The sequence below is a fragment of the Hippopotamus amphibius genome, chromosome 14 (genome assembly GCF_030028045.1).
Source record: "Hippopotamus amphibius kiboko isolate mHipAmp2 chromosome 14, mHipAmp2.hap2, whole genome shotgun sequence".
In the NCBI taxonomy this organism is placed as follows: Eukaryota; Metazoa; Chordata; class Mammalia; order Artiodactyla; family Hippopotamidae; genus Hippopotamus; species Hippopotamus amphibius.
The window spans coordinates 72,830,559-72,881,734 of NC_080199.1; the positions used below are offsets into that span (position 1 = coordinate 72,830,559).

Here is a 51,176-nt window from a genome sequence, read left to right on the forward strand (position 1 = left end):
GGGGTCAACGACTTATGCCCCCTCCCACATCCTTGCCCCCGGCTGGGCTGGGTGTTGCACATCTCGTTCCAGTAACGTTCTGTGCACAGCACTGTCACTACAAAGATTACTGGATAATTGTCTGTTTACAGGTTGTGCCCCCAGCTAGATAGGGAAGCTCAAGGTGTGGTCTTTATCTTTTTCTTTAAACCAAGTGTTTCCTAGCACAGGGCTTGGTTCAAAGTGTATTTACTTATTTATTTATAAAAATATTTATTTGGCAGCGCTGGGTCTCAGTTGCGGCATGTGGGATCTAGTTCCCTGACCAGGATCAAACCCAGGGCGGGGCGGGCAGGAGCCTGCATTGGGGACTCAGAGCCTTAGCCACTGGACCAAGCAGGGAAGTCCCCAAAGTTTATTAAATGAACATATAAGTTAGAAGGACGGGAGAACATAAAATAGCATTTGTTGAGGACCTACTGGCTACATGTCTCAGAGCACTGTGGCAAGCACTGAACAAGGGCATAAGTAAATTACCAAGGAGATGTACCCAGCACACAGTGGATGTGCTTGTTGAATGAATGACAATGGAATCACATGCTGAAGATGGAGATGCTGAGGCTCAGAGAGCTTAAGCTGCTTCCCGGAGCCACACAGCAACAGTGAGTGAGTGAGGTTTGAGCATAGCTCTCTCTGGTCCCTAAGTCCTTGGTTTCACCTATACTTTCCTGTAGCCTTTCACTTACACCTCCCTACCACCCTTGCCCCAGCAGGTAGGCAAACATTTTTTGTTAACAAGGAGCTTTGAATCAACTGTAACACTTCCATTAATGGCTTTTTATGGAAGGAATTCCACAAATATTTGTTAGATGAATGGATGAATGGCTAGACTTGGGGAAACTTCCAGTGCTGACCAAGGGTGGCTGACTAGTCCATGCAGTGCATAGTATTGTAATATTCCTTTAGAAAATGTACCAGTATCACTAGAGTGATCCGTTAAGCAGAAAGGCAATGTGTTATAAAATAACACTGGGGAAAGGGCTTTAAGAGCAATGTAATAGAAATAAAGGTTAAAGAAAAATAATCTTTCCAGGACACTGACAAAGTTTAAATCTGTAGTATTCAGAATATTCTTAAGAATTTCTTATGGCTGAAAGGAGGCATTTAAATCTCCCTGCTAAAATTTGATTCTCTGATCTTGAGTTATCAGCAAAGATATTAACACAGATCTATCGAACATTTTGAAGTCTGTGACTGCCGATCGTCTAAGCAGTGACGCCACAGGAGCGGCGCCCTGTGAAAGATGAGGTTGGGTAAACAGTTGTGTGTTGTCCTGCTGGGAAAGGATTACGAGGGGAAGGAAGCGTGGAGGTGTCTTTGGGGACCAGGGAGTTAAGTCATCAAGGCAATAACCACCACAGCTGCCCCCTTTTTGTGGTAGGCACTTTGCTTCCATTGTATTAGGTAACACAAAGCCACGTGGGGTAGGTTTCCTATCCACATTACAGGTATAATTTCACGGAGGTTAAGTAACTCGCCCACAAGATGTTGTAGATGCCAGGACTTATACCCAGATCCATCTGACTCCAGACACAGAGCCAAGTGTATTGTCTTGAAACTCTCACTGTAACACAGAATCCAATGCCCGGCCGGCCAGGGCCTGAACCTTGTTCTAAGAGCTGCTTCCCCTTCAGCTTTCTGAGGGCAGGGCCTTGGGCCATTCATCACCACATCTCCAGTCCAAAGTGAAGGCCTTGTACGCCAAAGGGCCTCATCCACTGTAGGTGAAGCCAAGAGTGCAAAGATGACTAGTCAGGAAAAAAATACATCAAGCCAAAGGCTAACAGGCATTTTCATTATGTAATCGGTAAGGACATATTCAAAAGCACAAAGGTCTGGCCATATCGGCTTTATTGCATCATGATGACTTTCCTTGAGCCTCGCTGCTATTGAAAAAAGTCAACAAGGTACTTGGAACCCTTCCTGGAAACAGCCTAAGACTCCTCAGTACTGGAGTTCCCCTCTCCCCCACTTTCCTGCCAAGCACCCCCTCATTCTCTTACACACTTTACTCTGCCCAGGGAAGAGTTCCGATTCTGTTCAAGCACAAACGCCATCCTCAAAGACATGTCATAGGTCACAGTAGTGAGGGTGGGGCTTCTGTACTCTCTGCCCCAGTGGTGATAAACCTAGATTGGTCTTGCTCCTCCTTAGGAGGTGTCCTCACCATTGGAAGACCAAACAAGGCGGGTGCAGGGACAGAGGGAAAAATGGTCTGTCGTGGTTTGTTCTAGGAGAGAGGGGCACTTTTTTTTCTCTTCTTTTCTTTTTTTAATACTTGATGATGTAAGACAGGACTGGGGTTGCCTTTTGCAAGTTATGCCCCTCAGCCCTTGGAAATCGGACAGGAACAGAACATGCACATAGGGCTTAAGAACCTTGGCACAGGTGGTCAGGGATCTACATTCCGGGAGTTAGGAGACACAACAAATAGTAAGTGAGGAGGCTGGACACAGGTTTAGAAAGGCAGGAGTCAGGAGCTAAAGACAGACTTTCTTGACTTCTTTGTCTCGGGCTGACCCTGTTCCCTCCCTTCAGAGATAGAGGCGTCAACTAAAATAAAAATGCACAACCTGAGAGCTGTGACTTTCAGTTTTATTTGGGGACTTACCGAGGACACTAGGCAGGGAGAGAGCCTCTCCTGTAGCTCTGAGGAACAGCCTGCAAGAGGTAAAAGGAAGGTCGACATGTTACTGAAAGTGGGGGTCCGGCTGCTCGCCACTAAGGGCAATGAAGGGGCAAGGCTGGTGGGAAGGAAAGTTTGCTTCACTTCAGATGCCAGCAACCAGGGCAGGGCCAGGGGTGGGGGGGTGGGAGGGAGGTGGACTCCTGCCCAAAGGCCAATGCCCCCCACAGATGATCAGTGGGCAAGGGCTTTTATAGCTGGAGGGAAGGGACTACATGCAGAAACCGCACAGTCAGCTCTGACAGTCATCTTGAAATTAGTCATGCAGTGGTCTGACCAGTGTCATCTCGATTGTTTTAAGTACAGTTATTCTCTAGTTCCAGGGTTAGTTTGTTCCCATTTCTTTGAGGCCAGTTGTCAGAATTGTGGCTACTTATGTCATGGCTGCAGCCTGATCCTCATGTGGTTAACTTCTTCCACCTGGTGGGGGTTTCAGTATCTATGAGACGGTCACAAGGCACAAATATCTTAATTTCACTGCTCTTCTAAGTATGGGAAGATGTAAGAAATTGGGTTCATAAAATTTTCTCCTAAAAATATCTATCTGAAGGCCTGTTCTGCCAGTTCTCCCAGTGCACAGAGTGCCTCCTCCTGATCTCTGCCCTCAACTCCTTTCAAGGTGTGCTGAAGGTCAGTGACCGCAATGGCTAATGACTTAATCTCTGTAGACATGAACGGCGAGTGACATTCTTTGGTTGGCAAAGGGGAAGAATTCATACTGTCAAAAAATGAAAAGAGCTGATAAATGGTGAACTCAGGAGAGAGGCTTTGCAAGCATAAAATAAAGTGTAATAACATTTGTGGAGTGTATTTTCTTTAAAATGAAAAATAACAACTTACAGGGAATTCCCTGGCAGTCCAGTGGTTAGGACTCAGCACTTTCACTGCCGAGGGCCTGGGTTCAATCCCTGGTCAGGGAACTGAAATCTCTCAAGCCATGCAGCATGGCCAAAAAAAAAAAAAAAAAAAAAAAAAAAAAAAAAAAAATCCAGAAAGAAAAATAACAATTTACAAACTTCTTCAGGAAAAACAGACTTAACATTTCAGAATTTAAATAGCTGGTGTCAGGGTTATTAGTCCACAATATCAGCTTCCTAACAGTAATTGTGTTTTCCCCTCTCTACGAAGCTGGAGGGATACATCTTCTCCAATGCTTTACTCATTCCTTCGAATATACCTTAAGCCTTACGTTTGCTGACGTAGAAAGCAGTTGGGAGGCATGTGCAATTATTTTGGAGTGCCTCGTCTCAGAATTGGAAAGAAATACCCTTTTTGCTGTTTCTCCTTTGTGTGGGGGAATTAAAGTAACTTTAATTTGCATGACTCTCAGTTCTCTAGTCTCTTCTTTTCCACATTATGCTAGTCGTCCACCACAAGACAGCTGACTGTGCTTCTATCCATCCTTGCCAAGATTTTCCTTTGCAATCAGGTAGCCAGCTCTCCCGAACTATCACAAAGAAGGGATTTCGTTTCCCTTGGCACAAATGAGGTAAGAACAGTCCCACTTGCCCAATAAAAACAAACTCTGAAAATGTTACTCACTGTACCACTCCCACCACTCCCATTAATTCACTGGGGGAACTGAATACATCCTTGGTTCCAAGAACGTAATGTGCCACCCACTGACGGCATCCACCACAAATTCTAACATGTCTGGAGCTCAGACACATCCTGGTTTCAGAATCTATCTCTTTCAAAAAGAAAAAAAAAATACACCAACACTTTTCTGGTTATCTCCTCTCTGAAAGGAAGGTGCTTCCTTTCAACAGGGCAAATCCAAATAGTCTGTACTGAAATGACTCATCTGTAAGTATAACCACTGTGAATTTACCCCATTATAGCTCAGAGGAGAGCAGATACAGGATCCTCTTTCTCCTTTTGCTTTTTCTCCCATGTGCTGAAGAAACACAAAGACGAGGAAAAGAGGGATCTATTTATGGCATGTGAATTTAGTTTTCAGGGTGAAAAATCAGAATGGTATGTAAGGCAGCAATGATCCCGGTTATCCAAACACTAAGTTTCTTTCTTTTTCTACTAAAACAGAATGGTTAAAGTAACCATAAATGTAAGAATTATTTTTCAGCAACTGTGCAGGCATTCAAAGTACTATTTCACAAGCAAGGAAACTAAGGCAAAGAATAGTGGTGAGTTATACATACTTGTCTGAGGGAAATAATTTATAATCACAAAAAAGTACTTCTCACCCACAGTCAAAATTAACTCCTCAGGGCTTCCCTGGTAGCACAGTAGTTGAGAGTCTGCCTGCCAATGCAAGGGACATGGGTTCAAGCCCTGGTCCAGAAAAATCCCACATGCCGCAGAGCAACTAAGCCTGTGTGCCACAACTACTGAGGCTGCGCTCTTGAGCCTGCAAGCCACAACTAATGAGCCCATGCGCCACAACTACTGAAGCCTGCACGCCTAGAATCCGTGCTCTGCAACAAGAAAAACCACCGCAATGAGAAGCCCACACACTGCAAGGAAGAGTAGCCCCCACTCGCCACAACCAGAGAAAGCCCGCATGCAGCAACGGAGACCCAACGCAGCCAATAAATACATACATACATTTATAAAAAAAAAAAATTAACTCTTCGGAATGGGCAGGGCACATTTGCACCACAACAAGCATGTCCTATAGCTAAACAGGAGGCATCCTAGCCCTCCTCACCTATTGGACCAAATACAGGCTGGCGTTGCCCGACTCATTCACAATGAGGTCATCATTCTTCCCATCCCTTAGTCTCTGTGGTTCAGAAATCGAACATTACTTTGTTTTCTCCTGAAAACATGTCCTAAGACGATCCCCTTTTTGTGCCAGTGAAGCTTATATAAAATCTTACAGCTATGGTTCTCAATCAGGGACAATTTGCGGGTGCTGCTAAACATCCTACAATGCACAGGACACTCCCCACACAACCAACAATTACCTGCCCTAATATGTCAACAGTTGAAAAAGCCGGTATTAGAGGAAAGCTGATACATGTCCCTTTCTCCTAATAAGTTTATAAAAGAAACAAGGTCATTGCCTTCCTGAGTCATACAATTCAAAGAGTAAAAAAGAGTTAACGAACAAATAAACAAGATAACTGCAGATTGTGGCATATAGTCAGAAGGAGATACATGGATTAACAAAAGAGGGTAACTGGGTCCCCGGGAAACGCTTCAGATAACAGAGCCAAGGAAGACTTACCTTGCAGAGGAAATTAGGATGTTTTCATAGGCAGATAACTGAAACTCCCAAATCAAGCTTGCTTAAATGGTAAGGAAACGTAGGGTTCACATAACTTAAACCCAGAGGTAGGGTGGATTTTGGGGTTAACTTGAGCCCCTGGCTCCAACTTCTGTCCAACTCTGTAGGCCAGCTTCCTTTTCAGGACTGTAGTAAGGTCGCTGTAACGTCATAACCTCACAAGACTGTGCCTGGAGGTGGAGGGCACGGAGAAGATGGAGCGGCAGAGGGGTAAGGCTCCCATTCCTGCCTTCTAAGTGATGGTACTCAGTCACCAGTTGAGCTGAGTAGGTCACGTGCCCACCCCTGAACCAATGACTGTGGTCAAGGGGAAGGAATGTGCCGATTGGCTCAAGCCCAACTTGGTGCTAGGTCTGGTGCCAGGGTCACCTTAATAACTAAACAAACACTGGGTATTCCTTCGGGAAGGGTGATGTGCTTATTGGTTGGCATTCAGAAAATTCCTCTGTGGGAGATGAGATTTACACTGAGCCTTGAAGCATGACAAGGAGCTGGCCTAGCCAAGAGCCTGAGGAAGAGCTTTCTATGCAGGCTGGACAAGCACAGAATTCTTGAGGTAGGATAAAAGGCCATGGTGCTCCAGGGGAAAGTGGTTCTCAGTGAGCTTCGAGGGGCAGATGTGAACATTATCCTATAATTTGAGTTTTTGCTAACTACATTTGCTATAAAATATGATGATCCTTTGTAGGTTAGAAGGAAAAAACAGTGTTTGTTTCCTTTAGGATTTTCCCATGTATTCCTATTTTTAGGTGATCATTCTTTCCAATATAACTTAAAATCAAGATAAAATAGATTTTACAGGTACCAATTATTTTTAAAGAATAAATTTCAAGTTAATACATGAGAAGGAAAAAACATCCTTTAGAAAGCAAATACCTTTGAAAGAGGCTGAAATGGACAAGATTTCAGATATCTGAGCATTCAGATGTACTAGCATCATAGACAAGCTGTACAAAAGGTACCTTGATTTAGAACAAGTTTGGTACTCCTTCTGTACCCTCCAGCATCCGGCACCATGCTGAATACAGAGGCGACCACAAGAATACTGACTCACACTGAAAGTTGAAGGTTATGAGCACTTTCATGTATATTATTCTGTCTATATAGCCACTCTTTGCCCATCTCTTCCTTCCTTTCAAGGCAGCCTGTCACAGCTCTTTACATCTACTGCACATTCCCTCTTTGAGAGGCATTTTATTTGGGCTTTTTTCTTTTATATTTGCATATTTTGTTTTATCGTTGTTGTTCTTCAGGAGCGGTCTCTGCTTCCAGGTTTGAAAACCCTCTTTGTTCTCTAAGACAAATATGGGAGAAAACCCAATAACTGCCATGGTAGCTGCTGGCAGACTTAGGATAAAGTCCCCTTAATTCCCTATTTACCTCTGGATCCACGAAATAGTGATTTGTTGAGATTAGTTTTATCTGGTTTCATTCTAAACTTTCTGACACTATGGTAGAAATAGTATGAGAAATTGTATATATTTTAAAAACGCAGGGAAAAGAAGCACAGTCTGAAAAGACACAGCAAACATCAGAACCAGACTCAGAGAAAGAACAGAAAAAAAAAAAAAAAAAGGAAATTGCTTCCCTGGAGGAAAAAAAAATTGTATGATAAAAGAAATGTTGGAACTTCCCTGGTGGCACAGTGGTTAAGAATCCGCCTGCCAATACAAGGGACATAGGTTCAATCCCTGCTCCAGGAAGATCCCACATGCCATGGAGCAACTAAGCCCATGTGCCACAACTATTGAGCCTGCGCTCTAGAGCCCGTGAGCCACAACTACGGAGCCTGTGCTCCACAAAAAGAGAAGCCACCAAAACGTGGAGCCCGTGCACCACAATGAAGAGGAGCCCCCCTGCCGCAACTAGGGAAAGCCCCTGTGCAGTAACGAAGACCCAATGCAGCCAATAAATAAATAAATAAATTTATTTTAAAAAGTAATAAATCTAAATAAATAAAATGTAGTAAGGTAATAAAAATGACAAGGATTCTACGCACATAATCAATGCATTATTAGATAATAAATGTGGTAGTTCCTATGGCCCCTACGCATTCACTGATTAAATAAAAGGGGATTACAAAAATGTACAACTCTGCATCCACAACAGTACAAGTGGAGCTAAAAGTTCTTATGCTGGTTTTTCTTGAACAGTATCACTATTACTACAACTTCCTGAATACCTGCTACCAAACTAGATGTTTTATTTAGGCTTCCAAACTCCCAACAAGGTAGATATATGTCCATTTTGTTCAAACTAAAGCCCAAGGAAGAATCTGAAGAATATTAAACGGATATCAGATAATAATGACACATGTTTAGTGCTTTACCTAACCTTACAATCATTACACACCTCCTGTGAGGTGGAGCACAGGAAGGCTTAGTAATTACCTCAAGGCCACAGAGCTGGCAAATTCGTAAGTAGTATACACGGCCAAGACCCAAGCCTATGAAGTCTAACTCCAGGAAGGCTGGTGCTCTCACAAGCTGCACTATAAAGCATATCAGTATTGCCCCAGGAGTTGCATCTGATCCAAATCTGTCTGGTTCCAAAGACCCAGAACTGTTCCTTTTTCCTGTCTGCACAACAGTTGCCTCATCTCAATGTGGGAAGCAGACCAAAGAAATCTCAAAGTTCTATCTCTGTTAAAAAATGCTATGATTCCATGGATTTTAATATCAAGTGTTGATACGCCCCTCCCCCCAAAAAAGTGGGGACGGGGGGGGGGTGGGGGTGGGGCAAGACGCTTTTGTAAAGCAAAACAAAAATAACTGTAGTTAATTATATTTTCAAATGGACGCATACAATCACCTTTAGAGACTTACTCTTCTATTAAAGTCTCCCCACCTTAAAGGCGGGTTACCTGAAGCCTGTAAAGGGTAAGTAGCTTGCCTAAGGTCAACTACACGGCCGACTTTACATGTAACATCAACTTGGGCTTCTAGCCTTGTCTCTGACTTGACCTCCTAAGGACTGCCGTACTCTCAACCTTCCTAACTTCAGGTCGAAATTCCCACATATTTCATATGTATTTCTATGTACCTGAGCGTCAGCAGTGAACCAACTTAGGACCCTGAAGGGTAGAAAAGACTTAACAGCGGCCGAGTGCCACCTGTTTTCTTCTTTTCACGCTCGTCTCTTCACTGAAAATCAGCTAACAGGGATACCGCTTTTCAGGGAAAGAAACAGAAGCTAATTCAGATCGAACAAGAAGCAAAACTTGTCATTTATGAGCGGCAGGGGAGAACAAGGTCCGTTTCACTCAGATGTATTAAAACTAAGCGGAAAGTGATACCACGGAGAGCTTTCCAAATTACGTCACACCTAAAATTCGCTTCAAAAAACCCAAACCCACAGAAGCCTGACATCTTATTCCACAAAAGAACATTCTGCCGCTGATGAACACAAGAACATTTACCACAAACCCTGTGCTTGTTACTAGAAGTTGAAACGGAAACTCCTTCTTCTAATCCATAATTCACCAGCCGTGGGGTAACCTAGACAATAAAAGAAGCGAACACCGAACAAGCAGGCACACAAAATAGCTGTGGCGGGAGGACGCGCGCGAAGGTGCCCGGAGGGAGCCGGCCGCTCCCGCGGGTCCCCCAAGACAAAGCCGGCTCCCAGCGCGCACTGCGGCCGGGACTACACAACCCAGCATGCAAGGCGACACGATCTACGGACTACGCTTCCCGACATGCTCTCCTGACAGCGGGCCGGCCTCCCCGGCGCGGGGGGCCTCGGGTCTCTGCAGAAAGCGGGGTGTGTCTCCGCCCGCTCAGCCTCTCCTTGGAGTCTAGGGAATCGGACGCCGTCGCCCACTAGTAAATTACGAAGATTACGGTCTTTCGAGTCATTTTTCTTTGCCCGTTTTATTAGGACAGCAAAGAGCCTCTGGCTCGGGCGGGGGCGTAGGCGGGTCGGCTCGGCTAGCTTTAGCCAATAGCGTGGGAACGGCTTTCCTGCTGCCATGGCAACGGCGGTCGTCCCCCCCACACCGAGGGACCAGCCACCCATTGGGTGGAATCTTTCGAGAAGGCTCGAGAAGAAGGAAGCGGAAGTGGCACGTGGAGGGGCCGGTGGCGGCGCCGGTGAGTACATGCCGCAGATTCTGGAAAGTTCCGATCAGTGCGGTACATAAGGCTGAGGCGCTGGGACCTCCCTTTTCAGGTCGGTAGTTGAGCGCAGCGCCGGTGCGCGAGCGGCTGGAGATCCAGGCGGGCAGGCGGGCGGCCCGAGCTGCGGAGCGACCTGCGGAGACCGGGCGGCGCCTTCTCCCCGTGGTGACTCTTCTGCGAGCCGCCGCTGTCCCCGGGAAGCCAGGGCCGCCAGACCGGCGGACTGTCCGTGCGTCCGTCCGCGTGACCGGAGCGGGAGCCGCGAGCGGCCGGGACAGGAGGCGGCGGCCGGAGGACGCAGACCCAAACCGACCCGAGAGCCGGCCATGTCGGTGGTGGGGCTGGACGTGGGCTCGCAGAGCTGCTACATTGCGGTGGCCCGGGCCGGGGGCATCGAGACCATCGCCAACGAGTTCAGCGACCGGTGCACCCCGTAAGTGGGAGCCTGCGGGGGCGCTGGCGGGGGGGTGGAGGTTCTGGGGCGAGGGGAGCAAGCCGGCTGGGGACCCCGGGCACCCCGGGGTGGCGGTTGTCTGCGGAGCGCCGGGCCGGAGGGAGGGCCGTGCAGGGCGCGCGGTGCCACCCCTCCCTGGGGTCGGGGTGCCGGCGGCCCGACCGCTGGGCGGGGGAGGGGGCTCGCCGCCGCGAATCGGAGAGGGGGTGTCTCCGGGATTAGAGGGGCCGAGGGAGTCGAGTCCCCCGGGGTCGCCACTTCGGGCGGGCGGGCGGGCTGGCTTCCTCCTGGGGGCCGTTCTGCGGCCCAGCCCGGGACTCCGCTCCCTGTTCTTGGCAAGACGCTTCAGCCGGCTCCTTCCGCGGCCGCCCCCGTTCCCCCATCCGGCTTCGCGGAGCCGGCTGAGCCGCCCCCAGCTCGGCCCCCTCCCTCCGAGCACATCCCTGCGCACCGCGGAGCTGGGGCTGCTGAGCCTTTTCTTCCGCATTGTGAATCTCGAAATGAGCTGGAAGCTTCCAGAGCCCGTGCGCTGCTGCTTGTGCAGCGAGCGGGCGGGTTGTTGTTAGCGACCGCGGAATCGCTCCTTGGATGAGGAATCTCTCTCTCCTTGCTCACTCTTGGATCATTTGCGAAAGATGTAAACGGCCTTTTTGCTAGTTTTATGGAAGCCGTTAAAGGGAAATCATAAATCGTGTTCTAATTCGTTTAATTTTGAACAGCTTAAATAAGGGGAGAAAAGAAAAATTGCACACTTATGTGCTAGAACTCTTTTAGAGGAAGAACGTTGTCACTGAATTAACCAGCAGCGTGGGGTGGGCAAAGGGTGACATTTTAAAAAGCACCTTTTTTGGAGGGGGTCTTAATCTCTGAATGGAATGTGTGCAGGCATACCTGCAGGTAGATTGATAAAAACAACTGCTTGCTTCTCAGGGAAAATGGTGTAGGTATTTATTTTAAGCGCCTTAAGCCCAAGGTAGAAATCATAGAATGAAACATTGAGCCCAGAGGTGAAATGACTGGGCTTGTAGCACTACTTGAGTGCAGATGAACGTTTATGAAAGTGAATGGAAACGGAAAATAATCGAACATCGACAGTTTCAGTAGCACTGGGAAGACTTATTCCCTGACCATCACGTGCATCAATCTCTTCATAAATCTAGTCTTTATTTTAGCTGTGCATGGGGCTCTGATTGGAGGATAGTAAGAAAGTATGTCAGGTTTTCGTGCCTAGGTGCAGTTTACATCTTTGTTCTCTTCAGAGGAAGAAAAGCTGTCTAAAGGTGAGCAGGGGAAAATTGTGTATGTGGCTATAGCGACCACTGTGAAACTAAAGATGACAGGTGTATCTTTCAGAAATGTAAACCGAGGGCAATTAATGGAGTTTCCTTTAATGTTTTTTATATACTAACTGTTTGACTCAACTGCATTGGCTACTATTAATTTCTATTTAGTATAATTAATTTGGTTCTCCCCTTGGAAAATGAGTAAATTCATTCTGCAACGGTGTGTTTACTCTGAGCTTGGAGTGTTACTCTGCTTTTTGAAAGGTATTTTAAAGGTCTAGCCTTTGCTCTGACAGTTCTCTGGCTGTTAGGATGCTATTTAGCACCTGCTCAGATAACCTAAGTCTAAGATGTCTCTGTTTTAGCAAGTTTAAATTTGATTCGGCTTGATATTTAATGCCCTTAGTGTATTCCCATTTTGCTCCTTTCATACCATTATTCCTACCTGCCCTGTAATCTAAAACCTAATTCACTTCTATCCTTCTGACAAGACTTTCTTGTGCTTGGCTCTGCTCTGTGCTACCATTCTATTTCCATTGCTCAGAAGGCTGTCTCACAGTTACAAGTCACTTTATCTCCTCAAACCTGACTTAAAATGTAACTGATTATTCAGTCCTTTTTCTAAACATTTATACTTGATTCTGTTTTGGTACTTGCTCTGCATCATTTTTCTTGGTTTCGTCAAGTAGAGGCTTCTGTATGGGACCCTCTTTTGTGCTTTTAAACTCCAGAAGCATAACTTAGGCCTACTTGTTTCTGTTTATCTAAAAACCTTTGATCATAAAGCGTCAGATGGTATATCAGGACAGCAGTAGGTATGATAGTGACATTTAGATTTGAATGGAGTTGGTAACTGCGAAGTAGTTACACCATATTTTGTTGATCTTGTCTGGGGCCAAGTTAATGATATTCTAACTATTCAAAGTATTTTCAGAGTTAATGTTCACTTCCTAATAACTGGGGCCTGGAGAATTATGGTGGTACTTGTGGTGTTGGAAAGTTCTCTTTTGAGTCTTGAGCAGACTGTAGTAGGGGCTGGGGGTGGGTAGTGGGAGGCTGGCTGCCACCTAGACTGGATTCTCAGAGTAGTAGTTAAGTGGGCCCTCTTAGAGTAGCTGACCAAAGCTTTAGAGTCCAAAATTGTGCTGTACTATGCCCCCTTCCCCAAGAATGGGTAGGGAATTTTTTTTTCTTTTTCTGGGTAGGAAATTTATATTAGAATTTTCTTCTTGTCGGTTAAAAACATCCACATTTATGTTTTTTAACATTTGTGAAACGTGGTTTTTTTTATTTCTTTTAGATCAGTCATATCATTTGGATCAAAAAACAGAACAATTGGAGTTGCAGCCAAAAATCAGGTAAGTTGTCTAATAGGATTCTGATCATTTTTTAAGGGAGAAGTTTTAAAAGTAAAACCTCGGAGACATAAAAGAATATGAAATACCTAAACCTACCTATTTTTGAGTTTTAGAATTGTAATGCAGGTATTCCTTACGAGCCCTTAGATATTTTTTCCTTCTGTTCTCTTTCTTTTATTGAATAAGATCTACTTTAACTTTGTAATCTTCCAATCTTTATTTTTAATAACCTTCTTACCTTCTAATATATCTAATTTTTAAAGCTTAAAAATGAGACATGTTCTTTCATGTGAAGTTTCTCATGATACTCATTTAATAGTTAAAGATTCCTTTTTTAGAAGGAACATCTAAGAAGCTCTGTGTTTAAAAGCGTTTTCAGATTACTTAATTAAGGTAGTACAAAGAGAACTTGTTGTCCAGGCCTGTGCTTTCCTATAGAGTAGCCATTACATGTGGGTCTTGAGCACTTGAAATATTCCTAATCTGAATTAAAATGTGAAGTATAAACTACATGGGGTGGGGTTTTTTTTTTCCCTCGATTTTTTTTTTCTACATGGGATTTTGAAGGCTTAAAATGAGATAAAAAGGTAGACAATCTCATCAATTTTTTACATTAAGTACATGTTGAAGTAGTATTTTAGATAAATTAGGCTAAATAAGTTATTGGAATTAATTTTACTTATTAGTGGAGCTTGAAAATTTACATACGTGGCTCCCATTTAGGGCTCACTTTGGGGATTGGGGAGAAAAAGTAAATGTGAAATATGAAAATCCCTTTAGAGAGGCTTTTTTTTTTTTAAATTAATTTGTTTATTGGCTGTGTTGGGTCTTTGTTGCTGCACATGGGATTTCTCTAGTAGTGGAGAGTGGGGGGCTACTCTTCATTGTGGTGCGTGGGCTCCTCATTTCAGTGGCTTCTCTGGCTTAGTTGCTCCATGGCATGTGGGATCTTCCCCACTCAGGGATCGAACTCACGTCCCCTGCACTGGCAGGTGGATTCTCAACCACTGTGCCACCTAGGAAGTCCCTTAGAGAGGCTTTTAAGAAAGGGACTGAAAGCAGTCCTATAACAATATGTAAACGTATCAAAGTAGCATACACTATATACCTTCAACTTACATGGTGTTATGTGTCATATTTATTTAACTGAAAAAAATTTTCTTAAATACAGAAAATAGTATTGCTAAATCAAAACCCTGGGGTACTTATGGCTAGTTGGAAGAGAGGAACAAAAGAGGAAAAAAATCAAAGCAGGGAAGAGACATGGCCATGCTCACTCAAAGTGACCTATTCAGAGAGAGACACTGGTGAAGTAATAAGCTTCCCAAATGTGGCCGTTGAGAAGACTGATATCCCTGACCTGAGATCCCACTGCATAAGTGGTTGTGTGAGGAGAGTCCGTTGAGCCTTAGATCTAGCCTGTAGATTATAATTTTTTTTTCAATGTGGTACATGACATCTTTCTTCTTTTTTTTTTTTTAAATTAATTATTTGGTTGCACCCAGTCTTAGTTGCAGCTTGCAGGCTCCTTAGTTGCAGCATGCGAACTCTTAGTTGTGGCATGTATGTGGGATCTAGTTCCTTGACCTAGGATTGAACCCTGGCCCCTTGCACTGAGAGCTTGGAGTCTTATCCAGTGTGCCACCAGGGAAGTCCCTACCCTGTAGATTACTAGACATATGTCCATATGTCATCTCAGTTTTAGAATCACAAGGAATTTTAGTGCATAAACATTGTTTAAAATATTTTGTATTCCATATTATTTGAAAACGAGTGTTGCCAAGCTATGTTTTTCTCTTTAGAAGAAGTAAGTCAGAGAAAGAAGTAAATAGTAAACTGTTTTGGTATTTTCAGACTAATAACTTTAAAAGTCTTTGTTTTTCATCTTTTATTTAATTATTTTTGTGTTTTAAATAAGGTTCCCACTGCTGACATCTTTGAGTGAAATATACTGTGAAGTGGGACTTTGTATATCCAGAACCTAATCATAAAAAATATGTACGTGCAGTTGAAAGCATTAGAAACTTTTTACATTAACCTTGCTTCTTTTGCTTTTTGGTGTAGATAATTAACATTCTGTGCTATTGATAGGAAAAGTAGCAATCCATATATTTTGTGGCACGAAATACTTACCCTGGCCACTTCACAACTTAATAGACTACTGTAACAATTCACTCCTTTTTTAAAAAATGTAATTGGACTATAGTGCTTCTAGATATCCTTTTTCATTTACTCATTAGGTATAGAACAAGTTTAGTGGGAGAAAAGGAATGAAGTAAAGTGATACATACAGTTCTTGGGGTTTGTTCAGAGCTCCAGTGATAGTTTCACTATCTTTGAGTTGATCTTGCAGACAGTGAAGTCTGTGTGTCCCTCTCACTGCCTCCCTCATGGCATTTACATAGGAAAAGGTGAAAGAATAAAGTCCATTCATTGATGGAGAAAGTCAGGGCTCTGGAGAAGGTTACTTATATCCCTGTGATTTGAGTCGTAGAAGTGACTTTCTTTTTTATTTATTTATTTATTTTTTTGGGGGTACACCACGTTCAGTCATCTGTTTTTATACACATATCCCGGTATTCCCTCCCTCCCTCAATTCCCCCCCCCCCCCTCGAGTCCTCCCCAGTGACTTTCTTTTTAATTGCTGTAAGTACTGATAGGTGTTGAAATTAGAAAAAAGTTTAAATCTCAGTTTTTTTCTTTTTTCCAGCAAATCACTCATGCAAACAATACAGTGTCTAATTTCAAGAGGTTTCATGGCCGAGCATTCAATGACCCCTTCATTCAAAAGGAGAAGGAAAACTTAAGCTATGATCTGGTTCCAATGAAAAATGGTGGCGTTGGAATAAAGGTAATATAACTGAGCAACGTGAGATTCCTTACTAGGAAACTGTTTAATTCATCTACAGAGAAAAGTACTTAATTCTTAATAGATATTTAACTCAGTTTTCTTAATTGGGCAAGGTGATCTTTTAAATTTTTTTTGTCTAGTTTCTCTTAAACTATAGGTTTATATTTAAATCATCCTTGAAAATTATTCAAGTGGTATATACTGCTATAACTTAATTTGCGTTCTCATAATGTCTTAGGAATTATAAAATTTAGAATTCATGGTATTTAAAGAAATCTAAATTATGTTGTTATATCAAACAAAAGTCTGTTCCAATACAGCTTGTTTGCAGTTGTTTGGAGAGCTGTAGTGTAATAGAACCAGAAATCTTTTTTTAAACTACAGAGGCATTCCTGTCTTATGATCTACACAAAATAATATTTATCCCAGTGATTCATCTCTTCAGTTAGAGTGGAAATTTACTATCTTCTATCATGTTTTGACTACTACTTTTGAATAGGGGAAAAATCTGCCCCAGCTTTTTTTCTCTTCATCTCTAGGGGAAAATCTTTCTTCCTTGTTTCTTTGCTTTGCTTTCCCTTTTTCTCTTCCTTTTACCTTTCCTTTCCTCTTTCTTTTCTAAATAGCTATAACAATAAAGGTTTTCTGGAAGAGAATATGTAATAATATTTGGGAGTTAATATCATTAGCGTGTAGATTTAAGGACTACAATATTTAAAGGCTTTTCTTTCCTCCATACAGGTCATGTACATGGATGAAGGACATCTGTTCAGTGTGGAGCAGATAACAGCCATGCTGCTGACTAAGTTAAAGGAAACTGCTGAGAACAACCTCAAGAAGCCAGTAACAGACTGTGTTATTTCAGTAAGTAGAATTCAGCAAGGCAGTGTGTTTTGTTTTAATTTGCCTTCTTCATGTTACTTTTCAGCATTGAATGTGTGAACGCTGTTCTCCTGCTAGAGAGCAGAATCCTACCGGACTGTGTAACGTAGTGTTCAGCAGCAGTGCAGAATAGATTTGAGTGGGCTTTTAGCGAGAAGTTGCAACGGTTTTTGAGGGCAGTGCATATCAAAATCTGTCGGGCTTCTTGAAAATACAGACCGGTCAAATTGGAGGACGTTCTTAAAGTTAGTTAATGTGTGAGAGAGAGTTGTGTACTTACACGAGAACTTTTCAGAATTTCACCCACACTGAGAACCCGTGAATTAGTTCTTGGTGAGCAGTAGTTTTAAAATGTAACCTACTGCTAGTGACAAAACCTAGGTTTTTAGTATTGGCAAGCCCACTACTTCCAATGGACAGTTGATTAGGTTATTGAGGAGTATTTGCAATGGACAGAAGTCGTCTGTTATTTGGCAGAGTGGCCACCCAGACCTCTCAGAAGCCTTTATGGCAGGGCATCCTGGGCTGTGAAAGAACAGAGGCAGAAAGGCTGAAATTTCTCTTGCAAGACAGAGGGTGTTCTCCTAAAGGAATATCTGGGTGTTGCTTGGAGAAATGGTATTAATTTCTGGTAAAATTAAAAAATTAAGTTGTAAGTCAGTGGTCCTTCCATCCTTCTCCCCCACCTGCCTTTAAATAACCTTGTATGGAAAACTGAAGAAAGAAGTGCTTTGCTATTGCCTCTGTCTCTTTCTGAAGCATTTATAGATACTTGGGGAAAAATGTGAAACCCACTGTACCACTTAGGTACTCTCCAGTTAAGTGATTGTATGAATGTATTGTTAGATGCTCTTTTGGAAGAATGTGCTAGTTAAAATGCTGTCCTAGAAAGCGATCAAAAGAATTCATCTAGCTAGAAGATAGCACCATAAGAAACTTTATCCCTTGAGTTGTTTTATTCTTTTTCCTCTTAGAAAAATCAGCACTTTGACAAAAAAAGTTTCATTTTTGTAATCTTTACAGGTCTGCTGAATTAGAAGGTAGGCTATTGATTAATGCAGAAACCCAACAAATAAACTAAAGGGCAGTGGCAAGAATTAGCTTTGTGTTATCTTTAAGTTCTTGTAGTCTTTATAGTTTAATTACATTTAATGTTGACTTAGAGTAATTTCCAGATGTCCGTAGAAATTTAAGACTAGTTTGGAAATAGTATTTCATCCACTTAAACTTAAAGCTTTCTGTTAGAGTTTAAGTAACTTCGTATGTCTTATGAATACTCCTGATTAGTTTTTTTTTTCAGGTTAAATTTGGTTATAGTAAATTTAATACTTATAATTTTAGGTCTGTCTTTTCAAAAGTAGTTACTGTTTTGAAAGTTAAAAAACTTGCCAGAAACTTGAAGTTCATTTTCTGTTTCGTGGCTTGGCTAGGCACCTATTTAGCTGGGCTGTTGTGAATTGATTACAAGAGGTTGTGAGGAATTTGTATGTATTTTTGTGTTTCAGTTAAGTTAAAATTCTTTCCCTTCTTGTTTGCAGGTCCCTTCTTTCTTCACAGATGCTGAGAGGCGATCTGTCTTAGATGCTGCACAAATTGTTGGCTTAAACTGCTTAAGACTCATGAATGACATGACAGCTGGTAAGAGAACTGTTTTTGTGTAGAAGTTAATAAATATACTGTCGAAACTAAAGTTAAGGGCACACCTGTTTGATAACAGGTGCTGTTATCAAACACTTTCATGTAGGTGTAGAAACACAGCCTATTGAAAAACAAGTGTTAGATTTGAAAACAAAAATTCTAGCCTTTCAGATGTTTGTTTTAATGAGAAGTTGGTACTTTTTCAAATGTATGAATCTGTTTTCATTAGGAAATTCTTGTATATATATTTTTTAATCCTTTGAGTTGTGTTGGGTCTAGTTTTTTATTTCCTTACATTGTTTTTATAGTTAAGAAACAAGTTTTCCCAAAAGCTTTTGATTTTGACTTTTACAACTACCTTGATTTAGCTTAAATTTTTTTTCCTCATATGCTTCCCGATCGTATGTAGTTAGGATTTGATCATTCATCTTATATCGAGTATTGATTTAAGGTGTACCATTTGCCAGGCATTTTGTTGGAATGGATATGGTGGGAAGCAAAGCGCTCATTTGTTTCCTGGAGCTTGTGTCAGCGTATTGTGATTACAGGTGGACTCAAAGTCAGTGGCAGCCCAGTGTAGTTAGGCAAAACAAATAAGACTTTGTTTAGTATATTTTTAGTAGATGTTTTAAGAACTCTTCAGGTATTGGTAAAGGTGTGTTCTTAACTATACGTATTGAGAAATAGTGGTTTCAAAATTCAGAAAAAGCTGAGACAGACTGTTTAAGGTAGATCAGTTATTTGCTTTGAGTCTAATTGGTAGGAACTGCAGTTGCTGTAGTTATATATTAAATTCTTAATTTTTTTGGATAAGCAGTCTCCTAGCAGGTTGTGGTTAAAAGGTAAGTATTGTATACTGAGTCTGGTATTGTTTGTGTATGGTTACATGTGGGGTTTACATGGTATTGTTTTTGCATCGCATACGTTTTCTCTCACATCTCTCCATGTATTTAAAAGTGGTAGAACATTTTTCTAAAATCAGAAAGGGACAAAGTATAAAGTCAGATATAAAAGAAATGTGTTCACCTTTAATTGATGCAAGTATAGTCAGGTTTCCTGCATGTGTAATTATATTGGTAACAATGAAATTCCTAAGAAAATGTGAACCAAAGAATTGAAACATACTTTTTTTTTTTTTTTTTTTAGTTGCTTTGAATTACGGAATTTATAAGCAGGATCTCCCAGGCCTGGATGAGAAACCGCGAATAGTGGTTTTTGTTGATATGGGACATTCAGCTTTTCAAGTGTCTGCCTGTGCCTTTAACAAGGGAAAATTGAAGGTAAAGTCATAAATTGGAACTAAGTGACCCAAATATTAAATATGTGACAATTGTCATCACTTTAAGCTACTGAGCCTCTTGATTGTGCTCTTCTAGGTAATGAAGAGTTTTGGGTAAAGAGATTAAGCTAAGAGTTGTTCCTAACGTTGATCCTCCTTAACGATGATGTAACTTTTAGTGTCCTCTTTACCTGTTCTTGTTTAGGAAAGAAAAGCTTTTTAAGATTATCTTCTATGTAATCATTAAAGTTAAAAATATCTTAGAGATTTATCATTTCATTTGGATTTTGTAGTTACATATCTCCTAACTGACTTGGGTTTCAAGTTGTAGTTTAAATAGAAATTTTGAGCCTATTAGTTTTTGTTTGTTTGAGTAGCTATATTTAAGATTCTAGTTACAAATATGATTGAAAATAACCAGATTATTTGTTGTTTTAACTAAATTAGGTACTGGGAACAGCTTTTGATCCTTTCTTAGGAGGAAAAAACTTTGATGCAAAGTTAGTGGAACATTTTTGTGCAGAATTTAAAACTAAGTACAAGTTGGATGCAAAATCCAAAATTCGAGCACTCCTTCGTCTGTATCAGGAGTGTGAAAAATTGAAAAAGCTAATGAGCTCTAACAGCACGGACCTACCACTGAATATCGAGTGCTTTATGAATGACAAAGATGTTTCGGGAAAGATGAACAGGTGTGTCTTAAATTCTGACAGATTAAATAGAAGGAGCTTCTTGCTGAAACTAGTCTGGGTATCAGCTCTGGCCGTGGTGTTGTGAGTCCCGGCCTGCAGTTCACGATGGTGTAGTACCTGCTGGAGAGACTGTCAGCATCATTAGAACTAGGGTTGCTTCTGCGAAGAGGGTTTTTAGGAAGATCTGTGCTGAGTGCCCTCGCAGTGAAGTCTTTCGGGTGTTTTCCACTTTTTAGTATTTCTGGGCCAGTAATTGAATAATGGTTTCAAGTGAGTGGAAACATTCAAAGTAATGAAAATGGGATCACATAAAACATTAAGGAGCAAAATGGAAATCTTAATGTAAAAGTGATTTCTTCTAATGATACTGGTTGAATTGACTTTCTCTTCATCCCTTTTCTACATCTGTTTTGTATATTTTTTGGGAAAAAAAAAGTTACAAATTACAGTATGGTTGAATTTGGCCCATGTGGAATTCAGGGTGTCTGAGGGAAGAAAAAAATTGTTGGGTTGATAAGACTTATTTTAAAAAATAGGATAGGATATTGGTCTTAAGATGAGTTTTCTAAAGATTTATAAAGTTTTTGTCTTAATTTGCCAAGGGCACAATTTGAAGAACTCTGTGCTGACCTACTGCAAAAGATAGAAGTTCCCCTTTATTCATTGATGGAACAAACTCAGCTCAAAGTAGAAGATGTGAGTGCTGTTGAGATAGTTGGAGGCACTACACGAATTCCAGCCGTGAAAGAAAAAATTGCCAAATTCTTTGGAAAAGATATTAGCACGACGCTCAATGCAGATGAAGCAGTGGCCAGAGGGTGTGCACTGCAGGTACTACCCTCTCATTCCTTCTCTCTCCGGGCGCTCATTCCTTAAGCCATTCCTGCTTTTATTTCATTGTGGTGGAGCCTTAGAGTAAGCAGAGCCCAGTGCCCAGTTAGACACCACAAGGGAGTTACTTTGAAATAAATTAATAAGGCTGTGGGGACACAGATCTTCAAGTATTAGAAGACTTAGGAAAATTTAAAAGAACTACAGAGCTAGTGTTTCTCAAACTGGGAATTAGGAACAGGCATGATTCTGAGGAGATCATCAAAAACACAGTTGTAAAGCACAAAGTAGCCGTATAGTGGTGACAGTTGTTACAAAGCACAGAGGAGGGAATGAGAATGGCAGTGTGGTGCCCTAAGGAATTGATTTGGGGGGACGTCTGCAGGGTTAAGAGCATTAGCTAACAGGTGGTTTTATAAAAAAGCTGCTTCCCCTTCATATTGATTGTAACCTATCAAATAAGGAGGCAGCTCAGAGGCATGAAGTTTGGCAAAGTAAAAGCACAAAATCTAGAAGTTACTGATAATATTAGTTTATACTTAGGATATTATAGTCAAATCTGAGTAGTTTGAACTGAAGCTTTAAGTTAACTTGTTTAAATTTAACCTAGCACAGTTTTTTTAGTATGTAAAGCAAAGTATTTAGACTCACTGTTCTGTAAAACTTAAAAAAGAGCAAATAGATACTATTGCCTGTAATCTCTTGCATCGAGATCCTTTATGTTTTGCAAGGTTCTTATTTTTGCTTCTTCTTGGTAGTGGGGTGTACCTCCTTCACTCTTTCCCTAAAACTTTGGGAGTTTATAGTTTCTTTAGAAATAGAGCTTATTTTGGCGTCTCTTTTAAAGAATGCTGTGCTTTTCAACGATTTATTGACTTTTAGTTTAATCATTTAGTCATTTTTATGTGACAAGTCTGCATCCACCTGTTGGTGTGTCGGGAGTTGTCTACCCCCGATTTGAAGGGACCATTGCTTCCTTCATTCATAACATTACTTGAAAATAGGAACATTTTGGTTTTACCCTTTTTCCGTCTTAGACATTTTTTTTTTTTTTTTTTGTTTTTTTTTGGCACACGGGCTTAGTTGCTCCGTGGCATGTGGGATCTTCCTGGAGTAGGGATCGAACCCATGTCCTCTGCATTGTCAAGCAGATTCTTAACCACTGCGCCACCTAGGAAGCCCCCGTCTTAGACATTTGAAAGGCAATGTGGACAGAGCTGTTTGGATGTATATACACATTCAAAAGTGATAAAGTTTGTAATTAAAATTCGTATCAGGAGGGCGTTTCTGGAAAGACCAGTGTTTTCTCCTAAGCTGCTGTGAAACATTATTAATTAACAGTTCTGGCCTAAGACACATTGTATTATTTATTTTTATATCTAGTGAATGTTATAGCATTTAGATGGTAAATCACTTTATGCTTAAGACACATATGCTGTAAGCAATTTTGAATAAACCTACCCATCCTATTTGAATTGATCTTTATATTAAAAGTTAAGTGAAACTTTTCATGTGCTCATAATAATTTTTTTTTTTTTTAAAGTGTGCAATCCTTTCCCCAGCATTTAAAGTTAGAGAATTTTCTGTCACTGATGCAGTTCCTTTTCCAATATCTCTGGTCTGGAGTCATGATTCAGAAGATGCTGAAGGGTATGTAGGAGAAAAATAACTTTCAGATACTTTATTTTAATATAAAGAAAAATTAACAAATGACTTTCATGGTAGTGTTTGGTTAACAGGGATCTTTCAACAACCGAACTTACCAAATATTTCTTTCATTTTGGGTAATAGATGGTGAGGTGGGATTGATACAGCTCTTAGAATGTGTTTACGCTGTGTAGCACAGTGAGCTTGAACACTTGAAGTACTGAATGCCTTTGCTTTGCTCTTAGCATCCATGAAGTGTTCAGTAGAAACCATGCTGCTCCTTTCTCCAAAGTTCTCACCTTCTTGAGAAGTGGGCCTTTTGAACTGGAAGCTTTCTATTCTGATCCTCAAGGAGTTCCATATCCAGAAGCAAAAATAGGTAAGCAGTTAATTGTATTTACTCTTTTGAAGACATAACTTAGTGCACAAACAAATGTTTTTTCCATTCATAGCAGTGTTGAATGAAACATAATGCCATGTGAAGATATTTTCAATTTGGAATAATGGTAATGGGGAAATCTCTTCATTTTATTGATGAATAAACTGGCCTATAGAGATGAAATGACTTGCTGGTGTTGCTGTTACTTCCGTGTGTGTGTGTGTGTGTATGAGCACATGAGTATTTTTCCTTTTCTGATACAGTCTATACTTAAAGGATTATCATATACTTTTGTTTTTTTTTGTTTTTTTACTTTTTTCTTTTTTGGCCACACCATGCAGCATGTGGGATCTTAGTTCCCCTCCCAGGGATTGAACCTGCGTCCCTTGTAGTGGAAGCACAGAGTCTTAATCACTAGACCTCTGGGGAAGTCCCAGTCACCTTTTATTCTATTTTTTTATTTTAGAACTTTTTAAAAATTATTATTTATTTATTTAGCTGCTCCAAGTGTTAGTTGCAGCACGTGGGATCTTTGTTGTGGCATACGAACTCTTAGTTTCGGCATGTGGGATCTATTTGCCCAATCAGGGATGGAACCCGGGCCCCCTGCGTTGGGAGCATGGAGTCTTAGCCATTGGACCAGCAGGGAAGTCCCCCAATCACCTACTTTTAATATTAACTTTTCCTCTGGATGAAATGTTACTTGCAGAATATTACTTCCAGTTTAAAGCCTGGCTTGGAAACCATTGGAACTACTTCTCACATGTACCTTTGTATTGTAGTCTTTTTAAAAAATACATCTTTTTTTGGTACATTTTTCTTTGAGAGGTTTGAGACTATCCATCTGTTTCGACCCAGAGTAACTCCGAAAATCTGTGGGAGAGCTACAGGCATCCTCCTGAATGGCTGTGCCTCTCTCCCAGGCTACGGGTAAAATTTGCCAATGTTGCTAGGTCTTTTCAGGGTTAACCTTGGCCCCACACCATTTCATAATGAAATTGTTTAAAGGAGTCTAACCTGGCGAGTTGTGTTTTCTTTCTTACTGCTAAAAACTAAAAATGTTCTGACACAGGAGGGTTTTATTTTTTAAAACAGTTTTTATGAACTTATAGATAATTAGTTTAAGAAATCATTGAATATAGACTAAAATTCTGTCAGGCTGGATTATAGTCCCCGTTGTGCAGAGGATAAAATCTAAGCTCTTTAGCATGGCATCAGATTTTTCATTTTATCTCCAAAACTGAGAAGCTTGCATGGACTTAAGGAGCCATCTTACATCTCTCTCCTGTGAGTCTTCTTGGGTTCCCTTTAGTAAATGCTGTTTCTTTAACTGGATCTTATGACAGTTATTTCCTGAACCTAGTGATTTGATAATTGATAAAGGTCTATTCCAATGTATTTCAATGACCTAGTAAAGAAATCTAACTTTCTGTGTGTTTGTGTAGACAGCACTTTAAATACAAGGCTATTAAATCCGGTATAGTCCTTTGCACGTAATGGGTTCAGAACACTTAATTTTGTTCAGTGGTTTCTGTAATAACAGTGCTGTTGGTGGAGGTGATAGCTACCACTTAGTGCTTGGTTCCATAGCTTTAAGTGCTCACCGTGAAATGCTGACCAACTCAAACCCCAGAGGCATAGATGCAGTAACTTACAGCAGGTCACACTGCAGGGACTCAACCCTGGAGACTCTGGGCCAGAGTCAGCACTCTGAGCTCCTACTCAGTGATGCTGGAACTGCTCTATCATGCGTGATAATTTCAGGCTCTGATACAGGTCTTAGTTCACCTCTCCTATTTGAAACGTAAGAAAATGTTTAGATCATTCAGTCAGAAAAACAATATTCCCTGAAAGGCCCTGCAGAATCCAAATGCAGCAAGCGCTTGGTGTCATCTCCCTTATACTTGAGATTTTCATGTCGAGGTTGTGCTCACCTAGAGGAATAGGGCAGGAGGAGGCGGAGACGGCTTGTCATGAGCCTTTCACACAGTGTCTGTGTCAGAGGTTACATAGAAAGTCACAAGAGCGCCCTTGCCTTTGAAGGTTTTATGGCATATTAAGACTAATCCCAAGTATTATAAGTATACTGTGTACTTACGAGTCAATTTTAAAAGGTTATGTTTATAGTATACATTAAACAGCTTAAATCCAGCTCAGTTGGTAGAGAAAATGGGGAGGCTTTGTAATAGCAATATTTCTTAGCCTTTGTCTGCTTGGTAGATTTAGAGTCCGTTCTGAAATTGTCAGTTTCTTTTTGTTCTAGGCCGCTTCATAGTTCAGAATGTTTCGGCGCAGAAGGATGGAGAGAAATCTAGAGTGAAAGTCAAAGTGCGAGTGAATACCCACGGCATTTTCACCATCTCCACAGCATCTATGGTGGAGAAAGTCCCAGCTGAGGAGAATGGAGTGTCTTCTGTTGAAGCAGACATGGACTGTCAGAACCAGAGGCCGCCAGAAAACCCAGACACCGAGGTAAGTTTGTGGGTAAGCCTTTGAGTTTGAATATACAGTTGACTCAATCCTAAGCCCTAAGAGATGGGTAGGGAAGGGTTAAAATATATTTTTCTTAGTTGTGATTAAATTTTTGGTTAATGATGACAATAGCAGTTGCTAGATGATGGTGATATATAGCCTGGAGTTTGGTGAACTGTGGTTAAATTCTGTGTAGCGTTATTTGAACTGGCATGTGACAATTTAGAGTGGGTAAAGTTTCTTTGATTGTTTTTTTTAAAGACATAGCTTATGTACTGAGAAGTTAAATGCCAACTAATGAGGAAGAAAAAAAAGAGTAAAAAGCTATATAGTGAAATACATGCCAAATATTAAAGCTGTGGGCTTTTTTTGCGGGGAGGGGGTGTTCATTTTATCATCACATGGTGAAATTTGACTTTGGTGTTTTAGAACTTACTCGCTTTTATTTACATGGTTTGCTGTGTTGTGGGAGGCAGGAAGTGAAGTGTCCGCCTAGAGTGTAGAAAGTTGTTACTGTTCATGATGCTAATTTGGACGTCCGTTAGCATGCGTGCTAGTTTTACATGGTCAGCGTAAGAATTCTAAGAAACTTTACAATAGATGAGCTGTTATAGTTTACTTCTGGGTTATAATCAGAAATAGCTTAAGTGAAGAGGTAGGCAGTTACAGTATTTTAGTTCAGATGTGAAAAAGTGTGATGTCCCTGGGGACAGAGAACTGTTACCACTATGATCATTCCTAGAACATTTAAGGAACATTAGTGTTTGAGCCTTAGTTTTGATCTCATCAAGAAAACCTGCGGTGTGATCAATTAAGTGACGAGTGCCACATACTTTTTCATTTGGCTACAGACAGCGTTATTCTAATGCCTGTTGTGTCCAGTCTCTTAGTACCTTTTGGGTATATATATACCAGGAATGCCTTGCTTCCAGATACTTCAGTGTCTGCCTTAGGATCTTGAAGCTCTGAAAGAAAAATACGGGAGACTTCAGAGTGGGCAGCAAGGTCGAATGTTTCCGTCTCCTCCCAAAGATGGGAAAAGATGACCGCGAGCACTGGTTTACTGGGGGCTGTGGTATCTACTAATATGTAGCGTTCCTTCTTTACGCTGGGAGGTTTTGAGGTGTAAATAGTTGGATCACAAAAAGAAAGTGGGGGCAGAGAGGGTCTTGCGTCTCTAAACTGAAGCAATGAATGATGAGCCCCCAGATAACTGATGGTTGGCCATTTTATGTAACTGTTCAGTCCTCTGAAGTGGAGGTGTGTCAAGATGCATGACGGCCACTGGTGGAATAGTCTTTGGGAGCTTGTTTCTGGGAGAGAGGAGAGGCCTGGAGTAAACCTACTTCTTGTGCGTTTGAGAGTTAATGCCTGTACGAGGCTAGATGGAAGCTTCAAAGGAGCGTTCTTGTCATTACATCAGTCAGAATGCCTGCTACTCGTGTTATTTCACTGTATTAACTGTTATCATTTGAAGAATTTCTTACAGGTTTACAGTATCTAAGAAGTGTTCAAATACTTTTTGTTCGTTTTGCTTTTATCCAGTATCTTTTCCCCCCAGCTGTTAAGATTTCAGAAACTGAGTGTACTGTCTTTGGTGCCCTGTAACCTTTTAAATTTATACAAGTACACCTGCTTTCTACATCCTTTGTGCCTGGGCTTTCATTTCAGAAAAATATCCAGCAAGACAACAATGAAGCTGGAACACAGCCCCAGGTACAAACTGATGGTCATCAAACCTCACAGTCTCCCCCTTCACCTGAACTTACCTCAGAAGAAAACAAAACCCCAGATGCTGACAAAGTGAGTGACTCTTCTAGTTCATTCCATTAGACAATGTTGCAACGTGTGATCATTAATGATATCATTCAATCTGCAGTTTCAAGAGCAAGCACCAAGTTATCCTATTCTGTGTAGGGTTTTTTTTTCCTGTTAACTTTCTATGTTTTTCAATTAAAATCAGTTAGAGGTACTCCAGCTTAACTGAGGGAATTGAATATCCTGCTTTTTACACCTGAAAGCTTCTCTTGAATAACTGCCACTCCAAGCAGTGGGAGGCGAATGCATAGCTTTTGTTGTCTTGTCTAGAGCTAGAGGTATCTGAAAATGCGAGCATCCGAAACAGATACGTCCCAGTGCTGTGTGATTAGTTTTCACTTGAATTCATCCCATGATAAATACACGGGCTATAGGAGTCTAGTAAACTGTTTTCTCCTCTCAAAACTACCTGTCAAATTTCTATAAATTGATTATGATGCTCTGGTAATAAGTTTCCATTGTTATTCCAGATCTGTGGTTTTGCAGAACTTCATTCTTTGTGCAGGTCACATGTAAGTGGTTAACCTTTCATTAGTAGCTTGGTTTTCTCTCATTCTGCGGATAGAATTCTTTACCCTCAAATGAATTACAGAATTGTCCATTGGAGTCCAAATACACTACACGTTCCACTCGGTGTAAGGTTTGGGTTTTGGGTTTTTTATCTGCCATGCCCTGATTGATCCTGTGGGGGGGCCTAGTAGGAGCTGCAGGTCCTGACTCTGAGTTCTGAAAGCCTCCTTTTTCTCCTGTTAAAGAGTTATGTGTTGATGGGTAGCAGCGTTGCTTTCTTTGCAATGACAGCTCCTTAATTTCAGCATCCCTCCCCTTTACCACTTAGTGTTGAGCATTAGCTGACTCAGGCTGGGGGTCTCAGTCCCTGTCTAGAACATGACACTGGGTCGCATCTCCTGTTCCTAGTTGTCAGTGGGACCACTCGTGTCAAACCCGTTGGAACATTATCACAGACCCCCTTGGAGCTTCCTCGTCCATACCGTGTCGAATGCCATTTTGTGATCCGTTGGTTTTGTCAGTAGTTGGTTTAACGTTGTACTGCTAGATAGTCTCATCCTCACTTAACCTCCATACATGTGGCTGTCATCCATTTGATTCCCAAATATCTGTTGCACTCTTGTGTTTCACCAGGTGTAGGTGTCCCTTTTCTTTCTCGTGTTTCATGCCCCCAGGGCATGCACAGAATGTTGGGGGTCCTCATGTGACTAAAGGGAAGAAGACATGGATGCTGCAGGCTGACGGACCGGGTCATTGCTAAGGCTGCAGCTCGCAGCTTCACACCGTGTGCTTTCTCAGGAAGGCTGAAACAGAAGTCTGGGAAACATGTGTTCTAGTCCCATCTCTGTCTTTGTAATTTTAGCCAAGACATTGAACATCTTTCAAGTCCCAGTTTCCTATATAAAGAGCCTAGAATTGTAACATCCTTCATAACTCCCCCAAATTCCCCAGTGTCAGTGCTTGTTGTGCCTTGTGGGCTCGTGTGTTCCTCTTTTACCACCTCAGCCAGTCAGGGTATGTGTTAAATACCCTTTGGTTATCTTCTAACCTGTCCTACAGCTGAGTTTCCTAGTTTGTGGTCTTTGTCCTTTGTGCTTGTAGGAACCTGCAGAAATGAAAATACTGTGAAAGGCTTGGAAAATTGAAGGCCATAGGAGATACTTACTTCTTTAGCCCTGTATTTACATATTTTGCAAAAAACTTACAATAAACCTAGCACTTGCTGCATCATTCCATTTGCAATTTTAAGACTTTAAAATCTTTTGACCTCGCAGAGTTGCTTATAGAGAAGTGGTGTGGCTCAAAGGCAGATAGTAGAAATAAGGGTGTGTATGTGTGTGTGTGTGTGTATATATATATATATATAGACAGGTATATGTGTGTATGTCATTTCCAAATTCAGGAAATTTTAAAAGGCACTCTTCAGTTTACTGATAATTGCAAATAAAGCACATTTACTACTGGGATATAGGGCCTCAAATATAATATTACAGGAATAGAGTCGATCCTAATATGCCTAGCAGTTGGTCCAAGTCTATCTGGGGTTATTATTAGATTGTAGACTATAATTTAAAGATGTGGTAACTTGTTAATAATATTTTTGACTTTTTGGAGTTACAAACATTGCTTAAAGGGATTAGAAAGTAAGGACCTACGAAGAAAAGCTTTAGCAGGAGAGATTAAATTTAAATTTAATATGAAACGAAAAATGTCCTGGTGAATTCTTGAAGGCAAGTGTGGTGTGTTTAAGTGTAATTGGAGACCTGATTTAAAATGGGTGGGTGGGAATTAGGTGATCTTAAACATTCTTCCAACTTTATGATTTTAGGGATGTTAATTTTGCCTGAGTCATCAGTAAGTATGATAGGGAGATTTTTGTTATTCAAGGACTATTTAAGAATTTCTCCCCCCTTTTTTTTTTTTAACCCCTCTTCCCAAGGCTAATGAAAAGAAAGTTGACCAGCCTCCAGAAGCTAAAAAACCCAAAATAAAGGTGGTGAATGTTGAGCTGCCTATTGAAGCCAACTTGGTCTGGCAGTTAGGGAAAGACCTTCTTAACATGTATATTGAAACAGAGGTAAGTACTTCATTTAAATATTTTTATTTTGGAATATGTTTAGTTGTTTGGCCCTGTTACTCATATTTCTAATAGATAAATGGCTGTAATTCTTTCTCATATCTCATAAGCTTTATACAATTTTTAGGGATAGGATGAAGCCAAAACTAATGGTTTTTCAGTTAGATTTTTTTTAACAAGTTTTGTTTATATTTTTGTAAACTTAGTAAAGAAATCTATACCATAGATCTTTCTGCTTGCTATAAATTGATTGCCTAAGTTCTTGTGAGGAAATTAGGTGCTAATATCTTCTAGCACAGACCGCAACACAATTCGTATTTCAGGCCTCACTAAATATTTCTGTTAAAATACATTGTGCTTCTTTGTAGTCTAGATACATGAAATAATTGAGATTCAGTTTTCCTTTACTGACATGGGAACATTGTGTTTAGAAATTTAATAAGTTACATTCCGTTCATATTATAGTTGATAAATAGACTCTAAGTACATTTATTTACCTTTGATTTTAAAATCTGGTGGCAAAATTGTGTGGCCGTTTTGCATTGGTTAGTGTTAATCCCAGTAGGAGACAACCATACAACTACATAAAAGAAAACAAACAAAATTGTATAAAAGCAATAGATTGGTATTTTCCTTGGTATTCAATCTGAAATGTGAAAGCTATGTAACTTATTATATAATGTTTTGAAAGAAAAAATCCTCATTCTGTGTATTTCGAAAATGAAGATCTTTGTAGGAATTATTGGAAGAATTTTATGAGGTATAAATTAGAACTGTCAAGACTGATTTTTTTTTAATGTATGTATAAAATCCTTGGTTTTGTTAACTCCGGAATTTAAACAGTTAAAATTTAGTTCCACTTAGCAGAAGGCTGGAAGCAACCTTTTCTGTGTCCTGACAGGGTAAGATGATAATGCAGGATAAGCTGGAAAAGGAGAGAAATGATGCTAAAAACGCAGTGGAGGAATATGTGTACGAGTTCAGGGACAAGCTGTGCGGACCCTATGAGAAGTTTATATGTGAGCAGGTATGTTGAGAGCTCTGTTTTTCTTCAGATAATGTCACTATGAAGTATTTAATATCACGTTTGACATTCAAACCTCTACTAGATTATGTAACTTGAGCTTTCTGAAAACAAAACAACTTGAAATAGAAGTTGCATAAACAAAGTCATGGAGAGAGAGGCTCCCTAGTGATGTGCAACTTCATTCTAGTTTATCCCAGTGACTTTAGTTGTTACCATTGAAGAAAGCAGCTGTCAGCGCTTTTATTCATAGTCTGTGACATCACAGTTACTAGGGCCTAGAAACATAAATAAGAGAAAATCCTTGCTTTCAAAGACCTCAGACTTTTTTTTATGACTCTGGTGCCTGGGTTGCTCTCTGTCATTGCTTTATTCCATAAGACTTGTTCAAAGTTTATCAGGCGCCAGTATTCCCCTTAGACTTTTCTAAGCTTCCAGAAGCGGTATGGCTCTAAGTAAATTCCAGAAGCACATTTGTGAAAGATGGGCCTTGGAGAAAGATCAGCTAGATAGAAATCTAGAGTGATTTCGGGATTAATTGTGAGCTGAAGAGAATTTAAACTTAGCAGTCTAGTTTAGTCCTAAGATCCTTGGGCTGTTTTGTAATGTATTTCATTTTCAGCTCTGTATTCCTAACATTTCCTGGATTTCCAATGATTGGAGTTCTGAAGTAGAAATGACCCAGCCAGCTAGACCTCCTAAAGCTAGAGTGTAACTATGTCCTGTGCCTGAGGTGGTTAGGGATGACTTATGTGTGTGTTCAGTGACTGCATTGTCAACTTGTTTAGTTTTCCTTTCAGTATTTGGTAGTTGTGGAAGTGAGAAGAGAGTTACTCATCGAGACCTAATTGTTTTGGAGAATAGGAAGATGATTCTGTAACCACATTTCAGTATACAAATTATCCAAAATCGGACTTCTAAGATATGATGTGTAAAGGAGACTAGCCTAAGAAAGACTCAGTCCCTCGTGTAAAGTGTCGTATGGAGCTCATGGTGGAGTGTTTATTGCTCCCTGATGTTTTTCACGGAAGAGAACCCAGCTAATCAGAGTGCCTTTCTAGAAATAATACGAGCTGCTTGAGGACGACTGTTTTGTCATGAAAACTTTTAAAGTAAGAATGCCACTTATGTTGATTCTTATGTTCCATATGTAGGATCATCAAAATTTTTTGAGGCTGCTCACGGAGACTGAGAACTGGCTCTATGAAGAAGGAGAGGACCAGGCTAAGCAGGCATACGTTGACAAGTTGGAAGAATTAATGGTAGGCCCTTCTCTCCCCCTAGAAAGTGGTACTGCGTTTTAGACTAGACTTTGAAAATATAATTCTGACAAATACTAATTTATTACATTCGGTTTTAGAAAATTGGCACTCCAGTTAAAGTCCGGTTTCAGGAAGCTGAAGAACGGCCAAAAATGTTCGAAGAACTAGGACAGAGGCTGCAGCACTATGCCAAGATAGCCGCCGACTTTAGAAATAATGTAAGTCTTTGTATACAGTGAGGAAGTTACCCTAGATTTATAAACTCATATTTAAGTTGAGGAACCTTCATTGCAAACAAATGTTCTTACATGAGAAATTGAGTTTTGGTGTGTGAGGCCAGAGATTTGAACTTCATGGAAAATTGGGTCAAGTTGGATGTTACTGTTAAATACTTAATTCTACAGAATGACCAAGTTTTTCCATCTAGGATGAGAAATATAACCATATTGATGAGTCTGAAATGAAAAAGGTTGAAAAGTCAGTTAATGAGGTGATGGAGTGGATGAATAATGTCATGAATGCTCAAGCTAAAAAGAGTCTCGATCAGGACCCCGTCATACGTGCTCAGGAAGTTAGAGCAAAGATAAAGGTGAGTGTGATTGTCTGGTGTTTACTGCCGTGTTCTCTTAGGGATTCCAGTTGCAATCACTTGAACCTTAAACACAGCCATTTTTCCTTTAAATCTTTTTACCTCATCCCAAGACCAGATTTCTTAATTCATTATTCATATTACAAAATGTGGGCGACCTTGTAAGTTTCTGTTAAATTTCTGTTTCTTCATTTGTTCATTTAGTTCAACAGACACATTTGTTGAGCCCAACCACGTGCCAGTTATTCTAGGAGTTAAACTGTCAGTGTGCAAGGAAAGCCCCCGCCCCTGTGGAAGTCACCTGCCAGTATGAGGAAGACTTGACAGTAGTAATTATGGAAGGATCAGATTGTGTTAAGTGCTGAGGGGAAGATAGAAGGGACTGGGAAACCTGGAGCGATGGAGAGGGACCCAGGCTGGTATTTTATCAGGAAAGACCTTGCTGAGTGTTTGAGGCTTGAAGGAAGCAGGGAAGGAAACCAGGGACCTGCTGCTTTCTGTTTGGAAGAAAATTCAAACACAGTGAAGGTTAATGTGAGCCTGTGAAGTCATCTCTCTGCTCACTACTTTTTCTGTTCCGGAGGTTGAGTTACTTAACCTCTCCTCCGCGGGTGGGGATGGTAATTCCTACCTTTAATGATTGCTGAGAGGATTAGATGGGTTAATACTGTGTGAGTAGTTAGAAGTCCCTGACACAGTGTAGAAGAATGTTGATGTCTCTCTTGATTAGGCTTCAGGCTATAGTTTTGGGCAGATGTATTGAGCAAATGAAATTCTTTGAGATATGTATAATTGGAGTTGGTAGAAACATACCGGTCTGGGTATGTAAGAAAGTGATTGAAGACGAACTAGAGTTGGTCTGATTATTAGTTTTGTTTTCCTTTCTTAGGAGTTGAATAACACTTGTGAACCTGTCGTAACACAACCCAAACCAAAAATTGAATCACCCAAACTGGAAAGAACTCCAAATGGCCCGAGTACTGATAAAAAGGAAGAGGACTTAGAAGGCAAAAACAATTTCAGTGCTGAACCCCCACATCAGAATGGAGAATGTTACCCTAACGAGAAGAGTTCCATTAATATGGACTTGGACTAGATAACGTTAAACTGACTTAGTCCTTCAATTAATAAAATATTTTTGCCATAGTATGTGATTCTACATGACATACTGAGACTATTTATATTTTCTTTTTTAAGGATGTTTAGAAATTTTGTGTATTATATGGAAAAAGAAAAAGCTTTAGTCTGTAGTCTTTATGGTCCTGAAAGGGAAAATTGCCTTGGTAACTTTCAGATTCCTGTGGAATTGTGAATTCATACTAAGCTTCTGTGCAGTATTCCTACTTGCATCACTGAGGATGAAATTGACTTTTGTCTTTGGAGAAAATAAAGTGTACTGCTTGTTCAAGAGGGCTGTGATTAAACTCTTCAAGCATTTGCTCCTGCCAAGGTAGTTTTCTTGCATTTTGCTCTCCATTTCAGCATGTGTGTGGGTGTGGATGTTTATAAACAAGACTAAGTCTGATTTCATAAGGGCTTTCTCAAATTAATTCTGTCCAATAGAATATGATTTTTTGCTTTGGTATTATTAAAAATCCAATGACTAAAAGCAAAAGCTAGTGAACTGTGTTAGCAGCATGCAGAACAAAACCTTTAAAATCTCTTATTATACAGTGCGTTGTCATGTGAAGGTGTAACATGGAAGAAATGTTGATTCTGTTTGTAACTGATATTGTGAAGCCTCTATGAGCTTTAAAATAAAGTTCATCTTATGGTCTCATTTCTAAACAGTTTTGTCACTAATTTAAAAATGGGATTGGGGCAGTGTGGTGTAAACTGAAAATCCAGCGTTCCTTCTTTGCTGTTTCTTACACATGCTGTCACTTTTCTTAATGAGAATGACTTTCTCCTGATAGAAAAGTAGCATGTGTTGATTACAGTTTTTTTAAAACTACAAAGTTGCATGTAACTTATCTACTACCCAGAAAAAAAACAACTCTTGTTGTGTATCCTTACGCAGCCTCTCTCTCTCCTGAAGGTGGGATGTGTGTCAGTGTTGGGATGTGTGTTAATGTTGTGTAGGCTGTTTTAAAGCTCTGTGTATCAGGGAAATCCGTAAATATGGTCAGGTGTTACAACTCTGGTGCTATTCTGAGTACATACATAGATTAAAAACATTTAACCAGCCCTTGTGTTGGTGGGCTTTAGGTGTTTCTCATATTTTAAATAATGCTGCGATGAATCTTGTCTGAAGCAGTGTTGGGTGGGGAGGAGGCCTGCATATTTAGGATGGAAAATGAGTAACCATACTACCCACCAAGGTGCAGCAGTTCCCTTCCTTACCAGTGGGTTGTTAATCTTTTACCAGTTGCCAGCCGATTATAATAACTACTGTTGAGCTACTCTGTACCAGGTACTTCACGTAGTTTGATACTCAGAACCACCTGCATGGGTAAGTAAATTACAAGATCACATGGGAAGTGTCAGAGTTGGGAACAAACCTGGGCGCTCCTTACTCAGATTGTAGAGCCCACACTCCAGACAGCCATTCTGCACTAAGTACCGTGTCTTCATGTGTGTGGTGGACACGTCCACACTTCAGATTGTCTCTCCCTGTTTCATGAATGGAATGTTTTATTCATTCACATTTGTAATGTTTGAATATTGGTTTTTGTGTGTGTGTGTTTTAAGCTCTTTATTGGAATATAATTGCTTTACACTCTTTTACCAGTTTTTGAGGTACAGCAAAGTGAATCAGCTGTATTTATACATATATCCCCATATCCCCTCCCTCCCACAGCTCCCTCCCACCCTCCCCGTCCTGGCTCTCTAAGGCATCACCCATCATCGAGTTTATCTTCCTTTGTTATACAGCAATGTCCCACTAGCTATCTGTTTTACATTTGGTAGTGTATCTATGTCTATGCTACTCTCTCACTTCGTCCCAGCTTCCCCTTCACCCCGCCGTCCCTCCAACCCCGTGTCCTCCAGTCCATTCTCTGCATCTGCATCTTTATTCTTAACCTGTCACTAGGTTCATTGGTACCATTTTTTTAGATTGCATATATATGAGTTAGCATACGGTATTTGTTTTTTTCTCTTTCTGGCTTATTTCGCTCTGTATGGCGGTCTCTAGGTCTATCCACCTCATTACATATAGCTCCATTTCATTCCTTTTTATGGCTGAGTAATATTCCATTGTATATATGTGCCACATCTTCTTTATCCATTCATCTGTTGATGGGCGCACCTAGGTTGTTTCCATGTCCTGGCTATTGTAAATAGTGCTGCAGTGAACGTTATGGTGCATGTTTCTTTTTGGATTATGGTTTTCTCTGGGTATATACCCAGGAGTGGGATTGTTGGGTCATATGGTAGTTCCATTTTTAGTTTTTTGAGGAACCTCCAAACTGTTTTCCATAGTGGCTGTACCAGCTTACATTCCCACCAACAGTGCAGGAGAGTTCCCTTTTCTGCACACCCTCTCCAACATTTATTGTTTCTAGACTTTTTGATGATGGCCATTCTGACTGGATTGAGGTGATCTCATTGTGACTTTGACTTGCATTTCTCTAATGAATAGTGATGTTGAGCATCTTTTCATGTGTTTGTTGGCCATCTGCATGTCTTCTTTGGAGAAATGTCTCTTTAGGTCTTCTGCCCATTTGTGGATTGGGTTATTTGCTTTTTTGGTATTGAGCTGCATGAGCTGCTTGTATATTTTGGAGATTAATCCTTTGTCAGTTGCTTCGTTAGTAAGTATTTTCTCCCATTCTGAGGGTTGCCTTCTTGTCTTGTTTATGGTTTCTTTTGCTGTGCAAAAGCTTTTAAGTTTCATTAGGTCCCATTTGTTTATTCTTGATTTTATTTCCATGATTCTAGGAGGTGGGTCAAAAAGGATGTTGCTTTGATGTATGTCGTAGAGTGTTCTGCCTATGTTTTCCGCTAGGAGTTTTATAGTGTGTTGCCTTACATGTAGGTCTTTAATCCATTTTGAGTTCATTTTTGTGTGTGGTGTTAGGAAGTGTTCTAATTTCATTCTTTGACATGTAGCTGTCCAATTTTCCCAGCACCACTTACTGAAGAGGCTGCCTTTTTTCCATTGTATATTCATGCCTCCTTTGTCAAAGATAAGTTGCGTGTATCTGTGTGGGCTTACCTCTGAGTTCTCTATTCTGTTCCGTTGATCTTCCTTTCTGTTTTTGTGCCAGTACGATAATGTTGATCACTGTGGCCTTGTAGTATAGTTTGAAGTCAGGAAGCCTAATTCCACCAACTCCGTCTTTCCTTCTCAAGATTGCTTTGGCTATTTGGGGTCTTTTGCGTATCCATACAAATTGTAAGATTTCTTGTTCTAGTTCTGTGAAAAATGCCATTGGTAATTTGATCAGGATTGCGTTGAATCTGTAAATTGCTTTGGGTGGTACAGTCATTTTCACTATGTTGATTCTTCCAATCCAGGAACATGGTATGTCCCCCCATCTGTTTGTGTCGTCTTTGATTTCTTTCATCAGTGTCTTAAAGTTTTCTGCATACAGATCTTTTGCCTCCTTAGGCAGGTTTATTCCTAAGTATTTTATTCTTTTTGTTGCTATGGTAAATGGGAGAGTTTCCTTAATTTCTCTTTCTGCTTTTTCATTGTTAGTGTATAGGAATGCTAGAGATTTCTGCATATTAATTTTGTATCCTGCTACTTTACTAAATTCATCAGTTAGTGCTAGCAGTTTTCTGGTAGAGTCTTTAAGGTTTTCTATGTATAATATCATGTCATCTGCAAAGAGTGACAATTTTACTACTTCTTTTCCAATTTGGATTCTTTTTATTTCACTTTTTCTCTGATTGCTGTGGCTAAAACTTCCAAAACTATGTTGAATAATAATGGTGAGAGTGGACACCCTTGTCTTGTTCCTGTCCTTAGAGGGAATGCTTTCAGTTTTTCACCATTTAGAATGTTGCTGGATGTTGGTTTGCTTATATGGCTTTTATTATGTTGAGGTAACTTCTATGCCCATTTTCTGCAGAGTTTTTATCATAAAAGGGTGTTGAATTTTGTCAAAAGCTTTTTCTGCATCTATTGAGATGATCATATGGTTTTTATCCTTCAGTTTGTTGTTATGAGTATCACCTTGATTGATTTGTGTATACTGAAGAATCCTTGCATTCCGGCATAAACCCCACTTGATCATGTTGTTTGATCTTTTTAATGTGCTGTTGGATTCTGTTAGCTAGTATTTTGTTGAGGATTTTTGCATCTAAATTCATTAGTGATATTGGCCTGTAATTTTCTTTTTTTGTGACATCTTTGCCTGGTTTTGTTATCAGGGTGATGGTGGCCTTGTAGAATGAGTTTGGGAGTATTCCTCCTTCTGCTATATTTTGGAAGAGTTTGAGAAGGATAGGTGTTAGCTCTTCTCTAAATGTTTGATAGAATTCGCCTGTGAAGCCATCTGGCCCTGGGCTTTTGTTTGTTGGGAGATTTTTAATCACGGTTTCAATTTCTATACTTGTGATTGGTCTGTTCATATTTTCTATTTCTTCCTGGTTCAGTCTTGGAGGATTGTACTTTTCTAAGAATTTATCCATTTCTTCCAGGTTATCCAATTTATTGATTGGCATGTAGTTGCTTGTAGTAGTCTCTCCTGATCTTTGCATTTTTGCAGTCAGTTATTACTTCTTTTTCATTTCTAATTCTGTTGGTTCCCATCTTCTCCCTTTTTTTTCCTGATGAGTCTGGCTAATGGTTTATCAATTTGTTTATCTTCTCAAAGAACCAGCTTTTAGTTTTACTGATCTTTGCTATTGTTTCCTTCATTTCTTTTTCATTTATTTCTGATTTGATCTTTATGATTTCTTTCCTTCTGCTCACTTTGGGGTTTTTTTGTTCTTTCTCTAATTGTTTTAGTGAATATTGGTTTTTGTATAAAATGTTCTTATAAGGATCTTAATTATTTGCCAGGTGGTCACCATTTTCCCACTTTGTAATATCTTTGAACTTTTGCCATCTGGAAGCCTTACATTTAAGTGTAATCTGTCTCTTAGGGGTTTTATGGTTTTTCTTGTGTTCCTTTAATGCACACTAATATGTATTCATTGAGTATACATTTACTCACTGAGAGGTGAAGATAGCGTTCTCTGTACAGTCAGGAAGCTCATAAAAGCTGAAGATTTCTAAAAGGTGAATGGGAAAACTTTTTTTTTCTTCCACCCCAAAATAGCGCCTGATGATAATGGGGGAAGTGTCAATCTGGCCAAAATCACTTTGTTTTCTATTCAAGGTGAAAAATTTTCTATAGCATCGCTTTTCTGTAAAGATGAAGAATATTTAAAAAATGGCTTAACTGACTATAGTTTACTTACCTCAGAATTGCGTTTCGGATATGGGAGAACACACTGTCACGTTGACCATCTTATAGTACATATTCATATCATACTTAGTAACCACCTAGAGTCCTCATGACATGGACCAGTTTGGATAAATGCTGTTCCACAAAGGACTGAATTTTATATTCAATTTTCCCTTAGGTTGTCACTTCATGACAATATTTCTAACAATGTCTAGTCATTTTAGCAGTTGAACTTTGAGAATTAAACCTTGAGTCTAGTTCATCATGAACGCACGTAAAGCCTGAGCAACGGTTAACGTACTTTCTTGGGTAAAATCCCCGAAGCTGACTTGATGTCTCTTGTCCTTTATTCCTTGTCAAAAAGGAGCGTAATATGCCCTTCTCCAGAGGAGCGTATAGAGAGTTACTTTCTGAAAGGCCAAAAAATAAATTTTACATTCAGTTCATGTGATCAATGACCACTCACTTTCATCACAGCTCTCGGGGTGTGTTTTGCATGTTACCACTGGTCAGTCCATATCCAGACTCCGTCTTGCCTGTGGTATTTGCTGTGGGGGAATGTCACTCTCTTTTGCCACAGCACGAATAGTTTTGTTTTCCTTTTATGGGGGAGACGGAGTCTTAATATTGGGGAGAGATTCCTTTTCTTAAAGTGTGAGTAGATTTGGCTCCGTTAAGCTCTCCTGGTGGACAGGATGATGAGGAAGGTTCCCTACGCTATTGCTACTAACTGCGGCAGATGTGCGATGGTTTTGTCCTAGTGGCCTGACTTTGCTAGCCCTGGGTACTTCCTAAAAGACAACCAGTCAAAATTAGTCATTTTTGAGTCTGTATTTGCTTGTAGTTTTTAAACTAAGCATGTGTAGCATAACTGACAACTTTTGGGTAAATTTAGCTTTTCCAGTGACTAGTGGTTTTACTTTCCCAGAATTGTAGTGTAACACGGGCCCCTTAATTATTCTGCTTAAGGACTGGTGGCAATATGGTGTAATGGAAAGAGCACATTTTTGGGTAGGAAAAGATTTGATTTTTTATCCAAAGGTCCAGACTGTGCCCTCCACCCCCACCCCCAACCTGTGCCCCAGCACTGTGGTTTTTAGGCAGATCACCTAAATTTTCTGAATTTCTATTTCCTCATCCACATCTAGAGAACATAAGTTTGAGTCTGTCTCTGATGGTGTGGATTCCTCTAAGGCAGGGTTTCTCAATCTTAGCTCTATTGACATTTTGGCCTGGGTAATATATATATTTTAATTTAACACACAGCTTGTTTTTATGTAAACAATTGAATATTTTGTTCATCGTGGATTTTTTTTTTACTTGAATTTTTTAAAAGTATAATTGATTTACAATTATATTAGTTTCAGGTGTACAACATAATGATTCAAAAATTTTATAGATTATACTCCATTTAAAGTTATTATAACATTTTGGCTATATTCCCTGTGCTGTACAAGGTATCCTTGTGGCTTATTTTATACATAGTAGTTTATATGGGCTGGGTAATTGTGGGGGGGCCACCCTGTACACTGAAGAATGTTTAACAGCATCCCTGGCTTCTACCCACTGGAAGCCCTTGTTGTGACAACCTGAAATAACCCCCGCCCTTAGGACTTCTACCCTAGGGAAAGTGACTTTGAACTTCAAAATCATACACAAAGAGAAGGAAGTAAACTGGCACTTACTGAATGCCTTCTAGTGAGCCGGTGCCATGCTCTGTGCTCTTACTCAGGGGTCATGATAATCCTCTCACTGTTTTATGGGTGGGAAAATGAGGTGAAAGACCATCCGGCCAAGTTAAAAGGTTAATCAGAACTTCATCTGCCTGGCTCCAAAGTCCATGTTCTCTCTGTGGTAGTAAAGTGACCACAGCATGCACTTACCCAGGTGCAGAAGCTGATCAGCACTGTCAAAGTACACTTTCATCCTCACTGAAAACTCTTAATGGGAGAGCTCAGAATCTGCTCTCTGAAATTATCCACAGAGTTCACCCATGTTAGGATTTGCTGTGTTTTCACCAGGCTGTATCCAGTTTTCTCACCCCATGTGTATATGAAACACCAAAGCTTTTCTTTACCAAATACAGATTCTTAACCCACTGTTTTCAAACCTCGTCAAGACCAGTATCTTTCTTAAAAAAAAAAGAGTAAAAATATCAGTGCCTCAGAAGGAGGCGAGGTATTATTTCTTGATGCATTTATTAGACAGTTGCAATTGTTCATTTAAAAAACAAGAAACAAGCCTGCCTTTTGTTTGAACGTTGGATTAGAAACAGTGATTCACAACATCAGCTGCATTTTAGAATTTCTCAAGGGCTTTAAAACACCCCCCCCCACACCCCCGCCCCGAGAGATTCTGATTTAATTGGTCTGGATGGGACCTGGGCACCAGGAAAGCTTCCCAGATGAGTGTAATGTACAAACTGAAATCACTGGGCTGTTGACTATATGTGAGCTGTCCTATGTGATAACTTTGATATCTCAGCCCTAAGAACTTGCAGTTTCATTTTCTGAACGTCAGTGCTGTACTTATTCTGTAGATAAACTGATATATGCTTCCCCATTTACATTCTTCTGTACTTACCCTTTTCTCACTGGCTATAGATGTTCACCACCGCTCACCCCAACAACCTCTGCACAAACACATACTCCACCCCAGAAGCTTCCTACAAATGTGGTATTGTCTTTTATTATTAAAAATAAGTACAGAGAATCAGAAACAACCCCCTTTGTACTGAGTCCTGGCACATCAGCTGAGTTGGGGGCAGTACTGGCTAGTAAAGTAAGTGCTCGGATGGCTTTTCCATCAAACACGTGGGCTTCCATTCTGACTCCACTTTTTACAATCGCCATGGCCTTGGCATTGACCTCCCCTGGCCAGTTTCCTCTATAAGATGGGTTTGTCCCTCCACAAAGTGGTTGTGAGGATTAAAGGAGTTTGTACTTGGGAAGTGTTTGGTGTTTGGTGATGTTGGCACAGAGCAGACACCCAATGAAAGTCACCGTTACGAGGACCATTGGGCTCCATCTTCCGTCTCCTCCTTGCTAGTTTCCTTCTCTGCTGTCAGTGTATCCTGTTTACTCCTCACCTCCCACCACTGCACATACACACAAACACACTGATTTTTAAAAAAACGTCTTCCCTTTCACGCTTTCTGTGAAAAATGTGGGTTTTAAATAGACACAGGCAGTCAGATCATGCCTTTCTTCCTGCTCGGTGAACCAACCAGCCACTGTGGGTTTAGCGGAAACTCAGTGTCTGCTTTTAGTGCCCAGGGCTACCTCTTTGCTAACCACTTCCAGGCCGGGGAATGTTCTGAAAGCCAGATGGGGCCAGAAACGTCTCTGGAGAATCTTGACTTGACAGTCCGTAAACAGAGGACAATATCTTCCCAGTTCCAAAGATGTGGTGATTGTCAGAATTGGTGAATTGTCCTGTTTACGAACATAAAAAACCTCTCTCAAGAGTCACTTTAATAATATCCTTTTCCCTTCAAACCACAGCAATTCCAGGGTAGCGTTCTTTTTTTTTTAATGCCCCGCCTTTTAATTTAGAAAAGTTGAAAGCATAGTGCAATGAACACAGGACCAGTCACTGCAACACTCACCCCTCTGTCTTCACTGCAAAGCTTCTCAGCACAGTGACCTCCTCTTCCCAGCGGCAAGTCCATCATCACATCCAAGAACCGTTTCGTAGGCATGCTAGGCATGCTAGTATTACCGCGTCCAAAATCCCCCAAATGTCCTTTACAGCTATTTTTGGATTCAATCAATATACAATCAAGGATTATGTGCTTCATTTGGTTGTCATAATCTGCCCAACACTTTTTTTTTTTTAATAATTTAAGATTATTGTATTTCCTTACAGGAGGAACGTTTTAACGAATTTTACAGGTGTCAATCAACCCTTGTTCAAACTGGGCATACATCCAATCTAGCATTATGGGAGTTTTATTTATTTGGAAGTGACCTTAGTTATCAATACAAATGCCAAGATACTACACAAAACATCCACGGGAATTTTCTTCATCTTTTTTGAGTTGTTCACAAACATTTCCTACATAACCCAACATACAACAGAGAAATGGTACATCTTTTTCTTTCAATTTGCATACAGTGGAAAAACAAGTTTATTTTACACAGTTTAACTAATAGACACTACCAAGCTAACAGTTTGTCTATAGGTGAGAAATTATCTAATAAAAAGTAATCAGAACTTATTTAGCATCAGTTGCCTCCATAGCCAAGTATTATTCTGATTAATAAAACTTGCCATCATTTGGCTTCGGGTGTATACTTATACCACTACTCCCTCTGTCATATACCCCACCTTGGTTCTCACAGTTATGAACAGAAAATCGTTGCAAAGTAGTGCCCAACTCTGTTTAAATGATGTAAGTTTTGTTTGAGAATTTTGGACACTTTACAGCAATACTATACATAAGTGTTTTGCCTAAAGGATAGCTTTATTAGAGGAATTAGAAGATGGCTCTTTATCGGCCAAATTATTTTTGTTAGTACTTGTATCCACTTACGTTAAAAAAGCAGCATTAAATGTGACTCGTCAACTATAAGGTTTCTATAAATTTTATAGAATGTACTTGTTAAAGTACATCTTTATAAAAGCTACTGGGGTGATCTAGTGATAGGGTCATAAACTTTCTCATTAGTATGCGATACACACCCAGGCATAAACAGTCCCAATGCTTAACAGCCACAAAAATAAAATCTAGACCAACAAGGACCTACTGTATAGCACAGGGAACTCTGCTCAATATTCTGTAACAACCTAAATGGGAAAAGACTCTGAAAAAGAATGGATACTTGCATATGTACAACTGAATCACTTTGCCGTACAACTGAAACTAACACATTGTTAATCAACTATATTCCAATATAAAATAAAAAGTAAAAAAAATTATTGAAAAAAATCTAGACTAGGAGATCTCTACTTTACAATTGCTATGTTTTAATGAAACATAGGGGTGTGTCCTGCACATAATTGGTCTACTACACACTTTCCACACATGGCTGATGGGTTCAGGTCACGCTCACCAGGAGTGCTTGTTTGGCTGGAATTCCTCTGCCTGGCAGCCGCAGTTGCTCAGGAGAGGGCATTGCCTTCACTGCACTAGCAAACCAGACCTCTCCGTTGACGATGTGTGTGTGATTTCAGAGCTTGCAGAACACAGAACACACAGCCCTGTGCCCCTCCCCGCTGTCTTTGTTGAAGTATTGCTTCCCGGGCAGGGTGGGAAGCCCCCAGCAGACATGCTGACACACACCTCCCTGTGTCAAGGAGTCGGAAGAAAGCCTGTGATGGGTGCCTTCCTGGGGAACAAAATATGCCCAGGAGTGGGCACTGTAAGAGCTTGGCCACCACCATTCAAGCTATGGGTGGAGTGGAGGGAGGGGCACTTCTCAGAACAGCGGGTGCAGCTCCCAGAAGAGCGTACACACAGACACACACACACACACACACACACACACACACACACACACACACACACACACACACACACACCCCACCAGCCCCACCTCCCACAGCCCTGCCCTGTCTGTCTCCCCCTCCCCCAGAACTCCCGGAGGATCCTGGCTAAACTTCCTGACAACATCCCTTAGCTCCCCCTGGGGAGCTCCCTTTATGTCTCTCCGGTTGTATTTAAGGCGTTTATAGTGATCTCTTTATATTTCTTTCTCCCACTAGACTGTGTACTCCTTGAGGACAGGAACAGTTTCTTAATCCCATCTGTGTCCCCAGAGCTTAGTGTAGAGCCTGATACGTAGATGAAATGTTAGCTAAATGAATAAATGAAATAATTAACAGACACGTGCTGGGCAGATCCCACATTCTTTTTTTATTTTTTTTTTAATATTTATTTATTTATTTAGGCTGCCCTGGGTCTTGGTTGCGGCACGCAGGGTCTGCATTGTGGCATGTGGACGTCTTAGTTGTGGCATGTGGACGTCTTAGTTGTGGCATGTGGACGTCTTAGTTGTGGCATGCGGGATCTAGTTCCCCAATCAGGGATCAAACCTGGGCCCCCTGCATTGGGAGCGCAGAGTCTTACCCATTGGACCACCAGGGCAGTCCTAGATCCCACATTCTTAAAAAGGAAAACCATGCCCCATTCTAGAAAACTTAGTGTCTGTATTCAATTTCCTGAGACTGGTGTAACTAGTAAACACAAACTGGGTGGCTTAAAACAACAGAAAGTATTGTCTTACAGATCTGGAGGCCAGGAGTCTGAAATCAAGTTGTTGGCCGGGCTCCCTCCAAGCATTCTCGGTGAGGATTCTCCCCTGCCTCTTCCAGCTTCTGGTGGCTCCACGCATTCCATGGCTTGTGGTTGCATCTTCCTTTGTTTCTCCCTCACCTTTTCCCTTATGTGAACCTGTCATCTCTTTTTGCCTCTCATAAGGACATTCATTGTGGCATTTAGGACCCACTTGAAAAATCCATAGTTATCTCCTTATGTCATGATGCTTAACTTAATCACATCTACAAAGATCCACTTCCTAATAAGGTCACATTCAGAACCTCTGGAGATTAGAACTTGCTGTCTGTGGCTGGCCGTGATTCAGCTCCTACGGCTCTCCACAGTGCATGAAAAAATGCCGCCTACGTCTTTTTTGCAATGTTTTCCTGTCTGTGCTTCACCAGAGAGAAATCTCCCAGATAAAATATGCCTGCTTTGTTTTTGTCTAGGAAAATTAAACCAGTAATTAAAAATGTTCAGCCTTTAGTAATATCTCTGATGGTCATAAAGATGCACAGAAATGACATGGTGGTGAGAGTCACCACGAACAGAAGGTAGAAGGAAGAGGCTGATGGGTATGTTTCAGGATGGGAGGTCTGGGAAGGTGTGACATGTCAAACCACCCAGATTATTTCAGACTAGCATATAAACTATAAAATAGTCTCTTGGGGATCTTGAAACTGAGAGGAGGGGGGACCCAGTTGTCACCTGAGCTCAGCGAGGGCAGGGGGTGGTGTGAGGGATGGAGGGTAGAGGATGGCCTCAGGGAGGGACCCCCAAGTAGTCAGGATTCAGGAGTCACAGAGTGGCCTCCAGGGTCTAGAAGAGTGATCCTGGCCCCATCCTGAATCTCAGAGGGATCAGACCAAGCTTCCAGGAGCTCCCCCTGAGCACCTAGAGTGGAGAAAAGACCACAGTCCCTTCTTGACGGACCCCAGTTTTCTACCAAAGCGTCCTAAAAAAACAAACAACTTGTGTTCTGAGGCTTAGTCAAGAAGTACTCCTTTGGATTGTCCAGACAAGAGGAGAGAAGACAGCCCCATCCTCTAATACCACTGGTATTAGAGCCCTGGGTCCTGACAAGACTTCATTACTGATGGCAGGTCACTCACACCAGGGTCGTCAGGCTCACAAACTCGGGGGGTCAGATCCGGATAGGAGGAGGGAAGACCCCCTCAGAACCCAGGTCAGAGGAAAAGTCAGATGTTTCACTCCTTTGCTTCACGACTTTGCCCCATTTTCTTCAAACCAGGCCAGACCAATTGGAAGTTGCACCTGGAAGTATCTGGAACCCTGCTTGGCTTGATTTATAAGATGGGTTTTGTTCTGAACACCGCTGACTTCGTATAATGGCATTATTTCCTCAAGGGATTAGTTAATAGAGGGAACACTGCCCTCAGCAAAACAACACTAACGCAGAGCTCTCAATTTAAAATAGTACCAAGTAGGCAGGCTGGGACCCCTAGGATTAAACTCTAAATGTTTTGGCCCCAAAATCAAGGATTAAAAATGAATACTTGGGGACCTCCCTGGTGGCGCAGTGGTTAAGAATCCACCTGCCAATGCAGGGGACACCTGTTCGAGCCCTGGCCTGAAAGATCCCACATGCTGCGGAGCAACTAAGCCCGTGCACCACAACTATTGAGCCTGCATGCTGCAACTGCTGAAGCCTGCCCGCCTAGAGCCCATGTTTCGCAACAAGAGAAACCACTGCACTGAGAAGCCCGCTCACCGCAATGAAGAATAGCCCCCACTCGCCGCAACTAGAGAATGCCTGTGCACAGCAACGAAGACCGAATGCAGCCAATAAATAAATTTTAAAAAAGGAATACTTCATTAAAATAGAAATCCACTGTTATAAGGTTTATAAAAAGCAGGGTGGAAAAAGAGGTCTGGACAAGTTAGGCTGATCGCTCAAAGGTCTAGAAACAGAGGTGGGAAAACCTGTTTGGGGAGCAAACTGCTCCCCCCCTCCCTTTTCAACAGCTGAGGAAATTAAGGCCCAGGGAATAAAGGAATAATATGCTCTGGCCCGTCAGCAAGTTGGTGGCAGAGCTGGGACTGGGATCCCTCTGTGCCTTTGGATCCTGTGTTCAATGGGAAGGAGAAAACCTAGGATTCAAACCCGGGTCAGGAAGGAAGGAAGGAAAAGTAGGGAGGGAAGGGGCGGGGGGGAGGAGAAGGCAGGCAGACAGACAGGCACAGTCTGATCGTCGAGGCAATGGGAATAGATCAGAGACCTTACTGGACATGCCGAGGATTGTCTGTGTTCCTAGCATCCGCCTCTTCTCCTGGCAACAGTGACCACAGGGCCTTTGCATCCCTGTGGCTCTAGGAGAACAGCCATTTTTAAAGGAACCAGCCCCAGACTTCAGTTGGTTGGTCCTAGGTAAGTGATGACCCAAGATTTGTCAGCAAGTCCCTTTGCTAAGGATTTGGGACTTGAAACCCAAGAGAACTAAAAGTCCATCTCTTCATGGAGCTAAAGCTGCAGACGAAACCTGGAGACTCTTGTAGCCATGCTTCCCGCAGTGTGGAGGGAACTGGTCGGCAGAGAGAGAACAGCCAGCACTATAGGGGCAGCAGCTAGAAGTATAGTCCTGATGGGGTTTTTTAGTTCCTGGTCATAGTTTTCCCCACGGTTCTAGGAGCCAATAAATTTCTTTTTTGCCTAAGCTTGTTTAGCTTGGATTTCCTCATGGGTAAGTGCTCGCTGATGTGAGCGTTCTCCACAAGCACGTGCTGGAGGTGCCCAGCTCTGGGTTCCTGGATGGTTGGGTCAGAAAAATCCTTGGGGAGAAATCAGGCAATTTAACTCAGTAGCAGAGCAAACATCTCCCGTGGGGCTGCTGACAGTTGAGACACACGTGGACTGTCAGTCACAGTGGGGGTGGAGGCCGGGGTCCTAAAAAGTGCCCGGTGAGGAACCAGCGGTCTTGGCAACGATGGTCTGTCAAGAGGGACTGAAGTCCCCAGGGCCTTGAGCTGCGGGGTTGGAGGAGTCTGAGAAATGAAAAGGAAGCCAGGGCAGACTCACCCCTAACATCTGGGGAGACCAGGGCAAGAGTACAAGTGGAGGCCCAGTTTTTAGAAAGTTAAGTATCAAATTGACACACTGTGACATTCCATATTTAACACACGGTGAGTGTTCTGTCTTCCTACCTTGGCCACCCCGTAAGGCCCCGGAGGGCCAGTTTAGATGTAGAATTCTTGGAGTCCTCGTAGCTCTGTGGTGAATGTGGCGGTGCAGGGACAGCCAGTCCTTCCCTGACTCCCAGCCCCTGGCCTGCTCTCCTTCTCAGAGGGCACCCCAGGGCCTCAATGTTCATACACATACACCCCTAGCCAGCATATCCAATATCTATGTACACCCAGCAAACACGACCCCTCAGCCACCTTGAGGGGCTGGGACCGTGTGGTCCTCCCTTGGATGGACAGATCCCTGGGAAGCTGCACAGGCTCTGAACATGGACTTGTGGCTACCTGGGCATGGGATCTCCAGGTCATGGGACCTGCAGTGTGGTCTAGAAGGGGATGCAGCCTTGGGGGATGTTTCTCCTTGGTCCTGCAGGCCCCTGGCCCTGTGAGAGTGCCCTCTTGCCCCTCTGGGAAGGATACTGGTCATGGGCTGACCCAAGACGGGGTGAGCTGGTCCTGGAAAGTGCTGCACTGGGTGGGTCGAGACTTCCTAGCTTTGCAGTATGGGCTCTCTTCACCACAAGGTCTTTGTAAAATGGTAGCTCTGAGTCACAGGCAGAGATTAATAACACAGTGCTTGCGGCCAAACTAAGGTTTCAATTTGGAGGGTTTTCTTTTCCCCTTTGCTATATGACTTTAGGCAAAATGTTGACTTTCTCTGAGGACCAGTTTTCTCATCTGTCAAGCGGGGATATGCCGTGTCTAGGCTGCTTTGAGGGTGAACTGATGTCCATGAGGAGATTAGCATAGTAAGTGCTCTGTAACCGGCAGCTGCATTGTTACTCCTTTTCCGCTATTGTTGGGACCTCTGAGATGGCTTACAGCTTTGAAATGACTGCCCTAGGGCCACGCTTGGAAAGGAGAGGCCCACTGGCCTTCTGATTTATTCCCTCTTTTCTGAGAGTCGCTGCTGTTGGTAGTTAGGAGCGTGGGCTCTGATTTCCTTGCGTCATTTACTTAACTGTGAACCATCGGCAAGTCACTTAGCTTCCTGGAGCCTCCGTGTCCCTGTTGGAGAAATGGGACAGACAATAAGAGCATCCACCCCTGGGGTGCTATTAGGAGTGAGTGAGATGATCCCTCTAAGATCTTAAGCAAGGCTTGCCTGGCACAAGGCGAACTTTCGAAACTGTCCGCTATTTTTCACAACACCTCCCTTCCCTCCCCCGCTGTCCTCAGCCCAGCCATGGGCAGCTGCTGTTGTGATATCTGGGGGTCTGGGGAACTGCTTCAGGACCCATCAGCCTTGCGCAATTTTCCCTCAGTGGAGTAATGGCTTCCGGGGAACAAAAACCTCAAATCCAATGTGTTTGCTTAAATCCAAGCTCTAATTGCTTTGGGAGGAAGCCCGTGTAGGCTGAAATCATTTCTTGTTTTGTTCTTGTTTTGCCCCTGTCGGGCAGACCTTAATCTCGGTCAGACTTGTTGATTAACCGGGGAAGAAGAATTTGCCGAGAAAAGAAAACAGCAGCCTGGTTTCTTCAGAACTCAAACAAGGAAACTGCTATGTGATCAGTATTCTTTCTGCCCAGCTTCACTTCCTTCTTTTTCTTGTGTAAGGAAATCTAAATTAAACAAATCTGCGCCCAGGAGGGACAAATCCGGCTCCTCTCCGAGAGCTGACACGCAGGCGACCTCGTGGCACTGGAGGGTCTGGTAGATGCTGGCCGTCCCCAGCGCAGGTGCTCCCCTGGCAGGCTTGCTCTGCTCCCAGGGCAGCCTGGAGGAAGAGATCCAGGTAAGTGCAGACTCCTCAGGAACCTGGTGGCTCACTGCTGCCTCCTACTTACATGTAAGCCTGGATGGAACCCCGTGGTACCTGTCATCGTAGCACGTGGTCCACTAGCAGAGACATGTATATGCTGATCCTTTCTACGTGACCTTGTGTCACCAACTCTTTCTTCCTGTTCATTTCTGAAAACCTTGGAAAGCCACCTAGTTCCACGCCTCAAATGCTTTTCTTTCACGGCCCGGCCCCTGTCACTTTCGCCCCCTCTTGGCTCTGTGCTAACCACACTTGCAGCTCCCAGAACCTCCCCTTTCTGCCTTGCCTGGGGCCTTCCCTCATGCTCCTCCTTTATTTCTCTCTCTCTCTTTCTGTCTCTGTCTTTTTATTATTATTATTACTTTGGCTGCACTGTGCAGCTTGCAGTATCTTAGTTCCCTGACCAGGGATTGAACCTGTGCCCTTGACAGTGAAAGCACGGAGTCCTAACCACCATACCACCAGGGAATT

General features: G+C 41.6%; 1 protein-coding gene across 1 annotated transcript; it reads left to right on the top strand.

The window, feature by feature from the left end:
* The first annotated feature begins 9,935 nt into the window (after window positions 1–9,935).
* Window positions 9,936–34,927, top strand: HSPH1 (heat shock protein family H (Hsp110) member 1). Its single transcript, XM_057707679.1, has 19 exons — window positions 9,936–10,066; window positions 10,146–10,526; window positions 13,131–13,188; window positions 15,899–16,039; window positions 16,781–16,903; window positions 18,460–18,559; window positions 19,706–19,839; window positions 20,286–20,530; window positions 21,133–21,361; window positions 22,905–23,011; window positions 23,254–23,387; window positions 25,651–25,859; window positions 27,531–27,662; window positions 30,127–30,264; window positions 31,166–31,291; window positions 32,443–32,550; window positions 32,649–32,768; window positions 32,978–33,139; window positions 34,029–34,927. The coding sequence occupies exons 2-19, from the start codon at window positions 10,420–10,422 to the stop codon at window positions 34,233–34,235; spliced, it is 2,580 nt and encodes an 859-aa protein (XP_057563662.1). The 5' UTR covers window positions 9,936–10,066; window positions 10,146–10,419; the 3' UTR covers window positions 34,236–34,927.
* Window positions 34,928–51,176: the final 16,249 nt, after the last annotated feature.

Coding starts and splice junctions, on each gene's coding strand:
- HSPH1 (XM_057707679.1), top strand. CDS start 10,420: ATGTCGGTGGTGGGGCTGGACGTGGGCTCGCAGAGCTGCTACATTGCG. Junction 13,189..15,898: donor GAGTTGCAGCCAAAAATCAG/GTAAGTTGTCTA, acceptor TCTTTTTTCCAG/CAAATCACTCATGCAAACAA. Junction 32,769..32,977: donor CCGCCGACTTTAGAAATAAT/GTAAGTCTTTGT, acceptor TTTTCCATCTAG/GATGAGAAATATAACCATAT.